General features: G+C 27.6%; 1 protein-coding gene and 1 long non-coding RNA gene across 2 annotated transcripts; one reads left to right on the top strand and one right to left on the bottom strand.

The window, feature by feature from the left end:
* The first annotated feature begins 52,528 nt into the window (after positions 1-52,528).
* LOC129971793 (uncharacterized) lies at positions 52,529-58,518 on the top strand. The gene is made up of 3 exons (XR_008784821.1): positions 52,529-52,696; positions 56,304-56,361; positions 58,460-58,518. It is a non-coding gene; the product is annotated as an uncharacterized LOC129971793 (long non-coding RNA).
* Positions 58,519-59,323: 805 nt separating this feature from the next.
* Positions 59,324-69,483, bottom strand: LOC129971563 (cytochrome P450 3A5-like). The gene is made up of 14 exons (XM_056085449.1): positions 69,206-69,483; positions 66,112-66,211; positions 65,837-65,889; positions 65,450-65,546; positions 65,151-65,267; positions 64,710-64,798; positions 64,331-64,476; positions 63,645-63,760; positions 62,994-63,114; positions 61,942-62,105; positions 61,658-61,746; positions 60,962-61,105; positions 60,693-60,855; positions 59,324-59,655 (listed from the first exon to the last, which is right to left on the bottom strand). The coding sequence occupies exons 1-14, from the start codon at positions 69,268-69,270 to the stop codon at positions 59,572-59,574; spliced, it is 1,548 nt and encodes a 515-aa protein (XP_055941424.1). The 5' UTR covers positions 69,271-69,483; the 3' UTR covers positions 59,324-59,571.
* Positions 69,484-72,089: the final 2,606 nt, after the last annotated feature.

Below are 72,089 nucleotides of genomic sequence, written 5' to 3'. Positions count from 1 at the left end.
ATCCATATTGGTTAATCTTGAGTACTTATTGTTGATCTTAAATATTTTTTGATAACCTTCAGTTTTGAAAGGCTTCTTTCACATCTGGCATTGCTTACAGCAAATGCGAGGAGCTTTATATAAGACTGAACATCTTTCAGCTTGGATTTCATAATAAATTGTAATACTCCAAATGAGTCAATATTAATTAATTTATTTTCGTTGCCTGTGGTAGCTACTACACCCCGTAATCGAACTCCTTTTAGTTTGAAGTTCCGCTTCTCAGCATTGGAAGATGAATTAATCTAGATTACATCAGTAGTTCCATTCCGTGTCGTCCGAATCTAATAGTTTAGTAGGAACTAGGCAACATTTCCATGTAATTCCTTAACTGCTGTAAACGTCTCTAGAATTTCTATACCTATTCCATTTAACGAAGAAAACTTTAAATTCATCTTCAACAAATATCTCCACTTACTTCATCAAAAATGTATCTTCTCATTTTGCACTTCTACGATCCCATGAAAATGCCATTGTTTTTTACATATATTTTTACAAAACTTATTGTTTCGTCTGCGAATTGCTGTCGTTTCTCTATTAGTACCGTCTGCAAAGTACTTATTTTTTGAGTGCGCAATTTCATGTCAAATCCTTTAGTTTGTAAGTATTTTACTAATACTAATTATGACTTCTTGAAAACGAAATAGGTCTTTCTCTTAAAATGCACTTACTATATAAAAAATAACATTTTTCGAAGTTGAAAAAAGGAGCAATGTAGTAAACTCAAATGCTATAAGAATTAAGAATCAACATATCTTCTTTTCAATACAGAAAAGTTGTCGAAGAAGCATTTTAGCATGATACAAGATCCTTTCTCGTAGCTAAAATCTCTGCATCTGTAAAATCCTAAAGAAATCCGTTGTAAATTTAAGGAATTATTCAAAAAAAAAATTTTAAGTTATTAAATATACTCCAATTTGAGCCAATTTGCAAATATTTCGTTTGACTTTTTCTGATACATACAGTAAATTTCATACAGTAAAGCTTTTCCAATTTTTATGATTTTAGATTTTGTAGCTGGTTGGTTGATTTTTAATAATGAAATAATGTTGTAGTAAGACTGATCTTATAAATTTTATGAAACAAATTCTTTTCTTGATTGCTAGAGAGATTTTACAAGTATTAAACTGACTCAACTGAATAATGGTCGCTTGACTTTGTTGTGAACTAATATGATATGAGAATCAAAGGATATTTCATATCTAATGACAAATTTTAGATATTTACACTCAGGAATCCAACAGGACAATTCAAACGGCGATATATGCGATTCCTTAATAGATATGAGGAATGAGCATTTATTTTGGTTTTATGTACGGGGATGATTATCGAAATGTTTCAATTTCGTTAACTGAAATGTTTATTAAAAACTGTAGCCACCAACAAAAATTATCAAATGGCAATGTGTAGTCTTAACAAAAACATTGACATATTGGTCGGAAAGTTTCTTGAAAAATAGCACCACTGTTTGAAAGGCACCGATTTTTACAGATGGAGGTGTGGAGCAAGAATTATTTTTAGCAAGTTTCTAAAGTTGCATGGATTTACTAAACTATGTTCTGAATTTAAGGAAGGATGGACAAAATAATAAGAAAAAAACTTATCTTAAATTTTTTTGTACAGATAGTCAAAACTAATTAACTTTTTTAAATACATTTCTTTTTACTAATGATCGATTCATATGTTGTTTTTTACTATTTTTTTTATATGTATGTATAATTTTTTGAAAGAAGTTTGGTAAGAAAGTATCTTTTAGGGTCAGCAACAGGTTGACGGCGGATGGGAAAAATTCCTTTAAAAACGTCTTAAAATATAGCATGAAAGATTCATACTGGATTATGAAATGGGCGAGAAAGAAGAAAGGAAAAGAAGTATTGCCTCAGTCAGAAATCTGGCTATAAAAAATAATGACATAAATGCAAAAAAAAAAAAAAAAACATAAGATAATTAGTAACGAATTAAATATATTTAAAAGAAATCATTTTGTAAATTAAAGAAAAAATATAACTCGTGTAGTTGTTTCAGCAAAGTTAATTCGATTTTAAAAACGGTGAATAAATTGTAATGAAATAATAATAAATTATCAGTCTGGGCTTATTATCCCAAAATAATGATTTTGGTAGCATTTTTAAAGAAATCCTTTAATATTTTATTTTTAACGTATTTCCAAAATACTTAATATTCATTAAATAATTGTTACATTTAATATGGAATAATTTTCACTGGCCTTGTTATTCACTTAAATCTAATGCTTTTTTTACTTTACCGCACATCTATACCGTACTCAATACTGCATTCAATGTAATTTATTTAAATTTCTATCTTTAAAATGTGTGTCTAGATCAATATCGTTTTCAAATTCTTTAAGAAAGAAAAGCTTTTGTTTCAAAATATTTATATTCAAAGAAATCGTCCGTCATATTTTGAGGCATTATAGTATAATTTCTTCTAAGACGAAAGAAAAATATTTATTTGTGGGTGCGTTCATCTGTGTTATTTGCTGGTGCTTTATACGCCAAACGTGTTTGACCTAGAACTACCAAATTTCGTACATGTGCCTTTTGGAGCAATTACTCTAAATTTTTTGAAAATTTAGTAATATTTTGGCGTTTTTCTACGATAACTTTCAAAAGTATTATTGGACGAAAAATAATTTTACACTATTTTGAAATTCAAATTTTTTACTTTAAATGTTATCAGTTCAGCAGCCAAGCAATTTTTTCCTGACATTCCTAAATTATTGCAATTTTTTCCTGAATTAAAAATTTTTAAACTGTCTTTTAGCATAAATTTGAATAATACCATTCATTATTACACTGATTCATTGTTTAAACAAATATTTAATCCCGTGATTTTATTCCATTGTAATTCTGTTTATAATATATGCAGTTTACATGAAGGAAGTGAATTTATAGTACCGCAAAAACAACATACAATTAGAAATCCCTACTAACCCAAGATATTATATATCTTCGCGAAACTGTTCAATATTCTGAATACCATGCAATATTTTGAAAGTGTCGTAACAATATGTTTGGACATTTCGTATTTACAAAAAACAGATAGCCTAGACAATTATTTTTTTAATAACAGAATGAAGTCATGAGATTTAATTAAATTGATTCGTATACACAATAAAAGATTAAAAATATTTACAAGTATAAGAACACCTATATATAATTAATAGGCAATGTTTCACAAACAAACATAATTTGAATATTAAAGATACTGTGTTGAAAACAGACTAAATATCAAGTTATTTGTAAAAGATTAAATTTAAAAATCCATAAGAGAAACCCGTAAAAAGAAACCCATTAAAAAACTCATAATAAGAAATGTAGTTAAAATAAATAAACTAACCGATATTGAAAAGAATTATTTTCTTTTTTCATGCGAATAATTTAAGTGCATGATCTTCTCGTAAACATAGCAGAAACAATAATAAAATTCGTTCGAACTTTTCTCTGCCAAAACTACATTCCAAACCGCCCTGTGACATGTGAAATTTCGCATAACAACACATTTAAAAATGCAAACCCAAACTGAATGTAACATATAAATTAATTTTATTTAAACAATTGAACATTTAATCGTATTACAATTCATAAATCTTGTATCCAAAAATGTTTGAAATTGCAATGGAACAGCATCTTCTTATAGTACATTATTACTTGAACAGTTGCGTTGAAACATCAATTTATTCAATTTCCAACTAATGCACATAAAAAGGTACACATTTATTTAAAAATTACTTATTTATATCAATAGCATCTGATTATTAGTCTTTGCTTAAAGATTTCAATCTATGCCTCAATATAATATTTGTGATTTTATGATTTGAAATTTAGTACTATCCCACCAGGACAATATATAGTGCGATATTCCCATGGTATTGTTACATGTTCTGAATGTCTCGTAATATTGTTAATATATCATAACAGTGTTAGTGAGCATTTCGTACTAATACGGTAACTTTGAGGTCCAATAGAATCATATTCAGAAAAATATCTTTCTTATTATTAAAATTATTTTCATGTAATTATATTATTATTTAAAACAATATTCATGTAAAATGACATTTGAAATACATTTTGAAAAAAGAACAGTTGAATGGTAATAGTATGATCGCATCATTTTCAATCTATAAATCTTTCTATTTTACTTTTAAATACACTTGCATATTTGTTTCAATAACGTATTCGCTGCTGCTGTTTTTTTAACTTCTTTTTTGCTATAAATATATTAATTTTTATTCAGGCCTAAAAACGGAAATAGAAAAATAAAAACAGTTAAATTAGAACTAAGAATTTAAACCAAATACAATTTTTGTTGATTGTTGACATAGCTAGATAACAAAGAAAAACGAACAATAAAGAATGAAGGCGGTTCCATTCTTACAAATAAAAAGGGTGAACCTTGACTCTAAATGTTTTTGATATGATACTTAACGATTTATGTGTGTTAATCGTATCAAGAAATTTGCGACCTTGTACGTGTTTTTGATTAAGATTCTTATACCATAGAACTTTCTAAATAATCTTGAGATTAAAAGTCTGGCCTAAATGATCTTCTCGAAACTTCTGCGATTGACCTTCACATTTGAAGAATTTGATTTTACTATCCTTTGCAATAGGGGTCATGTGGTCCATTGAGTTCAATGGTCTCAACTAAAATAATAACACCATCATCTTTCTAGAAATCAACCTACGAAAAGCGAGCAATACACCTCATACAATAGATTTGAGATATCTACTCTATTTGTCAGCTGATAAAATTTATGTGTTTAAGTAACTAGCAGGTCATACAAATGAAGGACAAAAAGTACAAAGAAAGGAGAAGAAGTGTTAACTATTAAATCTATTTTAATTTATTTATTCATTCTTTGCATTATGCCAAAGTATTTTAACGTGTTTCTTAATTTGTTTTATATTTTATTATTATCATTTGAATAAGACATTTATTAGTCAGAAGGGTAATAAATACATCATACTTAATTTATAAACAAAGAAGAAAGAAAGTATTCTGCTCTTATTATTCTTTCGTCCAAAAAATCATTACAAATCCGAAGAATCTAAATTTATGCAAACTAATTTGCAAACGTTTCACTTCCTTCATAACACAATTTATAAATTCAGATCTTCAGAAAAATTTCTATTTAGTATCTTTGTCTATGCGAAAATGGTATTGACAACAGTTAAAGGTATGAAAGAAATCAAAATGCCAAATATCTTTAGCCTTAAAATAAATAGTCAGGAGAACTGATAGACGGTTAAATATAGCAATTCTAATTAAAATGCTGTTATTTAATAAAAATAATATAGATTTACAGAAGTTGTTCATCCATACAACCACCTAATATGTGATTCTCAGAATTGTTGTAATTATCCTTGTGAATGCTGGACGATGTCAGGCTCATTATGTTTAGCATTAATAGCGAGCGAATATTACATATGTCACTCAATAAATTACTTATGTCCTAATTATTATTATAAGTAAATAGTCCTTAGGACATAATTACTTATATCCTAAGGACGTTCAATAAAGATTTCGCTGCTGATATCGAAAAGAAGTCTGCAGTAAATAAGTTCACATCTTATATAAAACTGCAATTTTTCCAGTCGTTGAAAAAACGTCCAAAGCTTTCGATAGCTAGCATCAAATGAAATAATCCACTGTCTCTTTAAAAATGCCTGCATCTTTAAGTGATCCTTCACCCATTTACTCAAAACGATTTTTAATAAAATACTTTCCTCTTTCTTGATGAATAAACAAGAAAAAAAGTATGCATCGTATATGTAATTCCGTCAATCATTATTGATTATACTCGCCCTCGTTTTCATTAAGATTTATAGTTGATTTTAATATCAAATTGTGTTCAAAATTGCAAGCATATTGTATTTTTCCATGTAGAACGATTCTACAATATTTCTCTTTACGATAGTTTTGCGTGCGTACCTTTGAATCTGAGTGTGATTTCGATTGATTCATGAATTATAGGAAGAAAGCGATTTAATTTAACTTTCTTTTATGTCTTATTATTTATTATTTATTTATTTATTTGCTTCTTAAAATAAATTAAGCATTACTTAAAAAAACATTTCTGATAGTTTTTAACTAATGCGACAGATTTTATCTAAGAATGAATGCAACTTATCCTTTCTCGATATCTCTTATTAGTTTTCATAACTTTAGCGTTAAATTTTAATTAATAAATACATTTTTTATATGAGAGGAAGCACTTATAAATTAGATTGCTAATTTTGAGCTTTGCACTAAATTAAATGGAATGAATTCCATACTTATATAGAGTTGAAAGAATTCTGAAATATTGGGTATACTGAATACATGACTATATACATTACAGTACAAAATTATCGATTAAAAAATGTTTAGTCCGTTTAATATGTTAATGCAGCAGAAACAAGTAGTTCAAAAACTGTTTATAATTTAATATGACGCATTATTTAAATGGCAAAAATCCAGGATAAAGGAAATGTTTTTAGTTAAAAAAAATATGATCATTACTGAAATTCTTGCCATAATTAAAGACTGACACACTCAAAAATGAATTGAGCTTCCCTTTTTCTAAATTTCATTGAATATGCGACTGAGCATAAATCTCACACACTTTTTCAACCGCTTGTTGTTTCCATGTTGAGAGCATTATTTACAAGTAATTTTTTATCCTGTGCCCATCGCAAAAATTTGTACGAACTACTTAACCTAATTGCCTGCGATCTTGCCATTTCATTTCATGCCAGAGCTCAAACAATTTTTTATTACCTTTTACGGAATGGTTTGATGCTACTAGAATGTTCATTTTATTCCAGCAATCAGTAGTAGTGATTAAGACAAAAGGGTATCTTTCAGCATTAACTAATAACTGTTTTTTTTTTTTTTGCCTAATAAAAAGTTACCTAATAAAAGTCCTAATAAAAGATTCTCAACTAAATTTCAACTGAAAATGTTCTATTTTTCGTGTCTAATATCATACCATGATTCATATTGGCCACCTAAATTTAATTTTTTTTATTTACCAGATGATTGAGCTCTTTTGTGTAATCATAACACGTTCCCTGTGATTTCTGAAATCTGGTGTATAAGTAGTGTAGTTGCCGTTTCGGCTCAGTTCTTATTTCTTCCATTTCATGCTTGGTATTTATTGGATAGCTCATCTTATAGTTCGCAAGATCACATTAGCTTCAAGGAATGAATGCTACTGATAAACAAATCTTTATTGCAAAGGGGGATCTTCTAAAATCAGATTTGGATCCCTTTCTTTCTATTACTTTTGAAAAGCAACCACTCATTTTTTTTCTTTCCGTAAGCGGATTCTCGAAACAATTTTAGTGCTCCTCGCGAATATTTCATAAGTATAGCAATTTGGAGTTTCAATAATTCTGAAGACTAACATTTTTTTCAGTTGCCATTCTGTGAAATGCTCGCCTTGAGACATTTTGAAAATATTTTGTCAATATAGGCAAACAATAATAGAATAAACAACATATATGAAAAAAAAAAACGTGAATAAGTCTAAAGGCAAGTTAAAAATCAGATGATGAAAGAATTATTAGATAGCCCAGAAAAAAATTATACATTGAAAAGTATTGATTGAGCATGAAAAATGATTTTATTCTATAGCATATTTGGTTAGAAATAAGGAAATGAATTACAGCTGATGGCAATACTGATTTTTTTTTATTCCAAATTATATTTATGCAAATAAAACCAGAATTTCGGATCTTGAGAATTTTTATTTTTATTTATTATTTTATTGTTTTATATTTTGTGTCAAATTATAATCGAAAAAGAAAAATTGGCTCGAAAATGTACATTTATATTTATAGAAGTGCATCACTGATTGTAAAATTGCTTTCATTTATAAAATACTTTTATTAAAGAGAGAGCACTACGTTTTATTGCTTTTCGATAGAATCGATACATTTATTTGATGGCGTGTTGAGATGAGAATATTCTATCATAGCTCATCTTACTGATGCCATATTTTTAATACTTTTGTTCCGACCAAAAATATTGCAAGAATACAAATTTTGTCTTAAATGTATATTTCTATTATTCATAGTAAAGACAGAAATTAGAATAAAAATTAAAAATTTTCTGAAAATTGAAATTTAAAAATGAAAATAAAAAAAAAAGAATCAACTAATAACTTAAAATGGATGGATCATCTCAACTAATAATAAAGATGTATGTGGATACGATATGTGGATTATATAACCCTCATTCATAATGATTTTAACCAAAACGCATGTAGTGATATTGTAGACCTGACTATATTGTAGTATATCTCAATTTTCAAGATTCTTTTATATTATATTTTAAATATAACTAAAATTACTTCCAATATAATTCATCTTGGATAATACGGTTATTTGGCAGTTTAAAGATTAGTTTAAACTTTTATCAGAAAAAGGTGCTCTATACGTTGAAAAGAAAATTAAAATTTATAGTTATAGGCTGCGCTGAAATAGTTAAATAATCTTTCCTATGTAAGAGGAAATCTATACTTATGCAATGGGATTGTTCATATTTTATCCTCTTAAATTTACTTATTTTTTTGTATAATAATTAAATTAAATTTATGACAATTAATGTGCAACTAAACCTAATAGTATTTTTAATGCTCTTCAATAACATATAATGAATGGATCAAAATATTTTTTTGGTGAATCACAAGATATTTCATAAATCTAATTGTAGTGAAATTAGACCAATAGTAACTGCAATACCAGTATGTTTTTATTCCTTTGAAATCCGTGGAATTGTAGCGTTTTTGGCGATGTTTTCAAGCGTTCTTATCATTTAAATTTTTGGCAACACGCTGGAAAGTTTTTCATTTTGGGGGATTTTTTTTCCCATCTATATTCGATTTATTTCAAATGGAAATAATTAGTATATCTTCATAAAAATCTTTTATTTCCTTTTTTTTGCTTTATTGAAATAAAATTTAATAGAAATTAATTAATTGTGAAAAATAGGAAAGTGGCTAAATAACCTTCACTATCCATATTACTTTCAAAATTAGTTGTTCTGTTAAATATGAAATTTTAAAATGAAAATCAAAAATTGAAACTAGAATTCTTTTAAAAGTTAAAGGAGAATAAATAGGATTAATACCACGTATTTTCCCTTTTTTTTTTTTTTTTTTTTTTTTTACTATCATTACCTTAACTCCACAATTTTAGTTTGATTCAAGATTGCTATACTACTTTCAGATACCAAATTTATTTAAAAAATACTTCCCTCTAGTTAAACTAGCATTATGCAAATAATGAGTATAATAATTAAGATTTGTACATATTTTCACTCGAAGTTGAAATGATAACGCGCATTTTAAATCTTGGTAAATATTACTGCCTCTTATATAGCTTCATAGTATAGTAAAAGAAATCCAATATACCGGGTGCCCCATAAATTTGTAAATACTTTAAAAATTCATAAAAATTGAAGGAATGAGTATATTTTAATGCGGTTTGCGAAACTGTTATTCTCATGAAGGGGGATTTTTTTTTTCATATATAAAAAAAGAAATAGTACAAAAATTTGTCTATAGAGCGCGCTAAACACAAGCAAAACATATAATTATACGGGAAAAATACTTTTATTTGCATGCAAGCAATTGTTTACATGCGTATCACACCAGTACTACAGTACTTGTTCTATGTGTCCGCCATCACCACAAATAACAGTTTGGAAGCGGGAGACAACACTGCTAACTGCATCATACAGCATATCCGGATGAATGCATGAGATTTCGTGGCGAATGGCTTCCTTTAGCTGCACTAACGAAGTTGGCCTATGGCGGTACACTCGAGACTTAAGGTAACCCCATAGCCAAAAATCAAGGGGTGTTAAATCTGGTGAGGGTGGGGGCCATTCATGTGTAAAGTGACGGCTGATTATCCGTTCTTCAGTAAAAGTTCTTCTCAAAAATGCCTTCACTTCGGTTCGATGTGAGGAGGTGCCCCGTCTTGCATGAATGTCACTGTGCCAAGGACATCTTGTTCCAATAAGGACGGTATCACTTTCTTCTATAACATTTCCAAGTAACTTGTTCCATTAACTGAACATGTCTTCCATCCTGCTTTTTTACAGGGCTTTTCAAAGAAAAAAGGGCCTACAATAATGGATGCAGTGAAACCACACCAAACAGTAACCCGTGGTGAATGCAGGGGCTTCTCAGTGTAAGCATGTGGATTCTCATGTGTCCATATTCTACAGTTATGGGTATTAACTGCTCCATGCAAAGCAAAATGAACCTCATCTGTCCACAATATTTTCAGCAGCCATCGCGGATCATCTTCAATTTTCGCCAAAGCCCAATTTGAGAATTCCAATCTCTTAGCTGTATCATTTGGTAAGAGCTGATGTAGCGATTGCAATTTGTATGGGTACAATTGCAATACACCATGAAGGATACGGTACACCGAAGTCTTTGGTATACCAGTTATTCGTGCCACTTCTCGTGCTCTACTGACTGCTCTTGTAGACTGTTCCCTTAGCGTGTCCATTTGCGAAGAGACATCGGGGATACGGATTGTTGCTAAACGAGGTGCACCACTGCGTGGCCGATGACACAAACTTCCAGTTTCTTCGAAACGGCGTACTAGGGAAACAAATCCAGCAGGAGTGATCGGACCTGAACCTTTTTTCAATCTTTTCTGGGTTCTAAACTTTCGTAAGGCTTTAGCCGCCGATTCGTTGCTGACATAAAACAACTTTACCAATAGTGCTTTATCCACCATTGTCAACATCTTAGTACAAACCTTATGCAAACCTTTAGAAATGATGTGTCAATCGCTCACTCTGCCTTTCATAAGACTTTAATTTGCATATTTCCACTGATTTGCTTGTGTGCAGCGCCCTCTATTGACAAATTTTTGAATAATTTTTTTCTGTATCAAAAAAAATCCCCCTTCATGAGAATAATAGTTTCGCAAACCGCATTCAAATATACCCAGTCCTTCAATTTTTATGAATTTTTAAAGTATTTACAAATTTATGGGACACCCGGTATATTCTGCATTATTTTTAATTTGTAAGAACTACACTTCGGATTTCAACAATATAATTCACTGTCTTTTGTTTAGTTATCATATATGTGAATATTTAGACATAATCCCAGAAATATTATTTTAAGGCGCTGGAAATTATATCAAGATTCGTTCAAATAAAGAGTATAATTTTTTGACAATTTAACCACTTTCTCTGTGTATATTAATAGCAATGCATGAAAGTAATTAAAACTGGATAAAAAAATTTGCATCTTAAACTTATGTAAAAGACAATTTTTTTTTATTGAAGGAATTTTAAAAATCGAAAAACAGTTTTAGATTGCCTTGCAAATTTATCGTAAACGTAGAATGATTTTGATATTTTAATGAACAGTATGAAAAATGTTGTGTTATGAAATTTAAATGAGTTGAAATTATTTGAAGTTATATTGCGTCGATAACGAACAGAATAGTATTTTCGACTGTAATTTATTTTCTTTGGAAATCTTGTTTCTTAATATTAATAATCGAGCTTCCATATTATTATTATTATTGTACTGATTCTGTCTAATATTTAGCGATATATTGTACGGCTTATTCAATAAGATATGATGCAGCCATTTAATAATTATAGAATAAAACAATGTCACTCTATATATTTCTTATTTGCTTTATACCTTTCGGCAGCGAAATTTGTTTCACTAGTCCTAAAATTTCTTGAATCTTTTCGGCTAATGAATTCGATACGGAAATTTCACATTTCATAACTAAACTTATAATATAACTTTTTATTAAAGCAGGGAAATCTTGTCTTCTAGAAGGATAAGCGCGTGATACTGATTACCGAACCTCAGACACGTGGCAAAATATGATAGTTGATAGGAAACGAAATTGAAAAGCAATAATTTTAAACAGATTTGGTAACATTCATTCCCTTAATTCTCACAAATGATTACAAGGAGCAAAGAATGGTGCAAAGATCATTTCGGAAAGAATTGGTAAACATTGGAGCTCAAGGGAATGAGTCAGCTGTCAAATAATTTCCAGCAGAAATCACGAGTCCCTAATTGGCTACTTTTTTTAGCTTTAAATCTGAACACGTGCATAAATGTGCAAAAAATCGCACATTTATGCACGTGTTCAGTGCATCGACCGAAATTTTAGATAAACTATTTAATCTTTAACTTACAGGAATTTTTTTCTCAATAGAAAGCGTGTTCGCTTAGATTGCATGTATAGAAAATATGTTTGTTACGGCTGAAAAAGAAAGAAGATAATGTCTAGTGAGGGTGGTGTAAATTAAAAAATCATGTTAATATGAAAAAAATTATGTTGAAGATCATTATAAAATATCGCATCATGCAACCTTTATCGTCATTTTTGTACCTAAAAATTATACTTGATGATATATTTATTTTATGTTATTCTTTGTTGCGAAAGTCAGTGAAAAACTTGTTTTAATTATAATTATTTTATACTTATTTTGAAATGTATTTTTCCATGATATCGAACAATTGCATTTTACCACGATCCCTATCTCTACTGACAGTAATAATTTTTCCAAGAAGATGATAATGATATGAAAAGCAAAGAAAATGTGAAAAAAAAAATAGATTTTGATGTTTATTTTTAAATAATATTTTCATTCAAAAAGAATGAAGAGTTTCACAGAAGCTAGTTGTTGCGTATTTCAAATAGGAAGTTCTGATTTATACATCTCTGCTTTTTTTTTCTTTTCCTGAAAATAATGTAAAATTATGAAGGCCATCATTGATGTTTGATTAGAGTGAATCAGTAATCTCTTCGATTCTTCCTAGAAATTCTGTCATAAATTTTATGTTTATTTATGTTTAACAAGAAAGACACTCTTTTAATGCAAAAACCAAAACCTAAAACTGAAGTATAACAAGCCATTCTTTGACACATATGTTGTTATTATTTTTTTTATTCTCAAATTCTGTTAACTTTATTAGGATTATTTCGTTTGGGGAATTGAAAAATTGAATTGTCCTCAACAGCTGACTTTTTGTTATAATATAATTGGAAATCCAGTCTTTCATGAAGAAAAGAGTTTCCGTGAAACGTTGTAGACGGTAAAAAAACTTACGTAAAAGTGTGTGTGATTTGTAGTAAAGTTACTCTTAAATCTTTCTTCGCTAACCAGTTTTCGGTCTGGAAGAGTAGCAAACCATTTTTTTTAAATTTTTATTTATTATAACTCTGATCTTAAAATTTGATTAAAAATTATGTAGTGTATATCGTTTTTTCTAATGAGCCTAAATTCATATTTTTGCAAAAAGAATTAATACAGTTATATATAAAATGCTACAAAATGATGAATCATAATTTTTTTCTTAAGTTATAGTCAAAATTTTTACAGAATTTAAATATATATATATATATAAGAAATAATATAATCCTATAAAAAAAACTGAAAATAATAATTTTTACTTTTCGAGACATTTTTCACATAAGCGTATAAACCTTTTTTCTGACATATTCCATACGGTTTATATTCAAATTAGTCATTGATAAAAAATATCAAGTGGAGAAAATTCAATTTTATAGAGAGGATGAACTCTAAACGCTCAACATTTTATAATACTTTTCTATTCGTTGATAAACAGGAAAATTGGTAAAAGAAGTAAATCTCTAATGCACTAATCTCATTTTCTTAAAGATACAAGATATTTACATTTGTTAATTTTCATGTCGAGAGTAATCCGTCATAAAATAGCTTTTTAAATTTACATTAATACATCAAAACACCGGTGTGTAAACCCTAACGACAAATCCTTGATTTTTTGTAGTCTGCGGTAATATGATTTGAGCAATCTTTACGAATATAAAAATTTCTGCCTCTAGTATTCCAAAGAACACCAACAAAGAAATTACATTAGCGATAGATAAATGAAGACAGGATCTGAACCAAATCCAGCATCTTAATATAAAACTAACTTACGAATTCTGTTATGGATCATTTCTATTTAGTGAAATGAAAATAGCAATTTCCATTCAATATACACATTTCAAAATATATATGAAAAAATTAAGAAATCTTAAGTAATGAAGTATTAAAATTAACAATTAATATTCACTTCTTTTATACAATTTCTTGATAAATAAACGTGCAGAAAATCAAAATAATATAATTAAAAAAAGCAGAAAGTTAGAAAATATTATAGTATTTTACATTAAAATTATAAAAAAAGCAAAAGTTGTAAATGGCATATAAGGACGACTACTTATATTTAAATATTAAAAAATATAAATAAATCGCCCTAAATAGCAAAATAATAAATCAATATATAGGGTATCTCATGAATAGAAATATATTTTTGAGGTCTTATAAAAATATATTATTGAAAATTTGCTTTACTTAACTTTGTATTTCATCTGGTCCTTTAAACATTCTATCCTTTTACTTAATTCAGTGAAAAGAGCATCCAAACAGCATCAAAAATAAAAGTTAATCAAAAGAGAGAGGGAAGTATGCAAAAATGGTCGCATATTTTAACGCATTATCTCTGCATTTCATTATTATTCCAAAAAAAGAGTAATAAATTTGTTTTTTAAATAATATGTAGTGACAAATCCAAAGAACTACAATCTGAGGAAGTATTTAAAATTCTAAAAATCAATGAAATTATGCGTGGAACCTTAATTAATAAAGATAAATATGTCTTAAATATTTTGCATCTGTAAAAATTCCCTATTATCTAAATAGATTTTCTTCAAATTTTATTTATGTCTTGTCAAACTTGTCGATTTTATAAAACGAAAAGATTTTAATGAAAGATTCGTGACGATTCATTATTTTTATTAATCAAAAACTATGTTTCCATTGCACAAGAAAACAATAGGGTAGAGACAAATGTTAAAGCCTAAAAAACTGCACTTAAAGCAGCCTAAACATAGAAAAGGCACTATTTAAATAAAAATTTATTTTATTTTATTGATATGGGGAAATGATTCTTTAATTTGAAAACTGTTATGAGATCCAAAACTTGAATGCTTGCATTTAACAGAGATAGAGATTGAAATTTGCTTGTTTAAAAACAGCTAACTTATTATAAGTACATAATTACGTTTCTAATAACAACATTTAACTAAATTTTGAGGAATTTTTTAAAAATTAATACTAAATTATAGAAAAAATCAGTCTTCTATAGTGTTTATCGAATCATTTTGGAGTCTGTATTTTCAGTCTTCTGTATTTTTTCCCAAGTAAAATCAGTGTATATTTTTTCCAAGAACTAAGAAATATTAAAATTCTTAGGAGCAATAGATGTAATGTATGTAATAAAAACTTATTCATGCATTTAGAATAAATTATTTTCTAACCATTTAAATGCAAATTTCAAAAGCGCATTTATTTCTGAGTTGCATGAGCTCCTGACTTTCTGATTCTTCTCAAGAACTGATGTTTGTAATTTAAAATGCCTTACGTCAAGCTGCACTACTACTTGTAAATTATCTTCTAAATCAAATGCTTGCACACTTGTATTGCTGGGTATTCACGAAAGTATATAAATTTTAAACTTTTACCTATCCCTCTTCATCTGTTGACATATCTCTGATTCCTATTCATAGTTTTATAATACCCTTTGGAAAGCCACTAAAATATAAACATTTTGTCAAACAGAAAAGAAAAAGAATAAAACTATGGTATAAAACAATTCTCTCCCGCTTATTTGCTAAATAATACTACTATATAGTTAAAAAGCATTAAGATTCCTTAAATTACTAATATTAAATATTTTCATAGAAAATTAAATTTATAATATAAATAATTTAATCAAATAATTAAAATATTTTATAATATTACATATGATATTTACACCCAGTTGTCATAAATAGCTTACTTTTTATGATAATTTTATTTTCACAATATATAATGTGATCGATAACGCCCTATTATGTACTTTAAATTCGAAACAACGTCTCGTATAACAAAAAAGTAGCGAGTCATGTAATAAAGTGATTATGTTCAATTTATTGTGAAAGGTAAACCCCCCTCCTTAATGGCGAAATAAGATAATTACAAAAAATAAAGTTCAAAAAATATAGTTAAAAAAATAAAGGAAATTTCTAAAAAAAGTCCAAATAGAAAAATGTATTAGACTCTATACCATCATAAAAAAATTTCATGGAATTATTTGTAAAATTTATGGAAAAATTTGCGCTTAAAATTATGAGTTTTCTGTGACTTGAAAAAGTGCTCGTCTAAAATTGAAAAATGTATTCTCTAGTATTGTTACATAGTTTTTCTGAATTCAGCAACCGTGAAATGAAATTTAAGCAACGAAGAAAGTAAACAAAATTAATAAAAAAAAGCTGTAAAACGCTTTCAGAAAAAAGATAATGAGTGGATAAATTTTCAAATTTTAAGAGGGACCTTTTTTTAAGACGCGGAAAATTCATGATTTTTACTCACAAATATCCTCCCTAATTTTGCAAATTATTCCATAAAAATTGTTTTCTGTGTTTTTATTGTAGCATAGCGTACACTTTTATCATAGAATTTTTTTTCTTCGATCTTCTTTATTTCTTGACTTAGTTTTTATAATTAGTTTATTTCACCTTTATGGGGTTTGTAACTTGCCACAATAAATTCAGCATAGTCATTTTAATATAAGCACTCATTACTTCCCTAGCTATACTAGACGCTTCGAATTTAAAAGGATAAACTTACTTACAATACTGTGTATTTGTTATACACAAAGTGTGTATAACTTCTTGTATAAATGCTATAAATTTTATCACAAATGCTAAAATATAAACAGGATTTTAATGATTTCAGGATTTGTGAAAATTAATAAAATAGTTATTTTTTTATTAATTATAAAAAATGACAATAATTTCATTCTAAACAATGCTTAGGATATTTTTTATTTCAATTTCTAAGTAGAAGAGTTTTTATAAGGCATAACCCTTTTCTAACACATTCTTTTTTTAATTTACATTTTTCATTTCCAAAGGTAAAAAAATGTTCATCAGTCTTTCTTTTGATTACTGCAAAATTTCATTTATATAAGATATGTATATTCCTATTCAAATAAAGGATGTGTGCGTGCCTCGGCCTCTGCAGGGAAGACTGTTTGACTTGGAGCTGCCAAATTTTACACAGATATACTTTGAAAGGAGAAAATGTGGTCACTTGAACAAACTTTTGAAAATTATTATTAGAAATTTAATTAAAAATTAAGTAAAATTTTGAAGTTGTTCACCATAATTTCAAAAAATATTGCAGTCGAAAAATAATTTTTGCACCATCTTAAAATATAGAAATATTGAATATTCACTTTTTAATGATGCCAATGTAACACTGTCGTACGAATTTTTCTGATTTTAATAATTTTTAATAAGTTATTGTATAATTTTAAAGAATAGCTTTCTTTGCTACGTGGAAGTTAAATCCATTTTTCCGTTTCCTATTTCATCAAATATTTGAACACGCGATTTTCTTCCATTCTTGGAAGAAAAAGAATAAAGATTCTATCAAATATCTGAGTAGTTTATACGAGGAATAAGAATGAATGCTAGAACAGAAATGTGAGATACAATTACATCTTCAATGTCAATATGCCTCTATGGGATTTGACTCTGTCTGATTTATCTACACAATGATTAGAAAAATATCAGACTGTTGAAATAACACGATTTATTCTGACAGTTTGATGTTTAAAAATAATTTGCCGACAAAATCATGAACAGTTAGCTGCCTGCAAGAGGTTTAATTTTAATTAAGTACCGCCAGTATTCCTGGCAAAACAACTAGTCATCAAAGTAGGCTAAGAATGATATGAAATCACACATATATAATATTTTTCAGTTTTTCACATTTGAAGATAATAAACTCTGCAGTGCTGTCATTTTTCCCCAAAAGTACCAGTTTACTCCTTCAAAAAAATTTGAATGGTACATGATTTGTGATAATCTGTTTTAAGCAAAACAAGTGTTTTGTAATAATCTGTTTTAAAGTCTGTAAAAAGTCTCTGTAATAATCTGTAAAAAGTCTGCCTAAGACTTTTTTTTCTCCATAAAATATTTCAATTGTATACTTTTGCTTGAGTAATCTAACAATACTTACCAGAGTCGAATGACAACTTTTATTGTTTCCATTTTCTTCTACAATTTGGTCTTATTAAAATAAAAATCAATTCCTTTCTTTTTCTTTTGACCTTTTGTGGCATTCTTGTAATAGAAATAAATTTATCAGAGCAGAACATTATTGTTCGGTATTCTGAAAAATATTTTCAATTTCTGCAATAGGTTTAATATTTTCTTCTAATGACTCTATTGGGAAAAAAACTTATTTTGAATCCGAGATAATATTGGCTTTTTAGCTATTACCCTTCTTTCACAGTAATTAAATTTTTGCAACTGTTAACATTTCAGATGTAAATACTATTGCTTCATTAGTTAATTTCAATATTTCATATTATTATTTTTTCATTTCCTTCCGCAAAAGTAAAACTAGACTCATTAAATTCATTAATCTTTAAACTAACTCATTAAATTCATTAATCTTTGAAATTTGTGTAGATATATTTATTGCATTACAATATGCTTCATAAAAAAAGTTATTAAGTTATTGAGATGATTTCCGATGGACTCATTTTAATGAGTTTTCAAAGTTACAGTTTTAATAAAGATACAGTTTTTGCATGTTTATCTTAATTTGAATTTATATGAGTTTCGTAATTTCGTTAAAAACTTTCGAAACAATATAAATATTTTTAAAAAGCATTTTTATGACGTATTATTATGATTCCCTTTTGATGAAAGGGCTGTCTGTATTTAATGTTCATTATGCAGTTATTTCTATTAATCTAAAAGCAGAGATTTATCTGTTAATCCGTTGATACATTAAGGCTAAAATTGTTAAAATTACCAAACTTCAAACAAATGTATTTTAGAAGATTGGAATGTCAAAGCAATTTTCTATCATTTGAATTAGATTTAATTAATCAAAAATGAAACGAAATTTCGATAGTTCTTGTGATAACTTCTGAAAACATTATCTGGCACAAAAATAGTTAGTCACCAATTATATAACCTTAAAAACAATTTACGCCAACTTAAAATTCAAACACTTATCTTTTCAATGGTATGTTTAATTGAGCAATTTTTCCTTAAGATTTGGTAATTAAAAAAATATCTCTATGTATTCTTTGAAACAAAGTTTCATTTGTTGAAATTTATGTCGGATCTATTTCTTTGCTTCATCAAACCTTCCAATTATTTTTCTCCTTCTGTTTAAAAAGAATATTTAGTCAGATAATTTTTGAATCAAAAATTTAATATACTGTAAAGCAACAAAAATAAATAAGTGATATTATGGCTTACGAATTTTAGGTTATCTCTTTTTTTCTCTGTGATCTTAAGCACAAAGTAACAATTATTTCATGATTGGATTCTTCATTTCCTATTAATTAAATTTACATAAATTATTCAGGAAATTTTCTTAACTTTCAAAGCTGCAGATATTTTCAATTACGCATTTCATAAGCAAGTGATAATTCTCCTTATTTTGAGACTTAAAAACATCTACAACTATTAATTTAAGTTATTCACTTTTTCGATATAATTATATACACTCTTATCCAAAAGTTACACATAATAGGTAATTAAGTGAATAATATCTTGGGGACTTTATGCCCTTAAAGATGGTTACTCTGCTCTCCCCATCATAGATACACCACCGCTCTAAAGACTGAGCTAGTTGATCTAGAGTTACCAAACTTGGCACATATATATTTTAAAGGGTAAAAATGTGACTTTGGAGCCATTTAGAATTAGAATTTTGATTAACTAAAGATTAAGTGGAATTCTTACTTCCTCCCGCGATAACTCCCGAAAATATCATAGCAGAAAAAATAATTTTTACGTCATCTAAAAATTCAGAATATTGTCTTTTCAAAAATGCTGAATTTTTTGGTGATATAATTTTTCTTATTTTTAATCAGTTTTTTTTAATATATATATATATATATATATATATATATATATATATATATATATATATATATATATATTGAACTTACAGGATGTCCCAAAAAGTGGAACAAATGCTTATTTCCTTAAAAATTGCACCTTGGCGTATGCTTCCAGTTTCAAAGTTTCATTTAATAAGATGGGCAATTGTATGAATACAATTTGGCTTCCTTGGCTCTTGATAATAAAAAGTAAAAGAAAATTTTACGTCCCCCATATTTTAAAACTGTCAATTAATAAAATATTTTTATTACAATTATCTGTGCAGATATGAAGCTTCAAGCTTCTATCTATGATATTTTCAGCTATTCTGAAATGCAAATTTATTCATTTAGACCACTTCCCAATACCTCAAGCTGATGTTTGAGTGATTCTTTAGTTGCACGTTTTGGAGATAATATACTTATCACAATAGGTTTTTTTAAAGAGAGGGGCAATAAACAATGAAAATACAGTGGAATTTCTCTTATCGAGCATAATTCGTTTTAATATCTTATACATAATGCGAAATATTTTTTTTTCTGTAGTAATCCATGTAAAATAGGACAATGCGTTCCATTCCGAAAAGAAATGTTCAAATAAATTTATAATAATATAATTTATTATTTATAGTGCTTGCTTTTTTACAAGAATATTATTTAAGACACTTATAAGACTTTATCTGCATTTCAAAATTTAATGAAAATTTGATACAACCTTATCGTTAAATTAATTTGTAGCGGGCACAACTACTTCCTTATTTGGGAGAAGCTTCTCAACGTTTGAAGAAAATTACCCTCACTTTCAGCATCTTCCCTATTTCATTGGAAGACTGTTGCTCTCTATTATTTCCACCTCTTCTGGTGAAATGAATTCCACCTCTTCTGGTTTTTATGCTATGATACAAAATGTGGAATGATCTCACTGATGTCGTTGCTTTGGTCTTTGTTGCTTCTTTGACTCCAAAATTTATTCCATAGACAGAAGAATTTATTCAGCAGCGTCGGAGCAGCATTCGACAACTCTATCCGACCAAAACTTCTTCGGAATAGATACAAGGGCTTTCTTCAAATTAAAGCCAGCATGTGATGTCATAGTGTCCCCTCTCCACTCATTCTATGAAGCATCACTCATTAATTTTTATATTTTGTTTTATCTTGTTATGCGAGTTGCTCGTTATGAGAGATGCTCGTTAAGCAGGGTTTGTTTTATATTTCTTAATTTTTTAATTAAAAAATATAGCATAATACATGAATTGAAATGTTTAAAACTTTTCAAAATGAACAATTTGACACCTGTTGAAAGTTTCATTTTTCTAATAATGCTTGCATACATGTGCAACTGCATTTCTATTTATTGTACATAGTCTCATCAACATTTGGAAACATTCCTCGTTATTGAAAAACGCCATTTCCAGGAAAATACACAAATGCGTGTAAAGAATTTTATTTTCTGGGTTGGTATTTATTGTTTCCTTGAGCCGTCTAGAATATTCAATTTCCCAAATTTCACTTGCCTTCTTAATCAAATGGAAGTTGCAACTTTCGACCAGTAGCTTTGCGAAAAAAAGCAGATTTGATTTTTTTATAGGATTTTTGTATCCACTAATTATCATCATTGGCTTTCAAATGCAAATGGCTCTTATGTGTGGTATTACTTTTTTTCGCCTTTTATTCCTGGTTTTTTAAAATACATTAACACATTGACGCTTTCTCTCCTGAGTGCCCCTGAAGATAGGTGCCAGGGTCATCTATACATCACCCTTTGCTCTCCAGTCTTTACAATACAGCTTGCCAATCAAAGTGAAAACCAGTATACGTGATTAACATATTTATTCAATTCAAATGATTGAATGATATACAAATAGACAAATATTTGCATGAGACGATTTTTTGTATTAAATATTTTAAAATTCAAAAATAAATTTTGCATATACATTTGTGATTAACTCCTTTAAATTTAGAAAAAAAATTTTTAAGCTTTGTTGAGAGAAGCTTGAATCTTTGTGTGTACATACACGCAGTAGAGAAAAGTTTGACTAATTTACGCTTTTATGGTGTAAGGGTAGAGTAAAAATTTAATTTTTAAAATTTTTTGCTATGAAACTTTTTAAAATTATATAATTGATATATATAATTGCTTTTATATAATTGTCTACCTTACTTCATGAAAATTTCTATTGAAAGCCTTGTCTATTGCAAAATTCAAGGAAATAATCACTTGTTCCATTTTTCGGGACACCCTCTATATTAATTACAGTCATAAAGTGAGATTCAAATTATTTTTTATTCTTGCTTCTAATATTTTATTCTGGGTTTTTTAAAATCATTTTTTCATAACGAAAATATGAAAAGTTTTTTTTCCACGCTGAACGTGTTTTATTATTTCAACATAAATTCATTTACTGCATACATTTCATTTACTGCTATTTTGATTTTAGAACCGCTAAAAAAGAATCCAAAATAATTAAGGTAGCAATATTAGTTTTGAATGGCATTTTTTACTAAGCTTCTAATTAAATGCTTTATTCAAAAATACTTTTCTTCACTATTATTGTTTTCAAAGACAACATATTTAAGAAAATTTATGAATCTCTTTGGAGTCTTTTCAAATTATAAAATATGATATATATGGAGTATTTATTCATTATTGAAGAAATCCATCTTTTCTCTATTTCCATGATTCTGATTGCAATAGATAGATGATAACAAATTTTATTGATAGATACTACCAATGCGCAATTTCGAATTACATTTTCATCCCTAACTGCAGTACTTTGTCAAGATTTCAAATACAACTTTTACTTTCCGACCTGTGTATGACCACACACTTAAAAACTAAGTCAGGCTGTAACACTTTTCTTTGAACAAAACAAGTTACCTAATTACGTCAATATACACGCGTGGCAAGTGCGTAGTTGCCACAGGTAGCCCCTATTCGAAGGGCGTAGCAGATTCTTCGTCCGTTTTCCCTGCCACAGGAAATGTATCTTACGTCACACAAACAGCACCGAAGCGCCATCAGATTCTCATCCAGGATTTGAACAAAAATAACAAAAAAGTGTTTTTATAAATGCATGCGTGTTGATTACTCTATACAAGGTCACAAATTAAATTTCTTCTCTCAGGTTCAAAGACATGAAGCGACTGACCCTGGTTGTCTGAAAAGGGCCAAGGCCATATGCAGGGTAATAAGATGGGGTGGAGATGGCCAAATTCCTCATCCGGATCAGATGAGTGACCTGTCAAGGACTATAATTTTGATAATTTTTAAACAAACTACTTGTATTAGTTAACTTTTACTGCAGCTTAGTTGCAAATGGAACAGCAAGGCATGCCTCAGACAAAGACGTGATGCGGATTGTTGAAGATATCACTCCTGAAATTGTTTTTATAAACACATCTATATGTTGAGACGGTCAGATTTGCACAAATATAGATTTTGATGTGTTTGGCCAATGTAATATTTTTAATTCTTAGTTTTCCAAATCAGATGAAATTTATCTTTTATTTATAATCAGAATTTCATGTGTAAACAGTTTTTGAAAATACCTTCTGGAGGTCATGAGATGTATCCAAGCAAAAATCTCGACCAATGGCGGTTGTTATAGAAACAGTTATCATTCTATTTCAAAAAGAGTGATATGGTGGAAGGTTATTTATATTTTGCTGCCAGCTATGTTGAATGAATTTATTCGATATCACCTAAGAAAATAACAACAATTGAGGATTGATTTTTGACGTCATGTTTCTTGTAATTTATATAATATTAAAACTGTCTCTAAGATAGAAAAAACAGTAAGTAATTTAAAACTTTCATAATGACTCTTAAACTATTTTTGTTTGTTACATAAAAAATGCTATATACCGATACAGCTGCTTCCATTTAAATGTTTTTGGTCATCAGTAAAACATACAATAAGTTCTGACGATAGACTGAACTTTGACTACTTTTGATCTATGGTCTTATGTGTTTTTTAAGATGGTTTTCCCAAAGATAAAACTGGTTAATGACAGTAGCGCTACCGAAGCACAGAAGAACGCAAGTACCCCCCATTTTTACACAGATATTCAAAAATATCCTTTTCAAATTGGCGAAATGAATAATTAAGAATTTCTTTTAAACTGTAGTCTTCAGTTGCGAAGATACTATCCATCATTGCTTATAAAGGAAAAAAAATCAGAAACTTTGAACGAATTTCTTTTATCCAGAAAGAGAGTTAATTCATATGACAGTACGAAGATCAATAATCCTAGAATGTGATTAATTTAATTGCATCCATTTGAAATTACTACAAAAATAGTTTTAAAAAATTGCATGTGTAATCATAAAATTTTGTATAAGCTTACTCTTAATTGCAGAAATGATAAGACGTATAAAGAGAAATCTACTTAATATCGTCACAACGCTTGAGAATATAAATCCAATGAATTGGAAAAATAAAAATTAACTTTAAAATGAACGTAATTTTTTTTTAATTTATAAAAATCAGAAAAAACGAATAATGTCAGGAAAAGCGAAAAAAAACAGAGACTGCATCAAAATAAAATATATATCATTAAAGCTTTTTTTTTTAGTTTGGTGAGTGAAAGTGGTTTAAAAATGACTTTTGTTCCATAATATATTCCGAAGTTACTGACAGAAAACAATAATATTTTTATTTAAAACCTAATTAAAATTTTGAAAACGCGTTTCCTAGATCGCATTTGTTATCACTGTCGTTTTTTGAGAAACTATCTATTTTTCTTTATTAATAGCGATTATAATTAATAATATATTCTACATCTAAAGTATGGTATAATTAACTAGATAAATGTGTTATTTCAATCTTACTTTTAAAACGAAAGAAAGCATTCAATTTTTATTTTAATGTAAAAGTATTTGTATTAATTTCGGAAGGGAAAGGTGATATCAAAGATGTGAAAAATTTAATCGAAGACTAATATTCGCTAACTTAATACTATTGAATAAAATAAGATACTTTTTTTTGCTTTGTTTATACGCTTATTAATATATGAATATTTTTTCTTATGATTTTATTGAAGGAAATGATGAATTTACTCTTTTTATTTTAATCTCTCTTAATAGAAGTAAAAATTTCTTTATTCATTAAAAACAGTATGAAACAAAATATTAGCGGAAATAGACAAAACAAAAGCAATTTTTTAAATACCTCTACTGCATGTATTTGTGTTTTTATAAAATTTTTAGGTAATTATGGTTGATACATTTTCACTCAAAAGACACTATAGATTTTGCTATTTTCGTATGGAAAAGATTTTGATTCTTACTTATTTTTACATTTCCCATTAAGTTCAATGAAAATTAATACTAGAATCTGGAAGTTCATATAAGTATTATTTTAAATTAAATAGTTGAAATAAATATCAATTGTTTTGTCGTAGGAGTATAAAATGTATCAAATTTGTTCATTTCTACTACTTAGTTTATTAAAAAATAATGAAGTAATATTTTCTGTGGAGCCTGGAGTGACTTCTTGCCATTTATTTAAATTAAATGAATAACTCCTTCAATAATACTGAAACAGATGTTTGAATACTTAAAATCCAAATATATATATATATATATATATATATATATATATATATATATATATATATATATATATATAGTTAAAAAGTTGATTAGATAGGTAAAATATCCCTAATTTTTTCATCATTTTTCTAACACAAATTATGGAATAATAAATTTTATAAATATTTCCCTTTTTGTTTTATATAAGCATTTTTGTGAAACAAATTGTGAAAATATGTGCTGCAAGTTCTTTGTATAAAAGGAAGGGGAAATAATCAAAATAGAATGATAATGGTGGATTCAATTTCTTTAAAAACAAATATTTCTTGCCTAGTCTCATCCACAACAAATCTTTGCCAGTATTAGATCTCAAAGAAAGTGAATTGACAGTTTGAGCCATCAATTATAGTTAAATTAACGAAAGCAATGAAAAATTTCGAATACACGTTTTTTAGACCAACCTTTTTTTTTTTTTTTTTTTTTTGATTTAATCGTTGGAAAGTGAAACTATATTTTATCTACCGCTGATGAAAATTCTACCAGAGATTCCATCTTAATGACGCTTCAAGAATGAAATATTAATTAACGAATATTGGTGACACGTGCTTAAAAAGAATTTAATGTCATGTGCCTCACCAACACGTGTGAAGTAAGCGTGAGTGCGTTTTTATTAAAACAGATTCTCTTCATATCTTTTAAAAAAAGATTTACTAAGTCTGCAGTACTCTTTAGCCAAGGTAACGGGTTTACTGTACTACAAAACTGTTTTCTTTTTATACAGATATTAGCATTAAGTGTAACAATTTTTGCAGCTTTTTACTAAGGTTAGAAGCTCTATCAAAAAAATACATTAAGATTATTTTAAGTGTTTTATATTTATTAAGATACGAAAGGCACATCCATCCACCAAAGAAAAACACGGGTTTCAAGTCATTTAGTGTAAAGGGGCATACGCAAGTAGATCTTTTAATTTCGAGAAGAGTTCAATGAGATACAGGATATCTCACTTACTTATAAAGCGACATTTTTATTCTAAATGAGATAGCAAAAATTTTATTTACAAATGCAGTCAATCTTTAAATTGTGCAGATATTTTACTTGCCAAACTTAATGACTTACAAAAAGCTTTTTAATCGTCATGTATGACATTAAAAATAGATATCGGAGATAGATAGATAATAGATATCGGAAAAAAATATCATTTAATTCCATTTTACAATTAAACATTGAAAATTTTGAATTGGCACTTAAAAGTTAATTGATTGTAAATGGACTTAAAAATAAAATAGGAGAAGAAATTTTATTGCGCTACCAAACTGTTTATGTGTCTTTGTCAAAAATTATTTGACAGCGTTTGTATATATAACTCAAATATGGTTAATGTCTTAAATTTCTTTAATACCATAAGAAAAAAATTAGCGAACTACTAGTTAAAGTGTCACAATTTCCATCTTAGACACAGTTTTTTTCTTGAATCATCTCTAATTTATTCTCTTTAAACTATAATTAACTTTATCACAGCATAAAGGTCTTGTTTAGTTTATGCAACTAACATGTATAGAAAAATCTATTAAAATTATTACATGTATAGAAAAATCTATTAAAATTATTACATGTATAGAATAATCTATTAAAATTATTACATGTATAGAATAATCTATTAAAATTATTATATGTATAGAATAATTAATCTATTAAAATTATTACATGTATAGAAAAATCTATTAAAATTATTACATGTATAGAAAAATCTATTAAAATTATTACATGTATAGAAAAATCTATTAAAATTATTACATGTATAGAAAAATCTATTAAAATTATTACATGTATAGAATAATCTATTAAAATTATTACATGTATAGAAAAATCTATTAAAATTATTACATGTATAGAATAATCTATTAAAATTATTACATGTATAGAATAATCTATTAAAATTTTTAATTATAATCGATTTTTGGTTCTTTTGGAGCAAATATATACATTTAAATTTTTACTCGATGCATGAATATAGATAATATTATTGCTCAATTGTGTGACTTTTAGCAAAATTTGAAATAATTTGCTTACTATTTATATAATTAATCTTTATAAGTATTACATAATCACGTAAACTCGATGTAAGTTTCACAGTTTATATGGAATCATTTCGCATTTTTTCTACAACGATGATAAATCAGGAAAAACTATTTGTGTGGGAGGATAGTGAATTCTAAAAATATTTAATGAAAAGGTGTGGCAAGAAGTTGCGGTTAATTCCATCTGTATTGTTATCATGACTAATAACCGCAAGAAAATGGAGCCTATAGAATTTCACGATAAACCTTTATAGGATATTAATCCCTCTCCCACTTTCTTAGTGCTTTCTTTATGCGGTTATAGAAGGATATAATAGAATTATTTTTAATATCTGACCTTTGCTGAAACTTACACAGATTCAATTTAAAGAGGAGTTTTCGCATCTAAACTATTTCATAAACAACTTTTAGAAGTGAAATAAGATTGAAAAATATTTTTTTTAATTTAATATGAAAGAAAACTTTATCAAATAAGAAATAACATGATCTAGATTAGTTGGATAAATGTAACTATCTAAACTAACTTTCTTTTTTCAGAAAATTCGTTGATAATAAAATATACATTTTCTTTCAAGAATCATTCAAGAAAAGTATCATCCTAACTTGTTAAAGAGTTTAAATATAGATTTAAATGACTAACAAATGGAAATAGCTACTTCAAATTTAAGAGCATCTCTTAAGAAAAGTTTTGTTTTGTTATATTAACGTCCCGTTTGAAACAACACAAGGGCTATTTTGGGACGGACCTCGTAATTTTGAACCGCGGTCAGATGACGAGGGCGACACCTGAGCTGGCACCCCCCTCTCCACACCACACCAGCGGGAGGACGTTTGGTCAGGACGGATTTAGCGTGCAACAGACCCCCTTACACGACGGTTCTTCGGTGAAATCGGGTCTCGATCCTGAAACCCTCCGGTTCCGAAGCCGAAACCTTACCACCAGGCCACCTCGGTCCCTCTTAAGAAAAGAGCTACATTCTCGGACAATTTAAAGGAGATGATTCCCTATAAAATTATTATACTCAAATTGTTAAAAAGCAGTTCTTTCTTCTCACGAATATTTGGGTTCTTTAATTTATTCTAATTTTATGTGCCTATGTAAAATTTCAAAATTTGGAAATAAGATAAAGTATTTTAAATATAATATATGATTGCAGAAGAGCTTTGCAGATAATAATTATATTAGAAGTCTCCTACAATGATCGTTATTTTTGTGTTGATATAAATGCAATATTATATTCAAGGTGTGTGATCAGTAAAGCAAATTTCTATTTAAAATTAAAAAAATGTGTTTATTATTATTATTATGTGTTTAAATGACTGTATGTTTGCTAATGCCTTACAGTTCAGACTGTTTGATCTAGAACTACCAATTTGGTACCTATGTATTTGAAAGCCTAAAAATGTCCACTCCAAGGAGATTTTTTAAAACTTTTAATTAATTGAAATATAAGCGATGTTTGGGGGGTTTCTAGCGATATATTCTTTTAATATTATGGCAAAAAAAAATTACATGATCTTAAAATTAATATGTATATCTTTTAAATTATATTAATTACCGTAAATTTACTTGGTATCCTTCCTTATCCTTACTTTTTAAGGATAGTTTTCAATTTTTAATTAATAATTTTAATTTTAAGCATATTTTACAAAAATATCTTCATTGCTCTTAATGGAACTCGAATCCTTTTCATCATTGGTACTGATATTTCATTTTGGTTTTATCAGTTTATTCTTCTGTATAAAAAGTTTTTTTTGAAAGCATACTATTCATAAAACTCCTTGATTATTGTGAAAAATTATACTAACATTTAACTTCAGAAATGAGCAGTATGAAATTTTTGCAACGTTCAATCACCTTTAAACACTTTTACACTATTGTTGTTTTTAATTTTGCTTTTTGTTTGTTTTTACTGAAATATTCAGAATTTTTTTATATTGAATCAGAGAAGTTTTTATTGAATATTCCTCTAATATGTTAGATAAATCATGAAATATATTCTGTAATACATATAGAACTCTTAAGTTGAATAACCTTCTACGCTACTAATTTTTCGCAAATGCTATTCGATTCAGCAAACATGTTGTATTAAATTAGATGATTTAATTACTTTCCTATTAAAATTAAACATCAGATTTTAGATGAGGCGACAGAAAATTCGAGCACTCTACAGCATGATAATATACTGCATGGGGCTTCTGGAATAGTACAAGTTGCATGATTATTCAAATGTGAAGTCAAAAAATGTTTTCTGAGGAAGCCATTAAGACTAAATTACATACAAAAGATTCAATTGAAATTTTGCTTTCCGTAATTTTGTAAATCGCTAAGCCGCTGAAAACGGCTAATTAATAATAATTATAGATTCAAGAAAGTTTTAATAGTTCATATATTAAATACATTATGAAAAATAGTTCCCAGTAATAAATTTTAATAATTTTTTTTTGTTAAGAAATAGACTGAAAAATTGATTCCAAAAATTAAAGAAGAAATTGAAATATTTTCGTGTTTATAATCTATAATGTTTGTAAAAAATTTTATTTTAATTATATTGTTTGCTTTATTCAAAATATTTAACTTTAAGTGGATTTTATCTCCAATAGAATAATCATAGAGTTATCAGAGAATCATCTACTCAGACTGAAATGAGTTGATCAATATTAGAAGGAATTGATGATTTAAATAATAAAGCATTGATTTGGAAGATGTAATTCATTTTCAGGTTCTAAATGAATCAGATAGAAAATTCGATATGATTAAAGGATACAGAATTTTGTCTGTATGCTTTCAAAATCACCGCTGTTCCTTATTAAATATCACAAAAAAAACTTCACAATTTTTTGATACAATTAAAATATAGAAAATAACCTTTTATTTGCTTCTAGTATAATGGATTATTCATTTTATATATTCATGAAAATAATTAAAATGAATTATACTAATTTCTTGTAACATATACAATAACGCTAGCCGCTGGTAAGACAACGTTTTTCTTCTCTGTATGAGTGAAAGAAAAGGGGGGAAAATTGCCTTTTCGCAGCATAATATTTCATGCCTTCAAAAATTTCATTACCTTAGGTCTTTATTGATGATTCCAATTCATCTTAATTCTAGAGATTTCCCATTGACGATTTTGGAAAACTGGGTAAAAAAAAAAAAACCTTTTTTAAAATGACATTGATGTCACGTAAAAGCTGATGTTTTGAATTCTAAGATGGTCTATCGTATTAAATAATTTTTATAGGATGTTATCTTTTGAAATTATGGCTGAAAAGCCTAAAGTCGCTTAACCCTATTTTCAATCGTTTTTTAGAAGGATGTAGAAACTCTTTAATGACACACATAATTTTTTTCATATCCTTACATCCCGTGTCAAATTTCATTCGAATGCGTTAATGGATGAAGATTTCTATAAGGCTGAAACAAATAAACGGATATTCAATTACATATATCGAGAGATAATTGCATAACAAAAAGATGAGAATTTTATAAATGCATTTATATATGTATGTTATTTTTTATATATTAATCACTTTAAAATTAACAGCGGTTTTTCATCAAACACTAATTGGCTTTTATATGAGATACTGAAATTTTGTTGAATCCAAAGTTGCATATATAAATAACACATTTTAGAAGTTTTAAATAATTTTTAAACAACATAGATGTACCAAAAAATCTATTTTCGGGAGTAATTTATTTAAATAATTCTATTTATTTGTAGTAGATACATCGTTGCATCTAATTACCTATTATTAAAACTCTTGGCTCGTCTGAAACTGGTTTGGGTATAAACAGTTCTGGAAACGGATTGACGTCAAAAAGTGACGTATGAATGAATATTCCGAATGATCTTATCACCCAGAAAAATGTGTTTTTTTTTCCCAGAATGTTTTGTACACATAATATAAAAATATGCTTCAAATGGAAAATGAAAAGCGAAAAGCTTAGAGTGTTTGAGAAGATGCAGTTAATGTTGAAAGGAAAAATCATATTTCTTTAAAGCGAGACAAAATCGGAAAAGTAACTTTCAATTTCTTTTCAATCAATTTCTTGAAAACTGAAAGGAAGAAAATTAGCTTGTTTGAATCAAACATCAGATTGTTGCCCGGTTTATAAATAATATCAAATTTTTTTAATTTTATAGCATTAAAAATTTTAGAGCGTTTTTATAAAAAAGATTTATTTCTATTTTATCTACAGTAGAATAATTTTTGTGGAATATAATTTGTGTATGCTGAACACTTTCCATTTATATAAATACATAAAGATAAATAATATTTCCCAACCAAATGAAAATTAGTAACATATATAAGTTTTAAAATACTCATTTTCTAAAATTCTATTTTTGCACAATTTATTTATTTTTTCCTAAAGAAACCTGCTCGATTTTTGGAAAACATACCTAACGGTTTTTTTTAACAATTCTTCAATTCAATTAATGGCATATGTTCACTCAACAAGTTTTTTTTTCCCTTGAGATAATGGTTTTTTGAATTACAATTAAACTTTTCATTTATTAAAGTTGTTTATATTACAATATTATAAACTGAATGCATTTGTTTTTTTAAACTCTATTTTGGTGCTGTAAAAATAATAATTACCCTCTTTTCTCTCGATAAATTCTTTCTAAATTCCATTTTTGCAAAAATAGTAAGCATTTGTAGGAAAAAATGACGCTCATAAATTATTGATTTTAATGTCATAATATATTTTTATACCTACTCATGAAACAATTACGCCAAAATTTTACTATTTTAGCTCTTCAAAAAAAAAACTACTTAAATGTGTAAAAATGAAATCATAAAAAGACGATAGTTCGGATTTTTAATTAATTATGTAATTTCTATTAGACGGTCATTTAATTTTTAATTAATATTAATTCATTTTTAGTAAGAGTTTATTTAATTTCTAATTTAAAAAAGATTTTTTATTAAATTTGTAACTTCTATAGCAATTATTTCAACATTTAGTATTAATAGTCAGAGTTAAAAGCTTTACTGCTTTGGAATTAACGCAAAAATAATTATAATAATAATAAATAACTGGTTATACTTCCTTTATTCTAATTGCTGACTTTTTAAGATCCAATTAATTAATTTTTTTTTGTAGAAGAATTTTTAATTTTTTTATATTAATTATATCAAGAAAGGAGGATTAAAATTTAATTGCATTTGTTGTGTCTCTCCTTATGATGCATTGGCACTTTTTTTTTGTGTTGACAAGCGAGACAATTTATTTCTCGCTTATTTTGAAATATTTAATTCGCTAAAATAAATATATTCAGTTGTTTTTTAATATAAGTATATACTTTAAAAATTATTTCGTAACATCCAACAATGATATAAAGAAGAATATATTTGCATTTTCCCATAAAATGCTATATTTTCATCTTAATATCTGTGACTGAAGCAGTTTTTCATGTGTTAGCAATAATAAAAATATGACTAAGTAAAATATTTGTGTTTTTTTATTTGAATTATTAATTACATAGATACACGTAATATATTGCTGCCTGTTTTAAACTATCAGTTTTGTTGTTGTTGTTGCTGCTGCTGTCAGGTTTGACCATCGTAGACTTTAATTCAATTATTTATCCTTTTAATTAGAAAGAACAGAAATAGATAAAATCTCTTTTGCATAAATTTCTTTGTTTGGATTTGTAGGCTTTTATTATGTAATTAAATGCAAATTTTAAATAATTACATAACTCGTTTGAAGTGTTAAATATTTTAAAAAGCTAATATTCTGAACAAATAAATTAATTTCCAAAGGAGCTTACTGATTAATAATATATATATTTATATGTAACGAATATTATATAAATATATAATTGATAAATTTAAAAATATAATTCTTCATTTATAATAAAAACGAATGTATGCTTATGTGTGTGTATCTATGTGTTGGGACTCTACAGGCTAGATAGTTTGACCTACAACTTCCAAACTTGGCACATTTATATTTTGGAAGTTCTGAATAGGAATTTCGAAGCGTTTTTTTTTTTTTTGGGGGGGGGATTTTAAATAAAAATTTTAATTAAAAATTAAATGAAATTTTGGCATATTTTCGCAATCCATAAAATATTACAATACAAAAATGATTTTTACGTTGTCTTAAAATTTAAATGGTTATTGTTTCAGTTATACCAATAGTGTGCCTGCGTGCGTGTGTTTTTATGGCGCTGTATGGTCTAGACCGCTTGACCCAGACCTACCAAATACAGCTACGCTCAAAACTGTGGAAACTTTTTAGGAATAAAAGAATATTTGTGATTTGAAGGCTCATAACAGCAACAGTTTTATTAACAGAAAACCATAAGTTATATATCATTTGCAAGATAATTTAGCCAAAAATTTAATAAATTAATTTTTGTAATGGGTATTTGCATTAAAACAGCAGTACCAAAGAAGTAAAAGGAAACATAGAAGCAATAATATATGTAAAAATTTACAGTTACGGTAATTAATATTTATTTGGATGAATTACTACAGCCTTACAGCTTCGTCCAATGGAGTTCAAAAATATATCAACTGTCATAATGTGATATCATAATTAAACTATTGCCTCATTTATTATTTATTTATTTATTACTGAGCTGGTTTTGTGCAACAAATTTCTTTAGTCTCTTACATAAATTTTTAATTAAGTCAAAGTTTGTGTTATTTCCAAATAATGATTGCTTTGAAGCCAATTTTTAGATACAATTCAATCATCTGAACCTTGATGAATTATAAATTCATTATCTGGGAAAAGACCATACGTTGAAAACAGTAGTTTAGGAATGAATATTTCATTTCTGTATTTTGTACATTGTATTTGAACTGGATGTTTAACAGTGGATATATTACAATCATGATAAAAAAAAATGTCTTCGCATTAACGTACTTTATGCTCCTGCTACCAAATAATGCAATTTTGGCCTCGCCACTCCAATCACACTATCCCATTGTTTGCTGTCCATTTAACATGATTTTTGCTCACTTCAATCCTTTCAACGGTTTTTCGGATTTAAAAATATTTTTTATGGAATTTTTGCATTTAGACCAGATTTTCCATCGAATGCTCTCCGCATTCAATTCAATTTTGTATTGTGCTCTTTCACTTTACATGCTTACTTATAATTTTCATCCATCACGTAGACACAGTCTTTTAATTATGCTGTCATCACTTGATGTTTGCAACTTTTTGAGCCTTTAGTAATTTGGTTTTGCAATGAAAAATTTCTTTATACTTTATCAAAATTTTAGAAATGCCTTCTTTAGTTGGATTTCCACCAATTTTCTGTCTAATTTCATTATAACTAAAGTTTTCTTTGTTCAGTTGTAGATGTTTACACTATTTTCTGGATGTGCAGTCAACTCTTTATGCAATTTCTTACTTCTTTTTTTAACATTTTAACAAAACGAAAGAATACAAAAAAAAAGACCAATTTGAGAGCAATTACAAAAAAATAAGAAAAGGACAATCTACTTCAAGCTATAAAAACATGTTATCAGTATCTGAATTCGATTGATAACAAGATGCAGCTTTAATTCCTTCCAAAAGTTTTTTTACTAATTCGCTTTATTCAAATGATGAAAAACTGCGATCAACTAAAGCAAGTTAGGCTTGTTTATTTTGATTATTTAGAAATATCTTTTAAAGAGAGAAAAATAATTCAAGGCATTTCATTATTGATTAAATTATTTTTAAATGATGTATAGTTTTCAGGTATTACTGCTGATAGTATTGCTGCTATAAGCAATCGAACTTCAAAAATTCATTTCTCCTAAAAGAATTTCCCAATTATCACTTCTATATTTTAGAGAGTAGGAATGTGTTTTTCGGAATGATATTTTTGAAATTTAAATTAAAAATGAAAGAAAATTTTTAAGTCTTTCGCCTACAATGTCAGCAAACCTTATAGTACAAAAATTAGTAAAAATAACAAATATAAAGTATTTAATTAAAAATTTTAGCAATCATTTATCCCGGAGAACCACCTGGTCAACAAAGGCGGTTAGTAAAAAATAAAAATATTTTTGCGCAATGTTAAGTTATCGCAGAATTTAATCTTTAAACTAATGCTATAGGGGTTAAAAAAAATCTTTGAAATGTTTTCAAACAAATTTTTATAAATGCAGGTACGAAATATTTGAAAATCAAATCATATTACGAGTAAAAAAACACAAGTTAGTAAATGTCATAATAATATTTGTGACCTAAACACTCCGCAACAACATATTAAAGTAAAGCAATTTTCTGAAATTTATACTTAGCAGAAGAAGTCTGAAGAACTAGAAGGTTTATTTTATATATTTTTATATTGTAATCGATTTATTATAATGATTATAATATCACTCTTAACTTCCAAATTGTCGCAATTTTTATTCATTTTATTTGAATCTAATAAAGGGTATTTAATCTTCAATATTTAATATCAAAAATTCTTCTGAAATTCAGAAGAATTGTTCTCGTATTAAAATAACGTTACTGTTACGTCATAACTTATGTTCGTATTTTAACATCTTTTTTCTTGTTTATATTCTTTTGTTCGAACTATGTACATAAAAAGCATGGTTCAAAAGATGAATAATACTGTTTTGACCTATGTATTTTACGAAAAGATTCTTCCTCTATATTAACATATGATACATATTTATGTCGATCGTTTCGCTATTCCTTTATTAGATTAAAAGTAAACACAAAGGAATAAAGTTATAGAGAAAAATCTTATCTATCTGGCTTATAAATTTCAAAATGTTTCATATTCGTTTTTTTTAAAATTATATTTCAAAGTTCAGCTTTTTAATTCAAGAAGCTGTGAGTAAACAAATCTTCAATAATTCTTTCATTCAGATTTCTTTCCCTTCCTTTTTGGCTTTTTTCTTAAAGTAAAATGAGTATCAAATCAGATTCATGGGCATAAAATAAATATTATTTAATTTCAAATTAATAAATTCATCGAATAATCGAAAATTCCTGATGTTCTTATCAAAACCGAGTTCATCTTGACCTACTGCCCGTGACATTCGGTAACGTTCGAGAGAATAGACTAAAAATAAAAGACTATTCTTTAAAGAAATCTCACTGAACTTTCTTGCTTCGCCATAAGAATAATTTATGCGAAGAAAAAAGATGCAGGAAGAAAAACCAGCCTGTCGTTACGTAACTTAGGATTGGATCAGTAGGTAAGTAACTATATTGCTGTGGGGAAAAGAAATTCTGTTGATGTAATAGTACCCCAGTTCTTATGTCCTTGGAACGTGAAAACACTACACACGTGGAAATTTGCATGCGCATAGGGGGTCTGTCGCCCCTCACCACGTGACGCATGTGACTGAAGACACGTGAAATAGTTAAACTAATTTTTATTGCAGAACGGTCCAAAAGGGGCATCAGTCTGGTCATTAGGAGTTTTTATATCTGATTTCTTTTAGAACTAAGATATAAAAATAACATATAAGTGACGACATTAATCACTTTGAGAGGAGTTTTTATGATACAATGGGTTTAAAAAACTGTCGATGCATAATCTTTGTGCACACGTGTCGTTGAATTAACCATCGAAATTATTCCATAAATCGTTTTCTGAAAACATCGTTATACCACTTTTTTTCTTTTACGTTGCGCAAATAAGTTGCACAAACTCTAGGTAGTGATAAATACCATTAAATCATCGCTAATGCATTTTGAGAAGCAAGTGTTATGGTGATAGAAGTAAATAAGTTTTGACCGCTAGTAAACATGAAGAGTTATGTGTTTTCACCGCCTCCTAATGATTTTTTTATGATCCATCAATTACCACATTCGGGTTTGTTTTTTTTGTGTGTATGTATTATTATTACACAACTGTTTTCTATTTTTCTGATTTTGTTTGTAAGAACACACGAGAAAGTTTTTTTGCAGTTGGAAACATTTTGATGTTATAACTTGTTTGTGAATATAACCAGTTTTAAATGAATGTGGCTACCGTTTTACTCAAGTGACACAGTGTTGAAGTAAACAGAAGTAGACTTTTTATGAAAATAAAGTATTAAATATTTCACACGGGTCAGAAAAGACATGAATGAAATTTTTGTTTCTTCATGAACAGTCTTTAGATTCTTTATTCTTTTAACTCTTTCTTATCATTAACAGTTTTTAGATTCTTTACTACAAAGAGTAAAGCTCGTACTAAGCCGTCGTAGGAGTCCGTAACTTAAAAGTTTTGATGAATTTTTTTTTTATTTGTTTGTTTAATTTTTATATAATAATGTCATATCTCTTTGAGTTTTGATCATATTGTCTCATTCCAAAACCACTGTAGAGGTGGGAAGAAAGTATTTGGGGATTAAATTTTTCCTTTTTCATTTCTCTGTTGATTAATATTACTCTTGAAGGAATGGTGAATTAAAATATTTGTGAGTTTTAAGCATATCCTAAAATATAGTTTGATATGAAAAATTGTGCATTTTGATTCTAAATGGTTTAATCTTTAGTTTATTTAGAAACGTATCAAATTACTGTTACTTGACCCTTGGCAAAAAAATATGAGGTACCTTTTGATAATTTTAGCTACTTTTTTAGCAATGCGTTTGGCTTATGAACTAACCTCTGCTAATAAAGAAAAAAAATCGATCCATTATAGATTACTGTCAGAAGTGAAAGTAGCTTCGAACCTACTTGTAGCTTCACGAAAAAGTTGAATTCTGTGAATTGTTATTGATTTTTCACATTCTAAAGCTGAGTAAAGTCTTTCGTTAATAATCATATTCATTAAATAGTAGAATAATGAATATACCATAAAACTAACAAATTTTTGTAAAAACTATGGAATTTTGTAAATAACTTTTTTTTTTATGAAAACAAATTTTAATCAAAAATAAAAAAGCAAGCTAAGGTTACTATTTCACGTGATTAAAAATATTCTTTCATTTATGTTTCTTTTCATAATTAGTTCAAATCAAAAGTGGAACTACGCTTTATTGTATCATTGATCACCATATAATGTTTTTTTTTCGAAAAACATCTTTTTAAAGTTAAAATAAAAAAAAATGTTGGCCCCTTTAAAATATGTAATTGATGCAAAACTAAGCAGAGTTGAGGTCAGCATTCGTAATAGAATAATGAACTTATAAATGAAAGAAATAATAAATAAATACCAAAAAAAATGGTAAAAAGGTGTTATGCTCTGTCTTAAATGGTTTATTGGAGAAAAAAAAAGAAAGAAAGAAAAAGAAAAATTGAGAATGCAATGTTAAGGCTCATGTTTAAGGTGAAGGAAATGGGTCAAAAGGAATTAATAACACTCCAAGAGAAATAAATTTCTAAGATAAAATAACGCGCAGAAAATTTTTTTCTCATATAACTATAGTTTACCCCCTACTTTCCGGCTGAAGACAAAAGCATTATAAGATTTTATAGCTGACGGATTTATATTTGTCACGTAAAAAAAGTAAATAAATGATTAAATTATGTGCTGCAAAAAATTCGGTGAACGAAATCATATGCGAAGAACTCATGATTTTTATTGCCAGTTTCATCATGACTTGTTTCCCCCCAGCGCTCCATTATATTATTTCTTTAGATTTCAGATTAGTAAAATTAGCCTATTAAAGTGAATGAACCGAACTTTTTCGTATTCAATCAAATCACTATTATTTGACGGAATTCTTTATCAATGGATATTTAAGAAAATTTATATATAAATATGAATTAATTATTTTTGGAATGAACATGAAGAACTGCAAAAGCTCGATACCGTTGTTTAGAAAAACCAATGAAAGGAATAAAAACTACAAATTATCTTTTATTAGGTATCACTTAAATAAAAAGAATGTGCCTAAAAAAATTTTTAGTCAAAAAGGAGTTTATTTTTAAATTTATTTATGATTTGGAGATGAATAAAATTAAAAGCATTTTAAACCTAAAAAAATGAAACACTTGACTTCTTAATTTGGGCATTTTTCTATTACTCATTGGAGTCTTTTCTATAATGAGAATGTTTTCATTTTTCTCTATTCTCTTTGAATGTTTAATTCCTTTTTTATTAATTAGCACATAAAAAATAGTCTGATATTTCAAATTGCATCCATTGCATTTAAAATATATTTTTTCATTTTTACTATTGTGATGGGTCAAAAAATTTTGACACTATTTCTAATACACGCACACAAAAGTATTCGCGTTTCAAAATTGTATATTCATAAGGCTAAATCATGATGTTTTTTCAGGTTCAGTTGCTTTAAACCTATAAATGAATTGCACAAACTATTATTCTGTTGTATAGAATTATTCAAAAAAAAAAATGTACGGATTCCATTAGAAATGTGTACAAATGCAGTGCAATTCTGAAGGGGGAGAAAAAGGAATATTGATTACAACCACGATTTTCTGGATATACATAAAATGAAATTCAAACGGTAATAATTAGATAATTCGATGTTCGCAACACGAATTTAAAATATTTTGAAAAGGATTGCATATATTTAAAATGTAAACGATTTATTAAACTTTTAGAAAAGAATTACCTGCGTATTGTTCAAATTACCACAAATATATTTTATTAAAATTATACATATTTATTTATATCACTTATTCTTATCTTAATGTTCGAACTTTTTCCTGGATATCTATAAAATAAAATATCAAAGACAAAAAAAATAATATTTTAATTCACAGACACATCATAAATCGTATAGTGAGATTTATGAACAAAATTTCGATTCGCATAACGTGAATGAAATGGAGAGTAAAATCTTAACAAATTGCCTGTCTGTAAACCTACAAGTTTTCACATAGCGTTTTTCAATGTATCAAAAAGAAATTTGAGCATGTGCATGCTTATAGGGTGGTAAGCTACCCGTAAATTGTGATATTGTTGATGAAAAAAAGAAATCATTCAAAACTCTCTAACTTAGATCTACCAAATTTGATGTCGAATTATATTTAAGAAATAGGTACTTCTCAGATTTTAAGTAGATTTTTAATTAAAAACTAATCAAGAACTCGAATTTTTTTTCTCAATACTTTCGGATTTCATTATTGTACAGAAAACATTTTGACGCTCACTTAAAAAAAAAAATAACTATTCAATGATGTATTCAATAAAGAGAAATAAATCAGACAAAATTTAATAGCTTTAATATCAAGATGCTTAATTAAAATTTTAATGTGAAAATTAGAATTAAAAATAAAAAAATATGAAATAAAAATAAGCTTATTTTAAGCAATCATTCTTAACATTGCAAACAAGCAGTGACAGCGTTATGCGCATTGAAATTTGAATTTGATTTCACTTTATATTTAGAGAAAATGAAAAGTAATTAATTTTTCGCGTATAAATTATTTCTCTTGCTTAGTATGCATTGAGAGGAAGTTTTTTTTAAAAACAAATTAATGCTGTTATATCCCATCCATAATAACTCTATCGAAACTTCAGAATGGATCATTCATTTAATAAAACTATTAACCAAAAAAATCCCTCTTGAAATTATTCTAGTGTTTTTCAAAAGCATGAGTTTTTTTTTAAAAATTTTAACTCAAAGAAAAAACATAAATAAGGGAAATTATACAATAAATAGCAGACAGAGGTATAATGTGATAGTAATTTTTCAAAAAGTTGCGAAATGAAAGCGAAGAAGATTATCAGAGTATATATTATTCATATTTTATCATCAGTCAGTGAATTTATTTCATGCGTCAATTTTCCATGGATAATCAAAATCAAGATAAGTTATGAGACTGTAAGAAATTTCTATTATACTGATTACATTTTTCCTTTTAAATATTGCTCTATTTGTACTTGTCTGTATGGAAAGAAAAGACGTTGAACTCTCTTCTATTTGTATTTTAAACAAATGTGATTCTACAAAGTTACAAATATACGATAAGATAAAAAAGCAATTTCTGCGTAGTATTTGCTAAATAAACAATCGAATATCTGTACATCCTGAATCCTGCTATCTCGTAGACAGTTGAATTTGAGAAGAATAAGGAAGATATTTTGGAGGCGTTTTCATTACGATGCGTGAATTCGAAATTAATTTTTCAGATGTGGCAGCCCTTGATAAAAATAACTGCATTTTAAATTGAACTTTTATAATATTCAAATCATTTATTTTTAAGCACAGGAATTAAACCATGAATGAGTTCATCTTTTTTCCAAAACTTGAAGTAGGCATTGATAGAAGAGTGTGACTAAATGTCGAAGGAGCTCATAAATATTCTCCCTTCCTGTGTGTTTTCGCGTTATAAAAGATGAATAAATCTAAAAGTGCACTATTTTTTTTATGTTAACCAAATTTTTATTCAATATTGTAAACATAGCATACATTCTTGTTCTAAAATGTCTTATGAAAAATTATGAGCGTGTACCCTATCATTTGTAATTTTATTTATTTATTGTGTGTGTGTGTGTGTGTGTGTGTGTGTGTGTGTGTGTGTGTGTGTGTGTGTGCGTGTGTGCGCGTGCTTTTTATCAAAATATGTTCAGTAGTTCTGGAGATAATGATCAAAATTTCTTTTAATTTTGAATTCTTACTTATTATCTATCTTCGATAATGTGACCTATTTTTCAATATATATTGCTTTCCTTCATTTGGACTCTAACTCATTTCCTAATTCATGGTTTTAATTTTTATACGGAATTACAAAACAGGTTCCAAAATTTTTGAATTTCCTTCTTTAAATAATTAATTAAATCGCTTCTTACTCAAAATAGAACTTTCAACTAAATAGTCCTTCATATTCCAAAAATGGTGTTCCGTTCTTTTAAATTCTAAATACAGTAAATATTTCACTACTGGAATGAAAGAATCTAATACAAAAATGTTTTATGCTCAGTTGATAGATTCAAAATCGGATTTAAAATTACGTAAATGCTAAACTTTTTCTTAGCCATTTTGATATCTACTATCTATAACAGCTTTTTTTTTATGCTCTTAAACAATTTCCTCTGAAAAAATGTTATCTTGTGATCTAAATTATCTCTATGTGATCTTTGGCATTAAGCTTATTTTTGAACAAAGCAATACTGATAAATTCAAAAAATTAATGGTTATAATTATTAATTTTATTAAAGAACATTCTCTCACTTCGGTTTATATTTCAAAATCAAAAAGGAAAATTTAGAATAAGGAATGTCCACTGAAAATTATTAATCAAACACGAAATGACCTACTTAATGCTAGAGCTCTTATACCATTGCACACTTAACCGCGAAAAAAAAAATCGTTCGAGTAGCTTAATTTGTCTCTTGGATTCAAAAACAAATTGTTTGACTTAAAACGGGAAACAGTGCTGGGATGCACTCTAATAAGATGACTTCCAGATTGCTATCTCCTGTTTCTCGATTTCATCGCAAAACATTTCCTTTGGCCGTTCTTGAACTTCGCCTACGAGCAGCGAATCTCTTCCGAAGGCCTGCAGAAGGAAGCGATAGCAGGCACGCATTGAATGGGCAAAAAGGCCGTCAAGGACAACAATTACACTTTTTTTCCCCTTTAAATCCAAAAACCAATAGAATAGAGACTTTCGTAACACGGTACAAAAGGGTTGAGGAAACTTTTGCTGAAAACATCGTAGTAAACCGGCAGTCTTTCTTCTTTTTTATTCTTCCACGTCGGAGGGAAAAATGTGTCCTTGTTCTGTCGGGCCGGCGAGGCTATCAACAGAGCGTGTACGTTAAACAATCGGAAAGAATGGCGGCTGCTGAACTTTTATTAAGTCCTCTCTCCGATCGGCAGTAAATAAAAACATGATCTGTGAATCAATGTTGGCTGTTTATCACGAGCGATGGAACTTATAACGGAATCTAATCATTGAGGCAGGCCTTCAGAGGGAGGACTTTACGCAGTTCGCATGATTGATAAAAGAAAAAAAAATTTATTCGATATATGAATCTGTCCTTTAATAACCTTATGCATAATGCGAGTACCATGACACAAATAAGCAACAGTCCCGAAACTATGATCGTGAATGTTATCTTGAGGTAGACGTTTTCCAGAAATGAATGAATGAGTTTTGAAAAGGAAATGCAAATTAATTTCTGCTATTTTAAACAATTGAAATTAATAATTGTTCGAGCAAATTTGCTTGAAAAGACCTCTGTGATAATTCCAGAAACATGTTTTCAGGGTGAGTACTCACAAACCGAAGTCTCCGAAATGAATATTTTACCAGTCTGGCATTGGAAAACATCAAACTCGCATTCCCGTTATTTTATCTTATTTTAGCATCTTCCTGTTATTCCATATGGAGTATCCACACTAATCGCGGATCCGTAGTTAAATTCTAAATAATTCTGATAAGCATATACTTCCAGTTGGAAAAATGCTTCAAATGATGGAAATAATCATATTTTATATTGTTCGAGCCTGCTGAAAAAATGAGTTATGTAATCTCCCAGTCCTATTTAGCAAAATATTCTAGGTATATAAAAATTCTAAGCAAAAAAAAAAAAAAAAAATGTTTCATTTCTTTCAGCAAAATTGATCAATTATGAAACTTTGAATTTCATTATTTTAGCAAGTCAACGGTAGCCTTAAAAAAGAATCATATGACGATATTCAGATTTTCTTCCATTGAAAGGGTCTAAAATTGTCTACAATAGTGATATTCAAATTTTCATAATTCAATCGTTTTTACGTAGAAGCGTGAAACTTTTTTTTCTTTAAAACATTTGTATGACAAGAATAATTTTCTAAATATGATTAATAGAAGTGGAGGACTGTATGAAAATGTATACATCATTATATTTTAGAGCTACATTTATGTACCCAAACTAAAAAAAATAATAAAATTCTTTAAGACATTTGCAGCATTTTGCCAACAGAAACTGTATGTTCATCTCTAATGACTTTAAGTAATGAGTATTGCCATGATTAGAGTAACCTTGTATATGTACTGTGAATAGAATAGTGTTCAGCAGTTTTCTACATGTTTGCTTGTATCATGTGTCATACGTTCAGTGAAGAAATATTTTTTTGACTTGAAGCTGACTGACCAATAGCAATTATTCAGGATGGTGTGGTCACAAAGTCTTTCTCTAATAACAAAAATTATTGTAAAAAAATCAATTATAATTTGGCATATGATTATTTCCATGTATTGTAAGGATGTTTATAAAACATTTAATAAAACCACTTACGTCATTAAATTACTGTGTGAGCATCCTCAGTAGCCCGAAGAATGCCAATGCTTGCCAAATGTTATCCAACATTTTAGCTTGCGATTAGACACAACATCTGTGATTCCTAACTTTGAGTGTTTTCAATATCTTCAAATAGTGTTGCAAATACTCGGTCTTTTAAGTAATACCAAAATTGACATTCAACAGCAACGGCCGATTTGAATACGCAGAACCATAGAACACATTGAAATCTTTTCTTCATTGATACCATTTTCATAACAATTGAATGTAAAATCACAGTTTCTGTATTAGTTGTGCTATCTGTTCAGACTAAAAAATTTTAGAAGCCCGACTATTCCATAGTAAAAAATGTTTAATATTACATTCAATGGTTATTTTTCATAATAAGTGAAAGAAAGACTTTATGACTACTCTGTACTATTCTTGCCATTAAGTAATGTATGTAAAAATTGCATTTTTTATTCCGATTAGGGCTCTCATATAAGGTTCTTCTCTCAAAAAGAAGGGATAGTTCTACGTATGTAATAATTGCATTACTATACAGAAGAGGCTAAACATCAAATTTTTAGCTTAAATGTTTTTGTGTATTAAAACTGGATACAATTGCATCTGCAGAACGCAGTTTCGAAGACAGTGAAGAGACTTTCGATTTCGTGACCTCGTTTTATTTCATTTTGGAGAAGCAGGCATTATTTATAAACAAGAGCGACGAGCAACACACACAACACAGAAAGAAATGAGGAAAAAGCTCTTGAACATTTTATCACTGGTCTTATATAACCCGAGATATGGATAGGGAAAATATTTCTTTACAGTTTCTTACAATATATTTCTTTACAGGATATATTATTAAGATTTCGATAGGGATTTTTGCTACACGTTTCGACAAGGCAGGGGAAACACAGGGATCTTTTTAAAAAAAAGAATGTGCTTATTGGACATTTTTCTAGCCCTTCACGCGGAATGTAGGAAAGTTAGACTTTTAGCCGATTCAGCAATTTTACAAAGCTTCTCCTGAATTAATTAGGTAGAGAAAGTGGAATTGGATCACGAAATAAGAGAATATTTTCGAATGAAGTCACTATGGGCTAAATTAAGATAAAACCTTGGAAATTAATTAATTAATTAAATTTAAATTAAAGTTTAAAATATCATTACACACACACACACACACACACACACACACACACACACACACATATATATATATATATATATATATATATATATATATATATATATATATATATATATATATATATATATATATATATATATATATGGGTTTTTGATTTAACATTATTGCTACTCAAATTTTCAAAAGAAATAAGAAACCCATAAAAATATAGTTGTTCTTTTATTATGTTTGATGTTCCGAGTTCAAAAATAGCATGATTAACATTATTCTATTGCAAATGAATAAAATCCTCTGCATTTAAATGTGTAAAATATCATTACACACACACACACACACACACACACACACACACACACATATATATATATATATATATATATATATATATATATATATATATATATATATATATATATATATATATGGGTTTTTGATTTAACATTATTGCTACTCAAATTTTCAAAAGAAATAAGAAACCCATAAAAATATAGTTGTTCTTTTATTATGTTTGATGTTCCGAGTTCAAAAATAGCATGATTAACATTATTCTATTGCAAATGAATAAAATCCTCTGCATTTAAATGTGTAAAATATCATTACACACACACACACACACACACACATATTTATATATATATATATATATATATATATATGGGTTTTTGATTTAACATTATTGCTACTCAAATTTTCAAAAGAAATAAGAAACACATAAAAATATAGTTGTTCTTTTATTATCTTTGATGTTCCGAGTTCAAAAATAGCATGATTAACATTATTCTATTGCAAATGAATAAAATCCTCTGCATTTAAATGTGTAAAATATCATTACACACACACACACACACACACACACACACATATTTATATATATATATATATATATATATATATATATATATATATATATATATATATATATATATATATATATATATATGGGTTTTTGATTTAACATTATTGCTACTCAAATTTTCAAAAGAAATAAGAAACCCATAAAAATATAGTTGTTCTTTTATTATGTTTGATGTTCCGAGTTCAAAAATAGCATGATTAACATTATTCTATTGCAAATGAATAAAATCCTCTGCATTTAAATGTGTAAAATATCATTACACACACACACACACACACACACACACACACACACATATATATATATATATATATATGGGTTTTTGATTTAACATTATTGCTACTCAAATTTTCAAAAGAAATAAGAAACCCATAAAAATATAGTTGTTCTTTTATTATGTTTGATGTTCCGAGTTCAAAAATAGCATGATTAACATTATTCTATTGCAAATGAATAAAATCCTCTGCATTTAAATGTGTAAAATATCATTACACACACACACACACACACACACACACACACACACACACACACACACACACACACACACACACACACACACACACATATATATATATATATATATATATATATATATATATATATATATATATATATGGGTTTTTGATTTAACATTATTGCTACTCAAATTTTCAAAAGAAATAAGAAACCCATAAAAATATAGTTGTTCTTTTATTATGTTTGATGTTCCGAGTTCAAAAATAGCATGATTAACATTATTCTATTGCAAATGAATAAAATCATCTGCATTTAAATGTGTAAAATTAATACTTTACATAAACTGTTGGATAATAAATTCATTTATTCCTTCATATACTTTAATCAAAAGAATTCCTTTTAAGTGTTGGAATTTAAGTATTTAGATAATTGGTAAAAATTATAATAGAATATGCATTAAGCATTAACCTTAAAAACTTCATGTAATTGTTAATTGCTTTTTCAGGAAAAAAAGTTAATAATTAATTTTGAATTTCCCGTGGCTTTTGTTCACAAAGCTACATCCTCCGTATCTCAGATCCATGTGATAAAGTCACGAACAGAGCAACGGAAGGCAATGCATTATTATTCAAGATTCAACAGATTATTTAAAATTATACCATCTCAGTATGCAACACCATGGCAGGCGAGCCCATGTCTGTTGGTTGTACCTCGACAGATTTGGGGAGATATGCCTGAAGTGTCATAGATTCTGTCTAGCTAAAAATCAACACTTCGAATAACAAAAAGTGTAAGTTAGCATCACATATACATATATATATATGAGTGCCCTTTTAGCACCTGAGACAAAGAAAATCTCAAAATAACTATTTGATTTATGATAAGAACAAGCTAAGAAAGAAAAAAAAATTGAGAGATTCAAATTTTTATGTCCAAAACATCGTAGCTTAGTAGTCCTTTAGGTTTGGTATGTCTGCTATGTTTAGGAATTTGTTAGTAATAAACTAACTATATCTAATATTTGTTTTTGATTAGTCACACAAAATCTATTAAAATATTCATATTAATACACAAATTCCTAAAACTATTTAAGTTTTAATAGCTAATTTTTACATTTTTTTGCTGATTTCAATAATGGAATCCTTTTTTTTCCCCCTTTTCGAATGAGGTTTTCTCCTAAGCGATCGCATATTTGAAGTAAAATAACACCAAAATTAAATATCACACCTGTAATACATGCTTCACTATTATATCATAGATTTGTCGTGATTTAAATGATAAATTCTATAAATCCTTACAGCGGCTCTTTCTTTATTTTCGTTAAAAGTATTTTATTATTATTGTTATTTTCATTTTCTTTCGATTCTAAGTAGTAATCGAAAATCGTACTGATATTCCATCGTCCCTAATATTTTCGTTTGATTTCCCTTATATCTTGGTAACACTTTTCACTTTGTTCCTCCCCCCACTGCACTTAAATTTCCAAGTAAATAATGCTTGTTCAAATGAATGAAATGAACTCGTATTACATCTTAATATAATGAAATTTCTAACATCCTTTACACAGTAGATTTGTAATTTAGTTTTTTTAGTTTATAATCCAGCTACTTATGGCTATTTTTTAAAAATTTTCTATCTTGTTAATTTTTTGAATTAATATCTTGAATTAAAATTTTCATTCTTCATCAGATTTTGATATTATATCCTTGAAATGCCCCTTTCTTCAGCTTTGCTTTGAATCATCATCAGTTTTCTTTTATTATTATTATTATTATTATTAAACTTGGGAACTTCTCATAAAAGAATTTCAAACATTCTCCTTCTCCTCTTTCTTTTCTTTCTTTTTTTTTAGTTAACCTTGTTTTATACGGTTTAATTTTATATGAGACAAGCATGTAAAACCATTTGAATTAACTAAACTTTACCTTTTAATATTTTTGACCCCATGTTCTAGAGTTTTCCTTTTTTTTAGAATTTTTTTTTTCTTTATGTAGTTTTCTGTCACATTGCGATCCAAAGATAAAGATTGAAATTTTGTATAATCCCTATGCCAAAATGACATAATATACTTTCAAATCACCTCAAAATGCTCTTTTATTTCTAAATGCGAAATTTTATCAATTCAAAGTAGCACTCAGTTAATTTAAATAAGAAGGAAATTGATATAACAACATGAAAAATGGCAAGAAATGAATAGAAAGTAAATAATGGAGGAGGTGAAAAGGAAAGAGTGACTAACAGCATTAACTGCTTTTATCTGACTTTTTCTGTCTTGTTTTGCAATTTCAAGAACTGAGATCACAAAAAAGGATACCATTTTAAAATTTTGTTTAAAAAAAAAAGCTTTGCAACCCGAAAAATTGCCCTTCTTTATAAAGTTAATTTTAGACTTAAAACACCAGAATTTTTTAGCTTCAATGTAAAATAAATTCTTTAATATTACAATTCCTACAAAATCAATAAATCATACTCCTTTCATATCTTAAAGGTATTATTTCATATTTTTATATAAGATTCAAACTCATTTTTGAACGTATCAAAATGGATGCCCCGAAGGTGTCCTCTTGACACCGCTCTTTTAGCAGCACGTCCCAGTTCTTCTCTTGAAAAATATAACTTCGTGTAAGGAAACATGATTAATGTGAAAAATTTACATTTCCAGATGTGTGAAACAAGCAGGCATTGCTACTTTCTTCAGACAATTTCATTCATAATAATAATGAGACATTTTCAATTTTCATAATTTTTAATCAATATTTTAATTTTTTTAATTAAAAAAAATTATTATAATAAATATTTATTCTTTTCTTATTAGATTGTCTATTTTACCGCTCAGTTAATATTTGTTTTAAATTTTATTATTTTTATTTTTATTAATTTAAATAAATTGGGTTTAGTTTAGAATAATTTTTGGGGAAAATATATTTAATATTTTGAATGATTTAAACATTTTAAAAATGCGAATAAAAAATTTATATACCTAAGGTATCTATAATTATTGTTAAGCTAATAAGAAATGTATGTAATCACCTTTGAAAAAATTCTTATAAATCGATTTTTCTACACAGATGGTATCCCCAAATGAGTACATCACTCTCTTCGGATGGAAATTAATGTAAAAAAATTCTATAAAGTCTATGATTCAAAGGTTTTGATACTCAATGCCAAAACAGGACAAAAAATACTTTAGATGAACATCCTAAGTATATAAAAGCTAATTTCTTTAACTTATTACTAAAATTATATAAATATATTTTAAAAGTTCATACAAATTACTTAATTATTATATATTCAAAATGTGTAAACATTAGACCCATGAAAACTGTTATGGGATGGAATTTTTTCAATTATTTTTCTAATAATCAGCTTCCAAAAGCCTGTAGAGATTACCTAATGGAAATTAACTTACAGCAATTATATTAAGCTATTAGTTTTTTGTGATTATGTTATATATGCCTTTTCAAAATAAGCTGCACATATCTTGAGTAGCATTCTGATATTTTGCATATCCATTCATTCTAGGATTAACCAAGTATAAATTCAAAATATAGACAAAAATACTAGAAAATCACACAGAAAAAATGCTATGCAAGATATTTATATATGCATTTGATGTCAAAGGTTGCTTGAACTTACAGCTGTAATTAAAAAATGAGTATTTACATATGATACCAAGACAACGGTTGGAGAGTTGGAATGACTGGTTACAGTAGAGCGGCTGGTCAGCAAACTGATTTGAATTCACAGTTCGCCATAAAGTTATAAAAAACACTGTTTATTTTTGAGATTGAGTTTTCATTATAGATCTGTGTTTTTCACATTTTTTTTACCATTTTGTTACTTGCGATTGTATAAAATTAAAGTTTTGTTCAAAAATATTCTGAATTAATTTTGAAAACTTTATCAAAATTATTGCAAAGCATTACTCGGAGATAAAATTAAATTTTCTAAAAAGCTACTTATTTTTAATTGTAAAGTAGTGTAAAAGTAGTTTTAAGTAAGAGTAATGAATTTATTGAGATAACACATTAAAATTTCGATTTATTTTAAGTAATTAAAAATCTAATAAAAGTTTAGAGAAAATGTTCCTAACTGAGCGTCTACTATTGAAATTCTTTTAGCTACTAGGCCTATTGTATAAAAGTCTTAAAACATCATTTAAAAATTATTGGTAGCATGCATTATCCATCCACTGTAAGAAGTGTAAGCTAGTTCTAACATGAATTTGAATTTTTATTGTTTAAGTAGCTAAAGATTTGGAATTAGTTCCAAATTGTAAAAATAAATTATAAAAAATGTGATTTTTTTTTCTTTTTAAATCTTTAAATCTCTTTTAGTGATTTAATAATATTTAAATATTCTTATTTTAATCATAGTAAAAGGATAATTAAATATAAGAATTTAAATATATGTTATTATTTGTAAATATATACTACATTTGATAACTTGGAGGTATCAATAAAATGATATGAAATGTATTTATGGAAATTTAAAGATAATCGCGAATCAAATAATAAGCTAAATGTTTATAATTCATATATCGCGAAAAATTTCTGTATAGCTTTAATTTTCGTTCCCAAAGTTCAAAAATATTTAGACATAAGGGAAAACAATATATTACTGTCAAATCAGTGGTTCTTTTTAGATATTTAATTTAAATAGCTTTTGATTACTATTTCTGTAAATTTAAATTTCTCAAAACATAATTACAGCTATCCACATATTGAATAGTAATAATTTGTACATGTGTCATAGGATTTAATTTGTTAGAAAAAGAATATTAACTGTAATGAATTTTTGAGAAAGTATTGTAAAAATATGCTTCTTTATTTCCTTGAAATTTTAACAATCACTTTAACTAAAAGTTTCAAAATAGCTTATATAATAACAAATAATAAAAAATATAGAATGATAAAGCGGGATTTCTCTCTGGCAAGTAGAACTAAAACTCATTGATTTAGATTAACAATGCCCATCCTCAGTTTAGAATGTTTTCTTTTCTTTTAATTATTTTCGCATTATACTTTTTATCATATTCATAATTCTATTTGCATTCTCTTATTATTTAAAAAATATATATATAAAATGACATCACTATTTTAACTTACGCTCGCTTACGCAATAATTCTTTTTATTATTATGTATTTTATGAATTTTTCATCTCACAACCAAATTAGCAAAGAAGTAAAATTGAAGTAACCCGTATTGTTGACAATACTCATTTTAATCTGCTACATTTATATCTGAAATGTTTGTAAACAAATATCATCCAATATTAACGACAAATAACGATCCTTTGTTAGGCTTTCCGTCTCGAGCAGTCAGTCGATCAGGACTTGATGGCATTGAAGAAGTTACACACCGTTGACCGAATGAACTGCCGTGAGAGAAACTGGGTTACAAACAAAGGTGAAAGTCTCTGATGTATGTCGAAAAGAATTCTGACCCTTACTCTCGAAGCACTTATTCTTCAAAATGTGAGTCGTCTTTGTCTCAGATTTCAAATGAAAAAAATCTACTTTATAATTGTAGATGGCAGATAATTTTTAAATGTTTGTAAATTCTTTTCTGATAAATAGTTTCAAAAAGTAAGTTGTAATTTTGTAAAAACGTTTTTCACTATCATACACATTTTTTTTAATTCCTATGATTGTGAAACTTAAGAAATTGATATTTATAAAAGCGTGCAAATTGCTATTTTCATGTAGCTTACAGATTTTATCACTAAGATTTTAAAGATATTCTAGCATTGAAAGGTAATTAATTAATCCAGATGAGACTCCAATGAAAACGATAAAGGTGCAGCTTAGACAGTAGATTCCCTTCAGCCTGTTTCTCGCACTAATTTTTTTTAACAGTTTTCTGCTTTCAAAATCAAAACTCTTTTTACAAATTGTGGGAAAATGTATTATTTAGATTTTAACTTGAAAGAAAACACCAAAAAAAAAAAACTCGCACTCTCTTTCTTTATGTTTACTGACATTTCTTTTTCCTGCGTAATGTTGCCGCTGTTGCAGCAAGACATTGATTCGATCGATATCAATAAATTATATAAACATTTTATTCATAAAAACCTTTAATTCGTCCTTTTAAAAAAAAGGGTCTACCATTTCGGTTAGGGAAACTTATCTAAAATGTTTGGAAAATTTTATATTTTTCTCCGACATAAAGTTTCACTTATTCCTATAAAACTTTTCTGGTTCTTATTTATTTTCTAGGGCAAAAAGCAATTCTTTGAGGAGTTTTTATCTTCATTGAACTGAATTGAGCAGTAAGTCTGTGATAAAACAACTAACTATAAAAAGGTATACAAAACATTTTGAGAAAATGGGATTAACCTAGACATAAAATATGATTTAACCTCTTTTGAAAATATGATCATCAGGAAAAAACATTATTTATGAATTATTGTGACTTAAAGTCATTGTGATTAATTTTTTTTATAAACGCATTAAAATTCAGATTGTAAAATGGGACAATATGAATATCATGCCAAATGTTAATGTTTTAATTCTTACTAATTCTAATTAATGTTCTAAATTGTATTCCTTCGAACTTCGAGATTATACCCTTCATACAAATTTAATATGCATTATTCCATTTTCTTCTCAACTTTTTGGACGCTCCTTATGCTCTAATACGTTATCTATATCTTTCTTAATATTAATAAATTCATGATTTCACTTAATTCACAAAAATTGTTCAATAAAATATAGTTGTAATAAAATAATGTTCTAAGCTTATTAAACTATATAAAAAAAATCATGATGCTTCTTTCCCAGAAAGATTTGACAAATCCCGAGCAAAACCTGTTGTAACAATTTAAGTGACTTTCCAAGCATTCCCTAAATAGAATCACATGAGCACAAATATTTATAAATTCTTATTTAGAGAGTAATTTAATAGGCTTTGAACGGTATTCATTCATTTAAAATTTTCTAAAAGAACATATTCTAATATTATGAATATTTTTAATTAAAATTTTCAATATTTTCATCCGAGTTTAAATTTTGAAAATGATGAATACCGGTCATTAATGAATTAAAAGCTGAATTCCAATAGAAGTATTACGTTTAATTATTTCTCATAAATCAACGAATATTTTATGGAACAAAGATATATTTGAACTAATTTTAAATGCTTCTTATACTTCCTCAATAATTTTATGCTGAAATTGTTTTTTTTTAAAATCCTATTTATAGAATATATCAGAAATTAAATTTGTATTTTATTTAAGAGAAATATAGGTCTTTACTGTTATCCATGAATTTTTCTTCAATAAAATGCAAAAAAATTATTCTTTTAGAATGAATTAAAATGATATTTGCTGATACAAATAACATGTGATGCTGACTGAATTTCTCCCACCTACTTTGTACTGGCCATTAAAATCATAAAATCTGTTATTTAAATGTTAATATATACAGCATTCATGCTACAGCCTGATCAATATAATCAGGATTTGCAGTATACTATCTAGAAACGAAAAAAATGAATCATATGATGATTTTCATAATACTATTTTGTATTTAATATGAAAAAAAAATCTGCTAAGCTACCTTTTTTAACTTAACTTAATCACTGAACCTCTTGCTTAGGAATCATTCAGGTATTTTTACTCTATGAATTCCGTAAATAACCCGAATAAAAACCAAAACTCTTTAGCATTATGCACTTTGCTTCTCTCCAACAAGACGTCATATGCCATTCGCACTATAAAAATTACTTCGTCTTTTATTTTTAATTTTATTTCTTACAAATCATCTTTGATAACCAGCAGGTTTATATAGAATATCTAACTAAACTAAACTCAGTAGCACGACAAGCCATGTGAGCCAAGGCCTACAGTGCCCGTATCTGCCTAAAGCGGAACCCCCAATGTTTAGTTCCCAAGCATGCTTGGTCCTCAGTTTATTGACCCACTGAAGGGATGAAAGGCTGAGTCGACCTTGACCAGCCCGAGGATCGAACTTCAGACCCATAAATAATATCGGCTGTATTTAATTTCAGTTAAATCTTTTATGCAAAACTTGTTTATTTCGCCAAAATATTTTTAATTCTCAAATTGTGTTTCGATACAAATGTAGTGTTATTTTAATAACCCTTGCATCTGTTCTGTTTATTGGAGTAAAAGAATGCATATCTTTCTTCCTTATGAAATCTAGACCCATGACATCATAATGCCTTCAAAAGCCTAAGCAACCAGAAAGCTAATAAACTGTATGTTGTCTTTAGCGATATTGTAATTTCGCTTTCTTATTTTTTATACAAACAGTGCGGACAATGAATAGATTTTTTTCCCCTTGGCTTTCAATGATGAAGGAAAAAAAAAAATAAAGATCAGACTGTTAAGATTTGATTTAACAGTAAATACAGTTTGAATTTCATTGCAATAATGATAACTATTTTTGGAAATTACACACAAAAAAAGTCCAATTGCCAAGATTCAGAAAAAAATGGCAAAACAAATATGGTAGTTACATTGATTTTTTTCTTAACTTTTGAAATGATGTAATAAATTTTAGTTTTATGCACTAATATCTCAAGTTATCTAGGAAAATGTCAAAATCTTCCTTAATTTTTAATTAATAAATATACTAATTAAAATTTCGAAAAAAAAATACTTCAAGGTACGCATTTACTTCCTCCAAGTTATATTTGTGCCATATTTGGTAGTTTTATACCAAATGGTGTGGCCGATAAAGTATTAGCATATATTCTGCAAATAGTAGAGATTAAAATATTAACTATTCTCATTCTTTTTAACATTTTGAATTATATACAAAGCATTCAAAATTATATTTATTACTCTTTTATTTTCTTAATCAACTGAACTTCCGTTACAATGAGCTTTATTGATACTGACGAAGTAGGTTAATAGTCCAACATTGCTTTCGCTTAGAAAGGAGTCTGATTTCAGTAACAATTCTTTTCAAACGACAAGATTTTATTGTTGTGTTTTAATTCCACGTTTTTAATGATAGCTTGTGCAGTTTATGGCAGTTCCACAACATCCACTTTCAATACAGATAGTATTTATCTCCAGACTGTACTGGTATTACTACATTGTTTGTTTCTTTTCAGATCAGTCGATATCAAAGAGAAGTCATCGTACTGGAAAAGCCTTGACTTAATTTTCAATGTGAGTAGAAAGATTGTTTCAAGCATTAGCTACTCTAATGATAAGATACTGTTGGATAAGGTACATTTCATAGATAAAGTACAATGGATTTTACTATATCGCACATAACTTGAGGCGCCGATGAAAGAAAATTTTTCAAAGGAACACTGATATCATATTTTATTTCATTAAACATTTTCTTCTGTTATTATCACATTGAGAAGGGAAAATTATTGATAATTTATTTGAGAATTTTCTTTAAAACGAACTGATTCTCCAATTAATCAATTTTTTAAATACTCAAAGTCTCCTATGTTCAAAATAAATTCACTGTTTTCATGTTGTAGAAAATTTACAGTTTATTTGTTCAATTTTCGGTGAAATCTAACAAAATTGCTTACATTTGCTTATTATTAAATAAGCATTACACTGTTCTTCAATCTTGAATAGATGCATAACAAAATAGTTGGCACCGATAAGGTTATTTAGTCTAAATATATTACTGGTTTGCTTTCATATTTTCATAATGTTTTAAAATGAAAGAATATTATAACTTTGAATCGCTTTTAAAAGTAATTTGAAATTTAAAAGTATATATTGCAACATTTTTCTTAAATAAGGATGATAGTTGTTATTTTGCCAGCACGGTTCCTGTCTGTAAAATGCAATATCTTTGCAGCATTTTTGTAATTGAAATAGAAGTGAATTTTCTTCAAGTAATCGTAAAATAATCGATATTTTTAATTGTACGAAGCATATTTGAACTATGTAGATATAATGTGGGAGAAATTCCGTTCTTTACAAGTTACATCAGGATGGGAGCACGTGATCACCCCAAAACCAAGGTTGGACAGGTTCATTGGCATATGTGGTTAAACCGTTAGAAAATCGATCGAATCCAAGGTATTCTATGTTAATTCCACTTAAACCCGTCCCAACACTGGGATCAAATGTTAGCCTAACCCACGTGCTCAGACGAGAACGAACTGCTAACATGAAATTCCTTCGAGTCCCAAGGACAAATTTGAATAGCGTATTCAAGAACTGGCGTCAGGTTGGTTCAGGTTTTTGAGTTACCTTTTACTGAGCGATTATAATTGTTTTCCTCCCATTCCTGCTTTATATTAACAAACGTCGATTTTTCTCTTCAAAGCGATGGGGAAAAATAACTAGGATATAAACTCTTACAACTAATTCATTACTGTCCTTAATGACTAAACAAAAAAAGTTGCAAATTTTGCTCAGAATGATTGTTGGAAGGAATAACTGCTTATATTCCGTTATCATATTGATAGCTTTCTATTTAAAAAAGAAACTCAAACAAGTATGTAAAAAGATAATTTTTGGTTCCCAAGGTAAGAACTAATATTGATAGGTATTTCATCTCTCCGTTAAATCTCTGAAGTTGTATAACACAGATAATGCATTTCTGATTTCGGATCTGGCCTTGCGTTAAGAGATAAAGATTGTCAATATGTTTATGGGTTCTTGCTTTAACCGGCATATGTCAACAGAAGAAAAATATCAATAAACAATAATAAGCATTACGTTTAATTATGTAATAAACCTAAACTTAATCCTAATTGAAGTTGATTTCATTTGAAAATATCACATTATCTTTAACTTTCTTTTCTCATGAAATTTTTAATCGAAATATATTTTTGAACTCAAAATCGAATGGGTTTTTTTTCCACGACTGAGTAAAAAAAAAATTAATAATGTTATTGTCAAAAATTGCCTTACATTTTTTTTAAATGATTCTAATTTCAGAAAAATATTCTTAACTAAGCAAATTTAATCGTTTCCAAAATTTTTCCCATTTGACCATTTGAATTAAATATTGAATAAAAATCCTTACGCCTAGCCTGGAATATTACGATTTTCATGGTCATTTTATTATCACGCAAGAATTTAGCATATAAATAAAAACTAATATAAGTATTATTAAAACCTTAAGTAAATGTTTAATAAATTTTTGGTGAAAGGTGAACTTTGGAATTATTTTCCCTAAAGTGGCGATTTTTTAATGTATTGAAAATTTAATGTATAATTTATTTAATGTTTAATGTAATTTAATGTTTAATGTATTATATCTAAATGTGTATTCTTTTATTTAAAGAACTTTCCCGTGCAGATTTATATATATGCATACCTAAAGGCCATACCATTTATCTTGTGGTAAGTATAAAACAGCAAAGATAGAGCAGATCCTTAACAAGTTTCTTCTTATTGTTATCTATGTATACTACATTAAATTGATTTTATAAATTATTTACTTTACGTAGTTCAACAAACATCATTTTAAAAGAGGAGAAATGTATTATTCTTTTGAAACATTGATGTGAACCACAAAACACTAGTGCATTAAGGCGATAAATGAACATATTCTATGGTGCATTTTGCAAATCATGGTTTTAATTTTTTGAATTCATTTTAAATTTTGTTCTCATGAATTTTTAGGAGTTATGAGTCAGAAACAAATAAAACAAAACAAGGATTCTAGTTATTATAAAATTTATTTTCATACGCATTGTGCTTATGAAATGGTCAATAAAATAGTAAAAAATCATATAAAGTTGAACTTATTGGTAAATATAAATTAGACTAAAGTGGATATGTACATATGGCCATGAACACATTGATTGAAAGTTAACATATGAGGAATGAACATAATGTTTCTGGAATGCGTAATATAAAGTAATAAATATGTATGGTAGTAAATGAATATTACAATAACAAAAAATATGAAACACGTAGACGGACAATTAAGAAGTTTACATAGGAATATTACAAAATATATCTTGAAGATACACACACAATAATTAATCTAATTATTTATAAATAAAACTGCTATCTACTATTAATTCAAAGAGAAATACAATATAAATGGAGATTCTGAGATGAGCATTTAAATAAGAAAATATGGTTCACATGAACAGCTGTGATACATCTAGTGAAATAAATACTGAATGTTAATTTTAAAGTTACAGCAACAGATTTACTGGAACAAAATAAATAACATTTGGATATTTTCATTAAACATTCATATCAAATATGTAAACATCTCATAAACTCTAGTATAAAAGTTAACATTGCTGGAAATATATTATTGATATTAGGACGAAATATCCAAATGTCTATCTTAATTCTATCTTTTACATTTTTAATAGTTCTTTTTAGGTTTCTTAACAATTATTTGGCACATATAAAATAATATTTCATTTGAACACTTTAATACAATTGCCTTTCCATCAGGCGTACTTCTACTTTATTGACTGTAAGAACGTTTCGGGATTCAGTGTACCCCAAAGTTCGCTGTAATGAGAAAAAAAATTTAAGCAAACTATCAAATAATGAACTTTCATTTATAATGCATAATTATATATAGTTCATATCAATAAATAACATTAAATTTAGAAGTGAAATCTTGCAAAGTAGCATTTTCTTAGTTTGATATAAGAATTTTCATGAGTAAAAAATAAAAATAAAATGAAGTAAAGTTTTTCTTTTGCTTATAAAGTAAGGGATTTACGTTTTCATGCAATAGCAGATATAGAATGCTTAAAACTATAGCGGGTTTTTTTATTATGTTTTATTTATTAAATGAACAGTTTGATTTTTCAAGTTTTCAAAATAAGGAGAAAATATTAATACTATCTAATAACATTTTGGTGCCATAATAATCATCATTAATATACTTTTCTCATTTACCGTCATTCTTTTAATATTTTAGTCAATTTCATTTGGATATTCATAACAATATTTTTCAAATAAAAAAAGCAAATATTTACTTGCAAATAATACAGAATGATAAAAAAAGGTAAAAATCGATTCTGATTATAAAATTTAGCAGAAAAGATAATAAGAGCAAGTTTGATTAGGTTTATTTAAAAAGATTACTTGGTTTTCAATAACTTTTCATATCATTTTCATCTTAAGCATAGAGAAGACTATTATCTCGAAAGCAGTTTGCTGCATCTTCTCAATAACAGTTTTAACTATGGACCAAGATAATGTGAAAAATTCCAGTGCTTCAAAGCTTGCGGTAATTTTTCATGCTCGAAAAGAGAATGAAACCGACCATTTCGTATGACCGGCTGATACCCCTGAAGTTTAGTACTCGAAAACGCTCGAGTCAGGACTTTTCAAATGGGGCAATTTGGAACGAATCAGGGCTAATTGGGTGAAATCTACATTCGCTCAAAAAAAAATCAAAATAAAAAAATTTCCCCCGACTCTCATACATTTTGTTACTATCCCAATAACGGTTTATGTCTTAAACATTGTTAGTTGACTCTATTCAAAAATATGTTAAATTATATTTAAATCAATGGATTAACATAAATACTCACCGGCGTCGAAGGCGCTGGCAAAATTTGGAATTTCATCAAAAGTTTTGCGATGCACAATTTGACTTGTATGTGGACGAACCTCATCCCGACGCACATTCTTTTACCATTGCCAAATGGGAGGTAGTTGTATCTTGACATTGCCCTTAATTCCTCAGGATAAAATCTGAAAAGGTTAATTTTTATTACTACAGACAATTTATACACATTTTTGAGATTTTTTTTACTTCTTAGTTTTATTGAAAAAATACGATGTATTTGTACTAGTTTACCTTTCTGGTTTGAATACTTCTGGTTCTGGATACCATTCAGGATCATGATGCATGGCGTATACAGGAATGCTGACGATCGTCCCTTTTTTTAAATGAATTTTTCTACTTTGGATTTGGTAATCTTGTTCAGCACGACGCTCATGCCTATATAAATGGGGGGGAAAAAATTACAATTTATTCATCTAAATATCGATTTCTGTATCAGATTTAAGCAATTTTATTTCAGTACAAATAACATCTATTGACGTTTCATTTATCAAGTATGAAAACTTTAAGCTGTTCCTGTTTAACATAATCAATAAGGGAATCAAATGAGGCAATTAATTTAACATAAAACCACGAATTAAGTATTATTTCTTTTCCTTTAATGCTTATATATGTATTATATTTAGTATGAATTAGCAGCAGTTTTAAACATCCATATATATATACCAATATACAAAATAGTATTGCGGAGGGCACACGATTCATTGAATTTATATTTTATTGACATTATAACGTATTAATTAGCTAATATATGGTTTTGAAAAAAAATGCAAAACTAACGCGAAAAATGAAGAATTTGAGGATAATTTTCTTAACTGAATTTTTAAAGAACTATTCATTATATAATGCGAAATATCTTTTAACTTTTTTCCACATACAGGCAATAATGTGACAGTAAAATTTTGCTTAAAAAAATCATATCTTACTTACCTAACCATAGCAGGACACATCCTCAAACATTCGTGAATAACAGCATTCAAAAACTTCATTTCAGACAAAGCATCATAGCACATTTTTCCCTATAAAACAAAAACAAAAAATTGTTAAGACCATCCAATAATAGAGAGAAATATTTCAGGAGCAATTACAAAAAGGGATTTACTTTATTTAGAAATTATTCATTAATATATTTCTTAAGTTACTGAATTATCTTAATGGTATAATGCATATTTTATAAATATAAAAAGTGATTTTATGCATTAAAGTTAACTCACGTTATGGTTATTTAAAGCATCCTTCATTTCGTCAACAACCATTTGTTGGTAATTTTGATGCATTGCCAGTCGATATGTGACATGGGAAAGTAAAGAAGTTGTGGCATCAAATCCAGCAATGAAGAAAGTGACACTCTGAGACAACATTTCATCGTGGGTAAGTCCTACAAGTATTAAAATAATAGTTTTTCTTACACACATTATTTAAATTTAGTAAAAAAGAATTCATAACTAAATTGCATGTCAATATTATACAAGCTACAGGATTAACAGATGAATACAAATGTAGGGATTTCTCAATAAAGATATATTGAAATATAATTAGTTATTTAGGCCACATTTAACAATAATTTCTTTTAATCATAAGACTATCTAGTCATTTAAAAATATGTTAATATAATAATTGTTAAATATGATCGAAATAAATAGTTTTTAATGACAATGCAATACATCTTTAATAAGAAAACTGAGTTATAGTGCTGATTTTTTAACTTTTAAATACCGTTTCTCTCCCTTATATTCTCCTCGAATTATCTTATTTCTAAGCTTTTAATTTAAAACTAAATAGTTCATTCATAATTCGATGCAAAAAGGTGTCTTTAATATCTCGAAAGTGCTATGAACGCTTAATTAAATAAACATAACAAAACATTCAGAAAATAAATTATTTCCTCAATATTATATAATAGATCAAACAAAATAGTGTATTCTTAAGATTTCACTGACAAATTAAAAAAAAACATAAAAGAAAAATTTCGTTATATTTTAATGAAAGATGAATCTAATCGAAAAATCTAGTTTTGTAAGCCCTTTATTTATGCACAAATCTAAATTCAAATCCTTCTTATATTTCTATTTTACAGTTTTGAGTTATAGACACGCCTAACATACTTCATTATAACAAATTAGAGACTTGTGATTTTGTATGATAAAAATTTCGACAAGTTCATTTCTTTATACCTTCTTTAAGTGTTAGTTATTTCATTTTAAATGACTGAATTAAATAAATTTAAATGCAATTTACATCTTAAAAATGTTGGAAACTGTTTTACCTTTCTTTTCTATCTTGGGCTGTGTGCTGACTTTGCAGCCGCCTTTCTCACAAATAATATCTGCACCGTTATTATTAGCATCTTCAGCATCAATCAACATCTGCAGAAAATCATCCCTTATCTGAAGGGCAAAAAAAATCAAAATTAATATTTAATTACAAGTATATTATTTTATTGAATTGAGAAAGAAGAATTATTAAAAGTTGAGCTCAATTAAATCTTCTCAAGTGTGACAAATCAGGTGATCAGAAATGAAAAATAAAATAAATTTTCTTTGGATCAAAAAGGGTTTCTTTTACATCATAAGGAATTTTTTAAATATAAAATTTATTTCTGTTAAGTTTATTAACAAACAAAAGCAATTTTGGCCGTCTGATCACACTCGCTATATCATAAATGAACAATTAAACAGGAAAAAAAATACACCTATGAAAGTGTGAACTGTTGCGTTACATCTTTTTTGCCTTAGAATTATTTCAGCAAATTCATGCGTAGTTTTAATTGCTATCTAAATGAAGTGTGTTCAGACTCATGTCAAACCATAGCAGATAATTTTGAAAGAAGACAATTTTTTTTTTTTATTCTATGAGAAGAAATTTCTTTAATAGAACTCAAAATAAAATGTTCATGATTATTCATTAAAAAACTTGCCAAATTAAGTTTTTTCCTCTCCTCTAATACTTGAATAATGGTATTTCTATAAAAGCCAGTTGTTTCTGGATTGAGTAGCTTTAGTCGAAAAATCTTCATCAAAACTGGGCACAGAACTATAAACATAAATAGTTAGTATTAGATATATCCTTATTCAAATTACATATAGTTTCTAAATAAAAATTAAATAATATATTTCAATAGTTTCATCAAGTTACAAATATTAGGTAAAATGAACATATTTATGTCAATACTAGCAAAAAAGTAAGTTAAATAAAAAGTAGACTTTTATCAAGTAGTTAATCATTAGTGAGTTAAAAAATAAATAAAAATTATTCTTTATATTAGTCATAAATTTGCTTTTTATTAAAGAAAATAATATTGCACAAAATTAATTTTCATTAGTGCATAAGCAGTAAATATAATTGTTATTTATATGTTAACTCTATATGTTAATATTCTTTTAAAAATTCTTCTTATATTAAATTTAATTGTTATATAATTTTTTACTACTTTTTAATTATATTTCAAATTAGATAGTTAAAATATTTTTATCTATGCCATAGCCATATTAAATATATAGCGTGCATGCGGTAAGTTATAGATACTATTGTAACATTTGTTTTTTTAATGTTACTTCTGGATTCAAAATTATCTGAGAAAATCCAATAAAAATGAAATATTACTTGTTAGATATGTCCTCCATGATAAGCATTCGTAAAATAATTTCTTCGATTTTTCAACAAAAACGTTCTTAGGGTCTCTTATGGCACTAATATTCATTCCGAAAGCGCATCGTGCAATAGCAGAAAGGACAAAAGCTCCGTAGTACCTAAAAGACAAGAAAAATTGTTTTTATTTTTATTAATTTTACATTATTTTGATACAATATTTAAAAGAAATGTTTTACAAATAATGGAAATCTCAGAAACACACAAAATTATTGCGCTTTAATTAACGCCATTAAGATACTATAAGTGTATCTGTTACGAAGGAATATTTTCATTAATAAAACCCTTTTTATTCTCAATTGCAAAAAGTAAACAGCATGAAAAGGAAACTTACTCTTGACAGTTAAGATCCTCTGTTTTATTCTTGACTTCAGCGAATCTTTCAACAAGTAAGTCACTGCATTCAGTTAATAATGGGAACATCTAAAAAGAAATTCAAGTATTTTGAGATTTAAAAGATACGGCAATTATTTTTATTTTCATAACAACCAATACATTTTTCAGTTCATAAATGCAAAAAAGACACTATTGTTGTAACATGTTTGTTTTAAATAAAAACATCCATTTTACTCAAGAATTTTTAAAAATATGTAGAAAAAAAGAATTTTTATTGTTTGGAATATATAATTCAAATGCATTTAGATAAATTAATTATTTCTAAGTTTAAAGAAATAGAAAAAAAATGTTACATTATTTTTGTTGTCACGGAAATAATTGTTCATTTCCAAAATTAACTTTTTAATGATCATATTTTATTCTAGTTAACAAACCTTACCCTTTTTAGTTTGGAAGTAGTGAAGGCAGGACTAACAATATTTCTTACTCTTGACCAAGCATCACCTTCCAAGACAAAAAGCGTGTTGTCCATAACTGGGTCATGAAACTTGAGGTCCTAGAAATCATTTTTAAAAAATTAATCAAGTGATAACTAAGTATTAATAAAAATCATAGTTTATCCTATAAAATATATATAATTAATTTTCTTTTCTCTGTTCTTATTTTACTTCAAAAGTTCATAAAGTATACTGAAATTGAAAATTACTAAAATCGGGAAGTAGATATAGTAACGCTTACTCTTCGATTTGGAAATATCTGGAAGTCTGTAGAAAGAATATTTCTGAGGATGTCTGGATCACCAACGCTAAGTACTGGCTTGGTCGCCTCAAACCTCCTATAGGAGAATAAAAGCATATTTCTTATAAAACCATAAACCGGTGGATATAACCTTAAGTGTTTTAATATCTTCAAACATTAATATTTATAATTTAATAAAAGTTTTTATTGTTTGTTTGTAAAAATAAAAACGTCTCATACACTATATTTTTAACAAGGAATTATTTAATACAGAGAAATTTGATAAGTTACTTTAACACGATGAAAACTTCTATATATACTACATTATTAAAATTTTTAAATTGAAATAAATACTAATAAAATATAAAGAAATATGAATGGACTTACCCGTAGATTCTTCCATAGCGATTGTACCATTCTGTTTCAATTTCCTGCAAAGGCTGTGGAAAGAATTGACAGGTTAATAACTAGTTTTCGTAATCGGCAGTTCCACAATGATCAATTACAATAACTCATATTACTCTTAATTAATAAAGCCGATAAATATGATTAATATCTTTTCACATCTCTATTTTAATTTTAGAAATTTATCACTATTTAATTAGAAAGAGCTTTGCAAGACAACTTTTTAGTATTACAAAAAATGCATTCCTTATACTTACCTTGTTCATAGTTTTCCAATCAATTGATCCAATAAGAGGTTTGGCAGGTACGAAAGGTACATTTTGTCTCTTCCAGTAGCCATAAATTTCTGTCAATCCTCTAAAATGGAAGCATGAAAAAAATCTCAATTTTTAATCCTATAAATAATTAAGAAACTGAAATCGTTCAAAAAAATTAATTTGTAAGCATTAGTATAGAGCTTTAAATATCAAAAAATTAAATGAAAATTCAAGATCTGATTTCTAAATTATTTTATTCTGGTAAAATTTGCTGTTATTTTCCTCATTACCAAATTTTATTGTTTTGTCAGATTTTTATTCTATTTCAAATGATATTCATTTCATTTCTCTCCTTTCTTTATTAGGAATCCATTATAATTTTTGAGTTACGTGACTGAACTTAGACAAATTCTTTTTTTTTTTTTAAGGCATTCGAGGAAACTTAATTCTGCCAGTTTGTTTGCGGTCTTCTTTTTGTTTGCATTCGAGTTCATCTCTGTACTCCTACTCACTACGATCATTGTGAAAGCAACCGTCTTTTCTCGTCAAAGTAAGAGAGTGCCAGACCCACTTTTCTCATGTTTACTAATCATGAGTCGTCAACTTACCCTTTGAGGTCACTCACAACGATTCAAGAGCAAAAGGGTAAAAAGCAAAAGGAAAATCACGTTTGAGTAATAATTCGGCCGCAGGAGGGAATAGGAAGTAGAACTTGCTCTTGACTGCTCCAAATTTAATTTCAAGGATGAATATGCAAGCATTTCGTAAATTGGCCGCTTTTTTTTACAGAGGAGAATCACCATGCTCACTCTCATTTAATCGAGATAACTCAAATTTATTTTGCTCGAGTGAAACCACGGTTTCTAGGTCACGAGAAAGTTTATGCTTTCTTTTCGCTTTCTCTCTGCCAGCGTTTATTACGTTTTTAGTTTTTCCTTGTTTAATTCTTTTAAATAGTAATAATAAAACTGCAGTCAATAAAAAAAAATGTAATTAATTCGAAATCAATAAAATTTTATTTTTAATACCGGATGAGCAAATGTCCAATTTTAATTCAGTATAAACCTTTCATTTACTGCAGACAGGATTAAAATGCATTTCTAAAATTCCTAGATGAGCACCAAAAAATAAACAGATTAACTGTAACACTTTTCAATAAATTGCCCATTTCTGTAGGTCAGCGATTACAAAACATACTGACCCAGTCAAGAATATCGCTCAAAACACTTAAGACTCCTATCTCAATTCTATCATCTGTTGGAAGAGATAAAAATCGATCTTTACAAAGGAACTATCTTAATAAAAAATATCTTTTTTTTTTTTTTTTTTTTTTTTTTTACTATATGCTCCAAGCGATTTTTCTTTAAAAAATGGTTGAACAAAAATTACGTTGATAGAGAAAGGATTGGTGTGAAAAACGATTTTTTTTTTTTTTTTTTTTTTCCAAATGGGAGTTTTATATCTACTTTAAAGAGGAAAGTGAAAATACCGAAACCATCTGTGTAGATAAACGGATGGAAATATTTTGTTGTAGTTTTATTTCAAATTCCGTCATTGCATTTAAGATTTTACTGAATGAGATATCATAGTATGAGATAATTCTTTTCTTACGCTTATCCATTGCATTCATATTATTTTTTTTCAGATTGTTTTCCATTTAAAAAAATAAAGGTATTTAAACAAATATCGAATATAGTCATATAATTAATTTCATAACCATCATATAATTTCTGAAACATATTTTCTAACATTTAGAAAAAATGACATATTTAATTAATTTTTATGAAATAGATCATATTAATTTAGAAAAAAAATTGTAGTAGTTTATTCTATAAGCTTCGTTAATAAGATTTATAAAAAATGAAAAAAATTTTAAAGCGCTTAGTTATTATGAACCAAATTCTAAAGTGCGGCATTTAATGTTTTCAGTTTATAAACAACAAAAACAGAGCACAAAATCATGTCTATCATAACATAAAATATAAATATTAATCATATCATATGATAAATAGCATTTAAATAAAATTGAAAAATTAAAAACTAATGTGTATAATGAAATTCATAAATTTATGTAACTCAGATTTCAAATACATAATTTTTCTTTCAGTGCTTAAAAATACTGAAACCAGGAAACTAGTAGAAGTTACATTCAGAAGGATGTACTACATGTTACATATTAAATGTATGTAAAAGTAGAAATTCTTCATAAGTATATACAGCTGACATAAGTCTTTAAAACTTTAAAAGTATGATTTTAAATATGCTTGCTACACATTCATAATATTATTCGAAAATATTAATTAGAAAAATGTAGAAAAAGAAAAAAATGTTCTCAAAATGAACTGCATGTGGATAAAGTTTTAGCGTGTACTATTTTAGCTTCACAAGTCTTGTTAAATAAATCCTTTAGTTGCCATAACTTTTGTAAATATGAGAAATTTACTCCCAAATATCTAATTTTAGAAAGTTCAAATCTTTAATTTCAAAACCTGGTAATTATATTACAGCAAAAAAATTTTTAACATTAAGAATGCATGACACTATTTGCGGTAAAAAAATCGCAAATAACTATTTTAAAAAAATAAGCAACAAACGATTCCCCTTTTTTTTCCTTGTAAAATATTATAAATTAACTATTGTAAATAAATATTGATTCCGTATTAGATGCGAAAATATATTTCCTTTAAATGTATACAAGTAGCTAAATAATTTTAAAATCTGAGAAACTTCGAAATTTTTTTTTTTTTTTTTTTTGAACAACAGAGAAGAAAATATTTCTAATATAAATAGACTACTTCAAATTATAATTATATACATTATATATGTACCAAATATTAATTTTAGGTAAAATCTTAACCCGAAATACTAAAAGATTCCAGAAGCATGTCGATAAAGTTCCGTTAACTTAAATAGAACTAAATATTCTAACTAAAATATATAACTCTAAGAAAGAAAAAAAAATTAGACTGCTTGAAAAAAATGGCAAAGTTAGTTAAAATTATTTCTTAGTTAAAATTAAAATACTGGAAATATATATAAAAAAGACAGTATAATAAAGAAAAGGTAATGGCAAAGTAATGCCGGCTGTACTGACCTGTAAGCGACGACAGCGACCAGGCAAACTGCGAAGATCCCTAATATCACGTCTATGAGCTCCATGTCGGTCGGCGAGGAGTAACTAACTGAATGAATCGGAAACTGTGTTCGCAGAAGAAGCGGGAGAGATACCGTTGATTACAGAAAGGGGTAGGTATTTGTTGAGGTGGGATTTCGCCACTGGGCTTTAAACGTTTCCTTCAAGGTCACGACGGGTTTTAAAGATCGGATAAGAGAAAATAAAATAAATACACTCTCGGTGGAGAGAGCGAATTAGAAAAAAGATAATAATGAAAAGACTTTCGCCCATTGACCTTAGACCTTGAAAAGGCTAGAGTTTTACGCTATGGACTCGTGATTTGAATAGTAAGTTTTGCGATTCTTCGCGTCTTTGTTTTTTAATGTTCCACTCCTTCCTCCCCACTAAAAATAATATTGAAAAGAAAAAAAGCGGCTCGAGTGTACTGAACTTTCTGCGCTTGAGACTTGTTGATTGTACTGGACTGAAGGACACCTGTTAACTTGGTCGAAACTTTTAGCGCGTTATCACACGTAACAGTCTTTTGCTATGCATCAATTATGATGGATCTGCAATGAATTTTCGCTCTACAAGCCATTGTAGTTAGTTGCTGCCTTTGTCTGGACAAGGAGAGTCTTTTACCCCGTGAGTGAGTGAGTGGGGCAAATAATTAGATATTCTCCTTCTTCCCCCCTTCTCACAGCGAAGCTGTGGTGAATTTCCGGAATATCAGTTCATTGCTCAGAAAATTTTTATTGCGATTAGTAGCTTAGGTGCTATTAGCCTTAAAGTTCATTGGCCAAGGCTGCGCGCAGTTGCTTATTTTTGGCAGAGTCGGCATCTTGTAGTATGGACACGAGACCGAGAAAAGATAACTCGGTCATTCGCCCCTTTAGGGGCTGAGGGACCGGGTTTAATGCTTGGCGTCAGGTGAATAACACTCGCTCTAAGATTTATGGTTGAAAGGTGAGTGCCACCTGAAATATTTTGGACCCTGACTACCCTGTCCGTAAGAGAGGCATCAAAGAAATGATTCTGGACACGTGCTAACGAGTCGCGGTTAACAATGGATCGGCACTTGAATTTATACTGTCATTGCCAGAAAAGGGAAATACTGAATCTACGTATATCTTCAAGATGACAGATAATTTGATTAATTTTTAGTTGTTTTAATTAAGTGGGAGGAGAATCTTAATTAAATTTCATCGTTGAAAACCTGATTAAATCACCATCTGCGGTAAGGTTTCATTTCATTAAAACCTGACCAAATTAGTAGCTTTTTATCTCTCTGAGAAGCCACGTTCGACAGATGTCTACCGACTCAGGAAATAATGAAACAGGAAATTTAGGGTACAGTTTTAATCGTTTTTTTATTATTTTTTTTTTTAGAGACAACATGGCAGGATACCTATTCAAAGAAAAATTCATTATTCAGATTTGGATTTCTAAAATTTATGTGTTTAAATTTTAGTTGGGAATTTTTATCATATCCAAATGACAATGTTTACATGTCAGAAGTCATCTATCATTCTCTCTAAGTCAATTTCATATGGAATAAGTGACCCATTCTAAAAAGAATCAGGTTCTCGGGTACATCCTTACCCGGAAGATGATTATATCATGAGGTCACCCGACTAACCATACAGGAAGAACAAAACTACTTTCTTCATAGAAGAAACCTGTTTTTTTTTAACGTCTGATTTTTTTTTTTTTTTTGGTCACACAATTTGAAGCATGCAACAAAGAATTTATTTTTTTATTTGCTGTTAAAAGAATGGAATCGGGTTTGGTGCTACCCTTTCTCTCTCTCTCTCTCTCTCTCTCTCTCTCTACCTTTTTTTCCCCCCGTATTGTGAATCTTTCTGTATCAATTCGCATTCGTTACAGCTTGCAATACGTTTAAAACTGTCGAAAAAAGTAATTTATTTTGTGATACTTGGGAAAATGCTTAAGTTATATAATAATGAATAGACACGATCATTGCAAAAGGTAAATTTGCCTATAGAAGTGGAATATATATAAATACACTGAAATTAGGTTATCCATAAATGAAAGAAAAAAAAATCAGAATTAGAAAATAAAAACAATACTCCTTTTAAATATAATTAGTACCGAAGTGAACACATTCAATTTCGAAATTAGATTGCATAGTTCTAATATATTAGCATATGATATCGTCAAAGTTGTTGAATCAGAATAACAAAAACAATATATTATAAACTATGACATCAAACAATGGTTCACGCGAATTACTGATCCAAAACTTCGAAATAAAAAAAATTAGTTACTTGCAATAACAGAGATTTTAATATTAATTTTTTAAAGTGTCAAGAGATACAAATACCTTGTCGAGACGAGTAGCAAATATCAGAAATTAAATTTTTGTCGTTGGAAAGATAAAATTCTGAAATTTAAGATGGTATATTATTATTTTTCTGGGCTAATTACTTCTGAAATTCTGTGGGAAAAAAAGCACAATTTTGGTTAATTCTGATTATCAGAATATTTAATTGAAATTTATACTTTGAAAAGTGATAATATTCTTTCCCTTGTCTTAAATAATAAATGTGTAAAATTTGATTGAATTTTGCACAATTGTTTGGGAGGAGACGTGGAATATATATATATATATATATATATATATCCACAATGTTTTTTATTTATATGAACGCTGTGAGCCCAACTAGTGTGAGAATTCCATTCCCAAAACTGGAGGTAATTTTTCGAGCACGAAATAGAATGGAATCGTCTCTTTCATATATACAGCTGGTCTCAAATTGCTTTCCACTTCTACATTTCAGTTATGTGCCCAAAAACGACCGAGTCAGTTTTTTTTTTTTTTTTTTTTTTGGAACATGACGAT

This window comes from Argiope bruennichi, chromosome 1 (genome assembly GCF_947563725.1).
Source record: "Argiope bruennichi chromosome 1, qqArgBrue1.1, whole genome shotgun sequence".
Taxonomy (NCBI): domain Eukaryota; kingdom Metazoa; phylum Arthropoda; class Arachnida; order Araneae; family Araneidae; genus Argiope; species Argiope bruennichi.
Note: the sequence above shows the minus strand (reverse complement) of the source record. Positions and strands in the feature narration are given on the sequence as shown.

Excerpts from the sequence above, each read along its gene's own strand:
- LOC129971563 (XM_056085449.1), bottom strand. The coding sequence starts at position 69,270 with ATGGAGCTCATAGACGTGATATTAGGGATCTTCGCAGTTTGCCTGGTC. Across the intron at positions 64,477-64,709 it reads GAGGATCTTAACTGTCAAGA|GTACTACGGAGCTTTTGTCC; the intron begins GTAAGTTTCCTT and ends CTTGTCTTTTAG. Across the intron at positions 61,747-61,941 it reads ATGCTTTAAATAACCATAAC|GGAAAAATGTGCTATGATGC; the intron begins GTGAGTTAACTT and ends TTTGTTTTATAG.